This window comes from Callorhinus ursinus, unplaced genomic scaffold, assembly GCF_003265705.2.
Source record: "Callorhinus ursinus isolate GAN/ISIS: 27379988/994484 unplaced genomic scaffold, GSC_fseal_2.0 scaffold67, whole genome shotgun sequence".
Lineage (NCBI taxonomy): Eukaryota > Metazoa > Chordata > Mammalia > Carnivora > Otariidae > Callorhinus > Callorhinus ursinus.
In genome coordinates, this window is record NW_027397129.1 from 4,684,764 (window position 1) to 4,756,852 (window position 72,089).

Sequence of the window (72,089 nt, forward strand, 5' to 3'; positions counted from 1 at the left end):
TGCATCCAGATGTGATCCATGACAAGGATACAGCATCACCTATGTAGTGTTCTGGCTGAGAATGTACAACCTGAATCTATTCATGAGGAAACATCAGAAAAATCCCAAATGAAGAACACTGTATCAAAGCAAACAAACAAACAAACAAACAAAAATGGAGGGTGTGATGGGGACTGTATTCCTCAAAAATATTAATGTTATAAAAAGCAAATATGTTCCAGATTAAAGGAAACTAATGTGACATGACAACTAAATATAATACTTGACCCTAAACTGATGCTTTATTGGTTCAATTGAAAAAAAAGATGTTTGCAAAGACAAAGATTGAATTAGTATATCAATGTTAATTATGCTGCATTGATCATTATAGTGTGTTTATGTAAAGGGCCAGGACATATACAACTTATTCTAAAATAGTTCAGAAAAGAAATACACATGCATGCAAACATGTGTGTACCTACTGTGTGTGGAGAGAGAGAGATTAAATAATAAAGCAAATGGTAAAATGTGAGCCATGTTAACACTAGGTGAATTTTGGCAAAAGATTTATGGATGTTTTATCAAAAAAAGTATTTAAATTCAATTAATTAACATATAGTGTATCATTAGTTTCAGAGGGAGAGTTCAGTTATTCACCAGTTGTGTATAAAACCCAGTGCTCATTATATCACATGCCCTCCTTAATGCCCATCACCAAGTTACCCCATCCTCCCATCTACTTCCTTTCCAGCAATCCTCAGTTTGTTTACTATAGTTGAGAATCTCTAATGGTTTGTCTCCCTCTCTGATTACATCTTGTTTTATTTTTTCTCCTTTCCCTTATGATCCTCTGTTTTGTTTCTTAAATTCCACATGAGTGAAATCATATGATAATTGTCTTTCTCTGATTGACTTATTTCACTTAGCATAATATCCTCTAGTTCCCTCCATGTCATTGCAAATGCTAAGATTTCATTTTTTGATGGCTGGGTAATATTCCATTATATATACACCATGTCTTCTTTTTTTAAATTTAATTTAATTTTATTATGTTATGTTAGTCACCATACAATACATCATTAGTTTTTGATGTAGTGATCCACAGGTGTTATATGAGAACAGTGAATCATGGATACCATATCTTCTTTATCCATTCATCTGTTGATGGCTATCTGGACTCTTTCATCATTTGGCTATTATAGATAATGTTGTTATGAACATTGGGGTGCATATATACCTTTGAATTAGTATTTTTGTATTCTTTGGGTAAATGCCTAGTAGTGTGATTACTGGATTGTAGGGTAGTTTTATTTTTAACTTTTTGAGGCACCTCCATACTGTTTTCCAAAGTGGCTGTACTAGCTTGCATTCCCACCAACAGTGTAAGAGGGTTCCCCTTTCTCCACATCCTCACCAACATTTGTTGTTTCCTGACTTGTTAATTTTAGCCATTCTGACTGGTGCAGTATTCTTATTTTTTTCTTCTTTCTTTCTTTCTTTCTTTTTCTTTCCTTCTTTCTTTCTTTCTTTCTTTTTCTTTCTTTCTTTCTTTCTTTCTTTCTTTCTTTCTTTCTTTCTTTCTTTCTTTTTTGATAGAGTGTGTGAGCAGATTGGGTGGGGGGCAGAGGGAGAGGGAGAGAAAGAATCTTAAGCAGGTTCTATGCCCAATGAGAAAGCCCATGCGAGGCTCAATCTCACAACCCTGAGATCATGACCTGAGCCAAATCAAAAGTCTGATGCTTAACAAACTGAGCCACACAGGCTTTTCTTTGTTTGTTTGTTTGTTTCTTTCTTTCTTTTTCTTTCTTTTTCTTTCTTTCTTCTTTTATTATTCCTTTCAATATCTGTAAGCTTGAACTTATTTCTTAAAAGGGAAAAAAGTGACAAAGAAGGATGTGTTATATACATAAAAGAAACAATGTAAATAAAAGATACAAAACACATGAACTTATTGTAACAACTTTGAAATGTGAAATTGTTATTATTTTCAGATCAGAAAATGGTGAAATATTGGTAATTTCATATTGTTCACATTAATGCATTAAAGCGGAAATACATATTCTCTATTCTTCATGTCTCCATGTGAGGGAATTTACTATACACACACTCTTGGTATTGCTTGCTTACTTCCCTCCACAGAAAGAGGAGTGAAAAAAACTTGGAATCACCACCTTCATGCTTAGTCTCTGTGTTTCTCTTCCTTTTCTTTGTGAGCCATCCTTTCTATACACAAACCAAATGCTCTAATTTGCTCACTGACATACCATAGGAGTGTGACCTTACAGGTGTGGCATGAAGTTGTCAAGCTGCCCCTGTGACTAGACTGTTAACTCTTTGTAAAGCAGAGATGAAGTATTAAAAATATCGGTTGGATGAAGGTCTAAAGCCACATTACCCTCTTGGTTTTAGCAGGAATAATTGTAAGTGTGGTATTATGATCTTTATATAATGAGTGTGTATCTCATTTGAATCTCAACTCAGGCAGGGGGCAGTTATTTGTTTATTTATGCCATAAAATGCCAAATATGTAACACCATATATGAAACAAAAACTGCAAAATAAAGATAGATACAGTTATAGTTGGAACTATAGGGGAAAAGTCACATATGAGCATGGGTGAAAAGAGTCTAAATAAATACTGGCAATCCAAATCTTTTTTTTTTAGATTTATTTATTTATTTATTTATTTATTTATTTATTTATTTGACAGAGAGAGACAGACACAGAGAGAGCACAAGGAGGGGAAGCAACAGAGGGAGATGGAGAAGCAGGCTCCCTGCTGAACAAGGACCCTGATGTGGGGGTCAATCCCAGGGCCCTGGGATCATGACCTGAGCTGAAAGCAGATGCTTAACGACTGAACCACCCAGGCACCCCAGCAATCCAAATCTAAAGGCAAGTTAAAACAATAATACAGAATGGCTAGCAGAATCCTAAGGATGTTTTGATATGAGCAAATGAGGCAATCTAATTCACTATGTTAACAGATTAGAAAAGAAAAATTATATGACAGTCTTAATATATGTTGCTGAAGAAAACATTTGCAAAAAATCAATTACCCATTCATGGCAAAATATTACCATCAAACAAGAAAAATAAATACTGTAACTTGAAATAAGATATCTACAAAAAATACTAGAGCAAACATCATTCAAACAAAGAAATAAAACCCTCAAAACCCCAAACATCAGGAAAAATAAACCTCTATTAAATGGGTTAAAATAAAGTAAAACCTGAAATTGCAGAAAGTCCATAGAATAACAATAATAAAAACACATATGAAATTCTAATAAAGTTGTACTCAGAAGAAACTTTATATTATTAAACACTATTATTGATAATTGATCCATTTTGAAAATACATTGTATTCAACAACTCAACAAATGAAGGGGGAAGCAGTAATTTAAACCGAAGGAGACAGTAAAGTGGATAAAAACACAAAGGTAACTTCATATCTTGGCTTTATCACTCTAGTAACTATATGACCCTGGGCAAATGATAACATCTTGGTGCCTCAGTATCTTAATCTGTAAAAGCGGATTAATAGTAGTATTTATCTCCTAGAATTGAAAAGTATTTTACTTTTCAAAATAGTACACTTACATTAATACATATAATCCTTATATATGTATGTACATCAGAGGAGCAGAAACAAGAAATTAGTAAGGATAAAACCTAATATTAATGAATTGGAGAACAGAAAAAGCATAACTAATGAATAAATTCAAAAGCTTTTTCTTCAAAAATCATGATGGGGCACGTGGGTGGCTCAGTCGTTAAGCGTCTGCCTTTGGCTCAGGTCATGATTCCAGGGTCCTGGGATCAAGCTCCACGTCGGGTTCCCTGCTTTGAAAGCTTGCTTCTCCCTCTCCCACTCCCCCTGCTTGTGTTCCTTCTCTCACTATATCTCTCTCTCTGTCAAATAAATAAATAAAATTTTTAACAAAAACATAATAATAAAACCACTAGCTAATCTAATTAAGACCAACTGAGGGTTCTAGAGGGGAGGCGGGTGGGGGGATGGGTTAGCCTGGTGATGGGTATTAAAGAGGGCACGTACTGCATGGAGCACTGGGTGTTGTACGCAAACAATGAATCATGGAACACTACATCAAAAACTAATGGTGTAGATCCACACCACCGGTGCTCCATCTCCCACCATGAACCACAACTCCAGCACTTCTTCCCGGGCGCCTACAATGACGTCCCCCCGACCTATGAGATGCTCAAGGAGGAGCACGAGGTGGCTGTATTCGGGGCGCCCCAGAGCTCGGCTCCCGTGACGACCACTGTGATCAACATCCGTAGTGAGACAGCCGTGCCCGACCACATCGTCTGGTCCCTGTTCAACACCATCTTCATGAACTGGTGCTGCCTGGGCTTCGTGGCCTTCACCTACTCCATGAAGTCCAGGGACCGGAAGATGGTGGGTGACATGACTGGGGCCCAGACTTATGCCTCCACCGCCAAGTGCCTGAACATCTGGGCCCTGGTCTTGGGCCTCCTTCTGACCACTGGATCCATTGTTCTTCTGCTGTTTGTCTACACTACCGCCTACAGTGTATTTTTGAAGTCTATGCAGGAGAACAATGGGTACCACTAGGTGCTCATGGCAGGAGACCCAAGTCCTCCACCGTGCACTGCTGGCCCTGTCCCTTAGTGTCCAGCCCTTTACGTTACCACACTTGCCTGCTTACAGCTGAATTCAATAAAGTACACTCGTGTGTAAAAAAAAAAAAAAACTAATGGTGTAATGTATGGTGATTAACATAGCATAATTAAATAAAAAAAAAGAGGGAACATAAAGCACAAACACAATTAGAAATGGAAAAAGGGGAAATTGACACAGATACAGAGAAATGCAAAATACTTAAATAAGTGACTTTGCGCAAACTTGTGCAAATAAATTTCAAAATCTGGATTTAATAGATGATTTTCTAAGAGAATATAAATTAGCTTCATATGAGATTTTTTTTTAAGATTTTATTTATTTATTTGAGAGAGAGAGAATGGAGAGAGAGAGCACGAGAGGGAAGAGGGTCAGAGGGAGTAGCAGACTCCCCGCTGAGCAGGGAGCCCGATGTGGGACTCGATCCCGGGACTCCAGGATCATGACCTGAGCCGAAGGCAGTCGCTTAACCAACTGAGCCACCCAGGCGCCCATATGAGATTTTTTTTAAACTAAATAAACCATTAGTGACTGAAAAAAAAAAAGTCTAGTCTTGAAGCGCAATGCATTTCCTCCAAAACAAGCACCAGCTTCAAAGAGCTTTAGTGGGCAATTTTGCTCAAAGATTCAAAAAATAATTCATTCTGAAAGCCTTTCAACTGTTTTTGAACATAGGGAAAAAAATAAAACTAAGATTGATCTCGCTTATGTATATAACTACAAGAATCCTAAAAAAAAATCAGCAATTAGAATCACAGAACTGTACCTCTGAAACAAATAATACATTATATGTTAAAAAAAAAGAAGATAGTAAGAAGGGAAAAATGAAGGGGGGAAATCGGAGGGGGGAGATGAACCATGAGAGACTATGGACTCTGAGAAACAAACTGAGGGTTTTAGAGGGGACGGGGTGAGGGGATGGCTTAGCCTGGTGATGGGTATTAAAGAGGGCACGTTCTGCATGGAGCACTGGGTGTTATATGCAAACAATGAATCATGGAACACTACATCAAAAACTAATGATGTAATGTATGGTGATTAACATAACACAATAAAATAAAATAAAAAGAATCTACATGTAAAGAATAACACACTAAGATGCTTTGGGGTTATTATTAAACCCCCAATTAATAACGTTTAATATTAGGAAGGATTAATATAATTTTCCACATTGATAGTTTCAGTGTATAGTTTGATCCTATTGTGTTGATCCCATTTGCATAGACATACAAATTTCCAGAAGGATGCAAAAGAAACAGTTAGACTAAGAAATGAATTCAGGGTGAGAGGAGCAGGGTATATATATTTTTTATATTAAAATAGTTATTTTATTATTTAATTATTTATTTATTTTTTAAAGATTTTATTTATTCATTTGAGACACAGAGATACAGAGAGAGAGCATGAGCTGGGAGACAAGTAGAGGGAGAAGGAGAAGCAGGCTCCCACTGAGCCAGGAGGCTGATGTGGGGCTCGAGACCTGAGCCAAAGGCAGATGCTTAACCATCTGAACCACCCAAGTGCCCCAAAAATAGTTATTTTAAAATGCACCCCCACCATTGCTCAGTTTTGTACTCTTCTCTACTTTAAAGACCTAAGGCTACTTTACTTTCACTAACCATTTGTGGAAAAACACCCAAGTGGTTTGACTTGGCAAACAGGCAGAAAGCTGTTGAAAAATATAACCCTGATTCTTCCTAAGGTTTCTGCATGAAAATCCTTTATTATAGATTGATTTCTTTAACTTTTATGCTCCTGAACTCTTTTTTATAAAATGCAAATACTTTGGGAAATATAATATGCTAACCTAAATTACAACATGATGTCAGTGATGATAGAGTGTTAAAAATGAGCATTGGGAGTAGAGTTTACAGGTTAAGAGTAGGTAATTCATACTAAACAAACAGATTTAAATCTTATTTGTAAAATTTAGTAGCTGTTTGATTTTTTTAAGCTAGATGAAATAAAAAAATTATGAAGTCACTTATTTTGTGTGGTTGCTGATATATTAATAAAACAATGCAAGTATATAGAATAATGCTTTGCATGCATTAAACTTTGGATAGATATGCAGTAAATAGATATAAACTATTATTATTAGAAAGGAAGCAATCAAAATAAATTTATTGAACACTTGCTGTGTGAAATAGGCACCCTATAGAATACACAGACATATAAGATGTGGTCTTTGTTCTGCAGGAGTTTATGGTAAACTTATGGAGATAGCAAATCTGTTTTCCTCTTAATTGTAAACTCAGAACATACAAAGACATGCTAAGTACTGGCAGAGAGTAGAGCTATTAAAAGTGGGAGAGAGCATGCAGAGAGGAGGGGTAGGGAGTCCAAAAATAAATTCCAGGCCTGCCTCATACATGAAATCAAAGCTTAGTTCATGGAAAGGGCCAGGTGTGAGAGAACGATGAAAGCATCTGGAGTTCTGATTTTATTCTCTATTTTTTTTAAATGAAAGACAGCAAGGAGGGTCAGAGGCTATAAGACAAAATTCCAGTTTATCATTTCCACAACACTAGTACAACTGCAATACGGATTTATGATCTGTTTTTTGCAGGCTACATTTTTCATAGTTCTTCTCTAAAGCTGTTAGCATTTAGAAGTAGATTATTTAGTTTCTTCCTTCTCAGTATTCAAAATCTCCCTTATGGAATTAAGTTTATAAAAATTATCTTTTAAATAATAATAATTAATTACAAAAGTCCAACTTATACTGTGCTCTTTGGTGTAGTTTTATCTTTTTATTCCTGATGCCAGACAAATCAGGTTTGCTTTCACAATATAAGCAAGAACATGTTTTTCAACTTCATTGCTCCTATTTAAGCCTTTTAGTACTTCTACATTAAGGTATTTAGCACCATCAATACATCGGTTTTTACAGAAAGATGGGAGAATTCTATGATCTATTATGTAAAAATGTGCCTACACACAGTTAGAGCCTGACCAAATGTACACAAAAGAAATAAGAACAGTGGCAGAAGGCATTAGCTATAATTGAAATACTAGGTCCCAAGGCTGAGAAGAATTATTTTCAGATGCTGAGATGGTGAGGATGAGATTACTAATATAATTCCTGTACCTCTCGGTATTGGTTCAGGACCTAGTACAGGCTTACACTCGTAGATAGAGCTTATCAAATAGAGACGTTTTAGGAAGTAGAAAACAAAGGCAGGTAAACTAAAAAGATCCATAGTAAATGTTATCTCCTTTTTAAAGGTTTTCCTTACCTCTATAACCAGATGTGAGCTCTCTATCGTTTGAACTCAACATAAAATTGTATCTATATATCTTGATAGCAACACTGAGTACAAATTATGTGCTGTTCACTATAAACTATTCAGTAATATGCTTTATCTAATTTAAGTCTTCTAACAATCACACAAGGTAAGAACTACTTTTATCCTTATTTTACAGATGAAGAAAGTAAGATTTAGAGGAAATAAGTAGCTAGCCCACCATTGTACAGTTTGGAAATGGCAAAGCTAAAGTTATAAACCCAAACCTATCTGTAGAGCCAATGCTTTTGATACTTTTACTATGCCACCTCCCAAAATTAGTCTATTTGATCTTGTACTACAGTTATGTGTTTATTATTTTCCTCGTTACAGTATTACAAACTCTTGAGGACAAAGATTATGTTCAGATTTGCCTATGCCATGAAGTTAGCATGGAACTTTAAAAATATTCAAGCCTATTTTAAAACATGGCATTTTGGCAATGCCCTATTCCCATAACTACAGTATAATTACTTGAAAAGAAAGGATTGTATCACAACATAGATTCAGATGAATGAATAAATATTCTGTGAATGATTGACTAAATGAAGATATATCACACTCTCTTGATTACTGAGGCTTTAGAGTAAATCTTAAATTTGTGTAGTGTTAGTCCTCCAACTTTATTCTTCTCCTTCAATATCCTGTTGATTATTCTGGGTCTTTCACCTCTCCATAAAAACTTAAAAGTCAGTTTGTCAATAATTTTAAGAGATTTCAATTGGGATTGCATTAAATCTATAGATCAAATTGGAAGGAACTGACATTTTGAGTCTTTCTATCCATGGTTTTCTAAAGTGCTTCTGTTTCAGTAAATTGAGATTATTTGTATTTGTCTTTCTGTCTTTCTAATTTTGGAGGTAGCATCTTGTCCTGTGACCTCACTTCTCTGACAGATCTAAGAGGAGTTGTTGATTTTTCAGTTTGTTCAGCTTTTTACGTTTTGTTAGGATGGAGTGGCAACTTCCAAGATCCTTATATACTAGACTGAAATCTGGGAGTCCCCATGTGTTGTCTCTTTTCATCTTTGTGATGATGCTATGACTTAGGTGCTACTTTTAGCATTCTCCTAAGGATAAGAGACTTAGGCTCAAATGGTTTATGTGACTTCTTCAAGGTCACAGAGTTACTACTGACAAAGCCAAGACTTGAAATTAAGTCTGCTTAGTTCAAATGTTTGTATTACAGACCTCTGCCCTCTATTATGCTAACATTATTGGCTTAGAAGAGTGTTTTAGAATTAATTACAATTTGGTTTCACTTTCACATCCAATCTAAATCCTGTCTGTATTTTAATCTCTCTTCAAAGTCCCATTCAAGGATTACCTCCCCCAAGAGACTTTCCCAAGCCTTCTCTAAAATCTTGATGTTTGGTTGATGTGGTAAGCAGAATAGTGCCCCATCCCATCCCTGGAAGCCATGAATATGTCAGGTTTAATGGCAAAGAGGAAATATGGTTGCAGATTAGAAATAAGGTTGTTAATCAGCTGACCTTAAAATAGTGAAGTTATCTTGGATTATCAATGTGGGCTCAATGTTATTGCAAGTGTCCTTAAAAGCAGAAGAGGCGGTCAGTCAAAGGAAGATGGGACTATGGAAGAAAGGCACAGACAGGTGCACATTTGCTGGCTTGGAAGATGAAAGGAGTTGCAATCCAAGGAATCCAGAAGACCTCTAAAAGCTGGAAAAGACAAGAAAATGAGTTCTCCACTGTAGTCTCTAGAGTGGAAGGCAGCCTTCTCAACACTCCGATTTCAGCGCAGTGGGACCCATATCAAACTTCTAACCTACAAAATTGTAAGATAATAAATTGTGTTGTCTAAGCCACTAAGTTTGTGGTAATCTGTTAGAGCAGCAAAAGGAACCCAATACACCTGAGCCTTGTGAACTCCTGCTGCAGCACTGATTGTCTTAATCACATATTCTTCAGGTCTTTAGTGAGACATTCTTGTACTGATATCCAGCTTTTAAGGTGCATGATTTCCACCCCCCACAATTAGAATGTACATCTTTTAAAGAAGGGGATATGTTACATCCTTTTGTATCCGTCAAATTAAGTATATTGCTTTTCACACACACACACACACACACCCACACACACACACACACACACACCAAGTTCAACAATATCAGGGATTGTGGCTCCTTACACAGGTAAAAGACACTATATATTTCCTTCAAAACAAACATTTTCCCCCACTTCAATTTCTAGGTGGTTTGAAAAGTCATTATGTGAGAGATTCTTCTCCTCAGTTTCTAATCTAGAGAGGTGAAGACATTTTTATGAGTGATGGTTTCAGGTAGAAGTGTGATATCTGCAGTTCCTTTTTCTCATAGCTGTATGGGAGGCCAGCTATTTTAAAAATCAACATAACTTGAAAAATATCAGCTTACTTTCCAGTTATTAAAGCACAAGCTATGCTTTTGAATGTTTTGCCAAACTTCAACTGAAAATTGGCTCACTTAGAAAAACGCAATTTCCCTGGTTGCCAGGTAGTTATTTATTTATTTTTTTAAATGTGGAATACTGTCTTTGGGGGGACATTTTGAATTAAGAGAGAGAGAGAGTTGTTTAAACAAAATAATCTCTAAATATAACCAGTAATTACTATCAGGACTTTAAGTTTCTTTAACAATACTGATTTTCGGGCGCCTGGGTGGCTCAGATGGTTAAGCGTCTGCCTTCGGCTCAGGTCATGATCCCAGGGTCCTGGGATCGAGTCCCGCATCGGGCTCCCTGCTCCTTGGGAGCCTGCTTCTCCCTCTGCTTCTCTCTCTCTCTCTCTCTCCCTCTCTCATGAATAAATAAATAAAATCTTTAAAAAAAAAAAAACAATACTGATTTTCGTGCAATTTAATCTGCAGTTGCCATGATGTTAACTATCTCATAATAACTTCAATGAAAGTCTGCAGGGACCCAGATATTATGCCATTTATAATGAAAGATAAAATGAGAAAATTCATAAGGATGCAGGTCCAAAAATAATCCATTATGATACCAATTTGATGACACAATGAATATGATGGCCCAACTATTACAGTGTAAGTCTTTGGATAACACACATTGAAGGGCATAATTATGAAAGGATGACAGTACATATTGTACATATATTAGAGTTATACTGTTATGAAAAAAAGTTAAATAATGGCTCATATATCAATACATGATCCACAGAAATGCTAAGACCAGGCCTCATCTTAATGGTGTTGTAAGCATCAGTGAGAAGTAGGATACCTGACAGAGAGTGGCATGTGAGCCAATCAACAGTGCTACCAAGCTTCATTAGGCATGAACATGGAGGCTGACAAATCCTTCATGGTGGCATATCTCTGTTCAACATGGCCTATATTCAAAAGTCCCATGAACTTCCTGAAATTGTATACACAATTTTATGTGGAAATGCATATAAATTTTCAAAGGTGGTGGTAGTATTTGTCCCGGTAATTTTCATGAGATTCTCAAAGGGTCATTGATCCAGAAAAGTTTAAAGCTCTGGTGCAGGAGACCTTGTCTCTTTCAAAAGGCAAGCAATAAAACTACTGGAGATCTAGAGCACTAAGTATTGCCATTCATTATCTACAGATATCGAAAATGAAGGGGAATACACTTGTGATGAGCACTGGGTGATGTATGGAATTGTTGAATCACTATATTGTACACCTGAAACTAATATAACACTGTATGTTAACTAACTGGAATTAAAACAAAGACTTGAAAACAAATAAAAGGAAGGGGAATTGCAAAGACAAAAGTGCATGCTCAGGTAGGAGCAGATTGAAATAACAACATACTGTTATTTTTTAATGAACATTGTATCAGGAATTTTATGAAACTATGGAGTATAAATTCCCTCCTTAAAAATACTCCCTGATTTTCTGTAAGGATTCAAGATATAAACCAGGTCATTGTTGGCTAAAAGAACCAGTTAGAACACCGGAAAGCAGAGTCTGGTCAGTGATGAGTCAGAAGCCAGATAGGCGAAAAAAAACCAAGAGTTTATAGCACAGCCCAAATTAATACAAGTTATACAAACAGTAGTCAAGAAATCCATTGATGAAGTAACAGAGTAAGGTAAATTATCAAATGGTCACACAAAGAGTAAACAGAAGCCCTAAATGAAGTGGAAGAGAAAGAATATGTCAGACCAGCACAAGGCTAGCTGCATAGCACTGACTGGAGAAAATGACTACTATTATTGAACACTGGCCAGGCACTCTACATACATTATCTCTACTGTTATCACCATTTCCTGTCAGATAGCTTTTACATCCATTTTAGATAGAAGGAAATAGAGGCTTTATTAGTCGGCTGGGGCTACCATAACAAAATACCATAAACTAGGTGGCTTAAATAACAGAATTTCTCACAGTTCTAGAGATTTAAAGCCCAAGATCAAGGTGCTAGCTTGTATTTTTGCTCCTGGTGAGGACTTTCTTATGGCTTGCAGAGACCTCCTTCTCACTATGACCTCACATGATCTTTTACACCCACACATGCATGAATGCACATACACATGTGCACATGCACACACACCCACACAGACACAATCTCTTCCTCTGCTTATAAAGTCATTAATTCCGTCATGGGGACTACACCCTGATGTTCCAATCTAACCATAATTACCTCCCAAAGGCTTCATCTTTAAATATCATCACATTGAGGGTTAAGACTTCAACATATGAATTTGGGGAGACACAAATGTTCAGTCCATAAGAGAGGCCCAAGTTCACACAGCTAGTAAGGGAGTTTTCCATCCTGCAATCTCTTTCCTTGTGTTTCACCTCTTTATTTCTATCTTTAAATGGTTCTTGTTACTAATAAAAGGTTTTTTTTAATGTTTGCCCTCATGTTGCTTGACTCTCTCTTGTACTTGACATTGTTAACTTTTCTAGCCCTTATTTAATCAGTATTCTTGGAATATGTGCCTAACCTTAGGCTATGTTTGTTAAAGTTACCAAAATGAATAAGACACAGTTCTTGCTCACAAAGAGGTTGCAATCTAGTGGGGGTGGAGGATGGGGTAGGGTGGGAGAAACAGTTAAGAAAACAGAAAAAAAAAGTAAGAAACGGGGTACAAGTTACAATGGTAGCATTTCTTTCTGATCAAGGAAGTCATTTTATGGTAAATGAAGTACAGTGATGGGCTCAGGTTCATGAGATTCCTGGTCTTACTGTGTTTGTCATTACCCTTGAAGCAGTTGGTCTGATAGAACAGTGGAACAGCCCTTTAAAGAATCAATTATGATTCCATCTGTGCGGTGAGGGTAACATTCTCCAGGATGCAAATTATGTTCTGTACGGGTGAACTACATGGTCCTGTTTCCCCCATAGACAAAATTCATGGGTCCATGAAACAAATTATTCCAAGTAATTTACAAGCAAAAGTTTTGTTTACTTTTTCATCATTTTGGGCTTTGCTAGTCTAGAAGTCTTAGTTCCCAAGGGAGAAGAGCTTCCACCAGGGGACAAGACAATGTTTCCATTAAACTGGTAGTTGAGACTTCTACCAGCCCCCTTTGAGCTTCTGGTGCCACTGAATCTACAGTCAAAAAGGATTACTATACTAGCTAGGTGTAGGATAGTGACTATCAAAGGAAAATTTGGGGTTGCTCCTTCACAGGGAGAAGGGTAAGGAGGAATATGTCTGACATGCCGAATATCCTCTGATACAAAACTATTTTAAAAGTTTACCAAAAACAAAAACAAACAAACAAAAACCAAACGAAACCAAACAAAACAGAAAACATCAATGCAGGCAGTACTGCTAATGGCCTAGACCCTTCACAACTGAAGGCTTTGATTATTCACCCTACCAGGCAAAGATCAGTCAAGGTGCTTATTGAGGACAAAGGAAATATTCAATAGGTAATGGATGTAATAAATTATAAATCCTTGCTATGACCACACAACCAATTGCAGAAAGGAGGACTATTATGATTATTTTTTTCTAATTTGGATATTGATGTATTTTAAGTATATTAACCATTTCTGAAATTACTCTCCTATTTCTCTACCATCTAACAGAAGGTATAGTAATAGTAGTTAACCTTAGATCTTAACTATTTAAGTTACAGGACATCAAGGGCATAGAGGGTTATGGGCTGAATGGTGCCCCCCAATTTATATGTTGAAGTTCTAGCCCCCAGTACCTCAGAATATGACTGTATTTGGAGATAAGGCCTCTAAAGAAGTGATTAAGTTAAGTGAAGCTGTTAGTGTTTGCCCTAATTTGTCATCCTTATAAAAAGAGGGCATTTGGGCACAAAAAGAAGCATCAAATGTGTATGTGCACAGAGGAAAGACCATATGAGGACACAGTGAGAAGGTGGCTATATCCAAGCCAAGGAGAGAGGTCTCAGAAGAAACCAGACATGTTGATCTTAGACCTCTAGCTTCCAAAATTGTGGAAAAAAATTCTGTTTAAGCCATTGAATCTGTGCTACTTTGTTACGGCAGCTGGAGCTGACTAATGCAGGGAATATGATTCAGTTAGAAGATGAATGAATGAATGAATGAAAGAAAGAATATTACCCAAAGATGGGTAAGTATCCTCTTTTAGTTAATTTTTTTCCCCAGTGGTTTGAAGGATAGTTGAATCATGCTGTTATTCTTTTTATATGGAAGATAAACATGATGAAGAGAGGTGTATATGGATGCCATGTTGACAAGGGTCAGCCTTTGGTTGTTTTGTTCTGTATCAAGGAGGAACTATACTTCTAGAATTCCCTTCACTTCTCTTCACAGAAAAAATTCTGTGATATTTGGAAGGTGGAAGTAAAACAGCAGTCATCATGCTCTCAAGGCTGGTGTAGGTATAGGGGTCCAGGAACCATTTCAGCTACTGCACATTGTGGCTGATCTGCTGACTCACTTTGTTAGCTTAGAACAGCAGCTGGGCATGCAGGTACTCTAGATCCTACCAGATCTCCTTCAGCTTCCCTGTGTGCTGGGCTAGGCACATGTGCACCTCCATGGTAAAAGTTGCCAGTTCCTTCTGCAAGTCACCTGTGTTGATGAAATCAAAGGCAGTAAAAGACAGACATGGGCTCCAGTTTGTCCTCTTTGCTTTCCATTAGTCCTTATGTATTACAGTCTGCCCTAATACTCTTCAGCAACCAGTAATAGTTTCCTTCTAAAATATGGCCATGTTGATCCTTAGCAACATTAGACCCATCATCAGTTATTGAGGCATCAACCTTCCATAGTCTTGTGCATCAGCTCCCATAATTGCATAAGATCCAATACATATAATAAATCTCTTATTCTATATCACTCAGAGAGGTTCTGATTCCCTGATCAAATCCTAATATACTCTGCTTTGAATCTCAGCCTCTCAACACCCACATTTTACTAGGTTTCTCCACATCTATGTTTGTGCCACTTACAACTTGGTGAATATCTTTAGAGAAAAATCTACTTGAACTGTGAGACTTACTTTTCCACTCCTTCCTTTACTTTGGGATCTTTGCCAGTCATTTATTGGATGCTTTCATAGGTGTGAGCTCCAATTTTTTCTCTCTCAATCTCATGAGACTGCCAAAAAACTTTGCAGACCCTTCTGACTCTTAACAACCACTTCTACACAGCTGCTTTACTTTCACCAGCCCTTCTATTCATGCCTTTTGTGAACCAGCAAATTCCTTGAGTAAAATACAAGTTAAAATGTTTGGCATATGCAGGGCAAATTTTCTCTTTTCTCTTCAATTTTGATTCCTCAATTCTGTCTTCCTTGGTAGCTCTCTGATACCTCTAAACAGGAGGGTTGTTTTTTTGTAGGTTTTTTTTTCCAGGGTTTTTAAAATTATTTTCTTTCAAGATTTTGCCCAAACAACATTTCTCCTATCAGTTTCTTTAAAAACTGCCCTTTCTCCACCTACGGCAGACAGTGGCTCCATCATTGATATTTCAATAACACTTTGCACATGGCTTTTTTGTACTTTACCTTACTCTACTATTATTATCTGTTAACACGTCTATAGCCCCTATTAAAATGTGAATTGCTTCAAGGTGAAAATTATCTGATTCAACTTGCATCCCTGATCCAATGCACAATGTCTGGCACTTAGGATGGTTCAATGTTTAGTGAAGGAATGGGTGAATTATATATAAATGTTTAATAAATGGTTCTTCACTGACTCTAGAAGCTGACATTTCTGTTTCCTTTTTTATGTTTATAATTAATACATGCTATTTTAAATTATATTGGTACTTGAGGGAGGCAGCATCTAAAATTCCTCACTTTTTATTTATCTATTTAATACCTGTCGATTCCATAATAGCTTATAAAGTTTTTCAATGAATCAACACATTTATTCAAAAAGAATAAGCAATAGGATTTTGAGAAGAAAATAATAATTTTAAATGCTCAATTGTTGTTTTAATGACAAAACAAAGAGAATGGCACTGAACTTTAAGATTTCATGAGAATAAAATAATCATAGGTATCATCTAACCACTCCTTCCTCTGTAAGACCTTATGAACCATTTTTTGACTTTTTATGACTGTCTACCTTCCCAGAGTGCCAGATGGAGTAATCTATTCATGTTAACTGTGAGGATGAACAATTCAGTCAATCATCTGGAATCTTTGTCTAACCAACACAAAGCATCTGGATATTTAGAAACATCTAGATGATTGACTACATTTTTCATTTTGCATCCAGATGTCTTGGTATCATGTAGACACAGTCTATTGCTCACAACAATATAATCGTGGTGTAAACATTAACAAAAGAGTTATGATTTACATTATTCCTTATGACTGAAATACAGTTTTTTCATGTTTCTAGTGTTGACTAAACATCATTAAACTGAAACCATACTATGCACAAACACTAAGAATTGTGAATATATCAGGAAAAAAAAATTTGTTTCCTGAGAAACTTCATAAATCAGATGATGTTATTTGCTCATGTCCTTGCCATATGTATATATTGCCATATTTTGAGCTTGCCCAAAATATAAAAATAACACAGTAGGGACACAACATTTGTGACAAAGAAGAGTACATCCAGTGGGTACAACATGGCTACGACTCCAAACAAGAAGGATCTACAGGACTCTCAAATTCACGTCAAAATGAGTTAACACATTTTGAGAAAATTACACTCCTTTAACTTATCAAGTGAAAAGAATGAAATATAATTGAAGGAAAACCCTTAAGGTATTCATGAGGCCTTTGACTTGTACAAATTGCTAAACTAGCCTGTTGTTTGCATTTAATATATGTAAATTTATAAGAGCAACAACCTTTCCAATTTATTTTTTAGTTTTTGGAACCAATCACATAACCTGTGATGAATCTAATTTCCAACTTTGTAAACTTTCCTGGGGTTGACTTACTGTTAAAGTACTTTACAGTAAGGCTGACCAAATCTGTCATACAGGCAGTAGTAATAGCTGTATATAATGAAGTCACTCATTTGCATGTCTAGATATATAAATTTATCCTTAATCACATGACAAATGATCTCATAATTTACAGTGTGTGTAGAGTATACGATTTTAGATTAATTTCATAATGTTACATTGTTTAAAGGTCCTTTGTTCCCTGTGGTTATATATCTACCTAGTAAAAATCTATAACATATGACTTTGTTCTACAAACCATTAATTTATAATCATTTTACATATGTCAGTTTTGATAATTATGGTGCTGTACAATCTGTAGCAGCTGACAATACTTTGGCAGAAGCAGCCATTATTATTATTATTATTTACATGCCAATTTCAGCTTTGTTTTTATTTTCATTGCATTCACAATTATCTTCTTGGGTTATTTTCATCCCACTGAATAAGAATGGCTACTCTTATTTGATCTGTGTCATTACCAGTGAATGTAGTGTTCTTCAGCAATTTAGTTTTTTTAAGTTAAAATAAGATCTTTTTCCTCATTGGGTGAGAAATACTGAAGTTTTGTTTGAGTTTAAGTCACATAAAGAACTTAATATTGCTTTATATTATTTAGTCACCTTTGGTCATCCTTCCTTAAGTTACATTTTGACAGTCTTCCCATTAGAAATTGCACTAGAAATCCTCAGTGAAGTTGGGTTTTGAGATACAAGTGAGGAAAAGGAAAAGACAAGTACAACAAGGTGTTTACCTTCATTATTTTCCTATAAGTTCATATCCTGCTATTGAAATAATTCATATATTTTAATCCTAATTATTATCTAATGCATATTTTTATCTGTCAGGTTATTACTGATTATTATTTATATAACACAGTTTACTTGATTCATGCAAAAGTGGAGGGCGTTATAGATTGAATACATAATTATACTTTGGTTAGAATATTGATGAATTATTTTACAAACAGATTTGTCATACACAACAGTGAGAATTAAATGTCAGGTAGACCTCCAGGGTTGAAAGCTTCCTGTAAGCTCTCAAAACTTAGATTATGAATTAGAAGTGCAGGTAGGTTGGGTGTGTTACTTTCTTTGTAAGAAAAGATATAATCCTGACAGTTCCAAATTCACAAGAACTAATAGCATTTCAAAACTGATTCTCAGAATAATTAAATCAAGAGAAAAACTACAACAGTTAGTCCAACTATTCGGTATCAAGCAAACAAAATTTTAAAAATGCCTTCAATATTTTCTCTTTTCAACTGGTTCTTGAGATTATGTCTCTCACTCTCTCTCTCTCTCTCTCTCTCTCTCTCTCTTTCTCTCTCTCTCTCTCTCTCTCTCTCTCACACACACACACACACACACACACACACACAATCCATCTGACCATTACTAATAGTTACTCTGGAAGAGTGTGTTGAAGACTGGGCATGTCAAATAATGGCTGTCTCTCTCCAGTTCCAATTTTTACTGCTAGATCTAAAGCTGATGTTGTGCTGCCACAGTAGAATGTTTATCATGATCCAGCCCACGGACATCCTGGTTACACCAGTGGTTAGCAAAATACTTCATGATCTTTATGCCTAAATGATGCCTGATAGCTCAGGTTTCATTATCACTCCAGGAAACAACTTCTTCCTACTCTTTCCATGACCTTGGATGATAAAAATACATAAAGGGGAGTCTAAAACCTTCTGTATCTAAAAGGAAATGACATCTTTTAAAATGATCTCATCTCTTTCTGCAGAAAATAGAGTCATTATCCTCCCTTCTCCTCCCTTAGCTGCAGCCATTTTCTGCCCTCCCATATGTGAGGCCACCCATGACATGTAAAATTTAGTGAAGGTAAATTCAGCTCACTCGATGAATGACCACACAAAAAAGAAAAGAAAAAAAAAAAAGAAGCTGATCAAGCCCAATCACTGCTTGTGCACTGAAACTAAAACAGCCAGGAGAAGAAACATCAACCAGAGTGCACTTCCACACAAGGAGAGTGAGAACTCTCACAGGGAGTGGGAAAGTGACATGGGGAAGAACTGCCTGCAGGCAGAGGGTAGAGAAGGAACTAAGACAATTTGGACTTCTAAGCAACAATCCACCCAGAGAGATGTGACTATGAAAGCTAACTGTTGGATAAACAAAGGAGATGGAAATTTACTTTTAAATTAATCTGCATTTAATTTGAGAACAAGCATGGTCATGGTGATAGATCACTTGTCTAGTAGTCAGGCTCCTTGGATCTGTAACTCTGCTACAAACTCTGGTAAATTGCTTTGGCACTTAGTCCTTCACAAAGATAATGGCAACTATCCTTTCCTTTGTTCCCAAGATGTTTTCAAGATAAACTCTTATATTCAAGGAGCTAACAATTGAGTAGCAAGACCACTCACACAGTATAAATAGCTGTTTTTTAGGCAATATAGGGCTCATGCAATATGAATAATAAAGATAGCAGACTGGGGACCCACACAAAGTAGCAATTATTTCTTGCCAAGGAGAAACAGGGAAGACTATTCAGAAAAAGGAAATTTTATGTGAACTCTGAAGGGTGTTTTGGATTTCAAAAAACAAAGATGTAGAAAGGGCCTTTCAAAAGAAAAATACATAGGCAGAACAATGTTAATGTCTGATTTATGGAATGGCAAGTAATCTAGTTCGGCTAGAAGGGAAGCATTTGGGGATAAAGTTAGAAAATGTAGGTTAAGATCAAATATAAGAATTCCCATACTAGGCTAAGGAATTTGGACTATATTCATTTGGTAAGGAGAAAGCATATATCTTGTGGTATTGAACAAAATGGCTGAAGCCTTACTTTTGTAACTCTGAACAGATTGGAATAGGAATACACTGGAGGTCAGGTTACAAAGGTATTGGGATATGTTCAGATGTGAGGTATTAGAAAATTAAATAGAAATAATGGTAGTGAGAATGAAAATAAGAGAGGAGAAGAGAAAGAGGGAGAGAGAAAGAGATGCTTTAGAGATAAAATTAATAAGAAATTTGGATTGACTAGTGTGGTTTGAGGTAGAGTGAGAATATTAAAGATAACTCATGAATTTATGAACCTGGGGATATGGAAAATGTAAATAATTAAATGCAGAAATCTGAACATAAGTATAGTAAGCCAACTTTTGGGTTTGTTGAGTTTTAGGTTTTAACACTTATCTAGGTGAAAACATTTAAATGTTCATTCAGCATTTGGAACTGTGGTTCTGAGACCTAAAGAGGGAAGCTGTTACTGAAGTTATAAATCAGAAAAATTATTTTAAAAGAGATGATATTTGAAATCATACACATGGATGAAATTGTTATAATGGAGATTATTTAAAGAGAATTGAAGGGACAAAAGACAGAATTTTAGGTCATATCTACAATATAGGGAACAGGAAAAAATGGATTAACAGAAGAGACAGAGACAAATGACCACAATAGTTGAAGAATTCAGAAAGCTGAGGAATTATGTGAGCCAAGAGAGCAGGATAATTTCAAAAAAAAGGGGTTACTGTAATGTGTTGTATTGATTGCAGAGAGGTCAAGCAGAGTAAGGGCTAAGAAAAGACTGAAATTTCGTGTTTAGGAGATTAGTGACTTAAAAAAATAGTTTCAGTAGAGGGTGGGGGAGAAGTAGCCTGACCATAAGTGGGTTGAAAAGTAGATGGTAACAAGTAGAAGTAAATACAGATTATATTTTTGAGATGGTTGGTGGTGGAAGGCAGGCTAGATTTATGCCATAAGCTTCAGTGAACAGCAGTTCATAGAAAAAGTCTTTATTAGTTTTATTATTTTTGTTTGTCTTCCTTTTGGTTTCTCCTAGACCAGAGTACATTAGTGGGCACAGGGAAATACCAAAGATGAATGAGAAAAGGGGAAAATAGATAAAATAATGGTGCCAAAATAGAACAAAAAGAATGGGCAGATGGATTAATGTTGGAAAGGAACAAGGACACATTTTCCTCACAGATAAGACAAAAGGAAAAGATAATGAAGGAAAATCCAGAGAAGCTTTGAGATGAAGGTGGGGACAAGAAGTGAATTCATGCAAGGTGTTTTTTTTTTTCTTTCTCAATAAAGTAAGAAATTTAGTTATTTATTGAGTGAGGAAATAGAGTTTTGGCCGAAGATTTAAGGAAAGTGGAAATGATTTAGAATAACTGTTGCAGAGATTACAGAATGGCATCAGAAAAGATAAATGAAAGAATACTTGAACAGCAGTGAAAGACCAAATGAAGGCAAACCTAATCAGTACAATTTTCTGACTTTCTTTACCAATGCTCAGCAACCTATATAAAGTGCAGAGAAAGCAGACATTAGAAAATTTTCAGTTTAGTGGCACCTGGGTGGCTCAGTCTGTTAAGTGTCTGCCTTTGGCTCAGGTCACGATCTCAGGGTCCAGGAAGCCAGCTTCTCCCTCTTCTACTCCCCCTGCTTGCACTCCATGCACTCTCTCTCTCTGTCAAATAAATAAATAAAATCTTAAAAAAGAAAATTTCAGTTTAGTATTCTATGCAGCAAATATGCAGAAAGCCAAGGGGACTAAGAATTCTAATGTGCTATGAAAAATACTATTTAAATGTTTGACTGCGGTTTCCAGAACAAAGCTAATGAAACTAAAAGTGGAGTGTTATTTGAAAAGTAGGAAGGATTTAAATGACATTTAGTCATGATGATATTTAAGTATTAGTTTAGTAAATATAAGGATGTCAAATATAAGGAGGTTACAACATAGAAAGCAGAATTTCAGGGAGAGGAAAAGATGGTGGAAGAGTAGGGGAACCTATTCCAACTGGTCCCCAGAATTGAGCTGGATATCTACCAGACCACTCTGAATACCAACAAAATCAGCCTGAGACGTAAGAAGATCTGGATGTCTACAAACAGAATATCGCAGGTGGTTGGTTTCGAGGTAGGAAGAGGGGAGCCATGATTCTGTGGGCAGATATCAGAGGATAAAGAGCAGCGGGAGGGAGCCTGGCTGTGGAGATCCTATGCTGCCCATGAGTGATAGCCTCCTGCGCTGGGGACAGGGCACAGGCTCACAGGCCGGTAGTGGTGGGGAAAGGACTTTAGGGCAGGCCCCCCTCACCACGTAAACCTGGAGCAGCAGGGCTGCATGTGCAAACTGTGGGCGGCTGACATTTCTAGAAGCACAAAGGGCAGAGATGTGCCCCGACCTGGAGACAAGGACTGGGAGCCATGCTGAGGGGCACACAACCCAGGATGCTGCAGTTTATAGCAGCAAGACAGAAACGGAGATAGTGTGGCCTGGAGAGCTCACTGAAGAACAGACTGCAATCTCTCTGCTCTGAGGCAGAGGGTTGGTAATGGTGTTTTCTGCTCTGACTCTAGGAAGAGATGTGGAAAGCCATGAAGGAAAGCAGCTAGAGAACAAAAGCCCCCCAAAAATGGTTCCCACTGAGCACATCCCCTGCCACAGGGGGCAGGTCAACTCTGCCCAAACAGGGTTGCCTGAGTAACAGTGTGGCAGGCCCCTCCCCCTAGAAGACAGCCTGGGAAAACAAGAGGTCAGCAACCTTAAGGTCCCTCAAAAACAGGTGCATCTTGCTTGGGTTGTGGTCAATAACTTGAACTCTATACATTCCCTCAACCATCCCTCAACAGAATGACGAGGAGGAGGAACCCCCAAAATAGGAAAGACTCAGAGATTATGACTTATGCCACAGATTTACAAATGGATTCAGATATAACCAAGATGTCGGAAATGGAATTCAGGCTAGCAATTGTGAAGACAATAGCTAGAATGGAGAAATCAATTAATGGCAACACAGAGTTTCTAAGGGCAGAAATGAAAGCTGAATTGGCAGAACTCAAAAATGCTAGCAAGGAGATCCAATCTAATCTATATAATCTAAAAATTTTTTTTCTTATTCTTTTTTTTTTTAGGGCTTTATTTTAATTTTTTATTGTTATGTTAATCACCATATATTACATCATTAGTTTTTGGTGCAGTGTTCCATGATTCATTGTTTGTTCATAACACCCAGTGCTCCATGCAAAACGTGCCCTCCTCAATACCCATCACCAGGCTAACCCATCCCCCTACCCGCCTCCCCTCTAGAACCCTCAGTTTGTTTTTCAGAGTCCATCATCTCTCATGGTTCGTCTCCCCCTCTGACATACTCCCCTTTTTTAAAGATTTTATTTATTTATTTGAGAGAGAGAGAATAAGAGACAGAGAGCATGAAAAGGAGGAGGGTCAGAGGGAGAAGCAGACTCCCTGCTGAGCAAGGAGCCCAATGCAGGACTCAGTCTTGGGACTTTAGGATCATGACCTGAACCAAAAGTAGTCACTGAACCAACTGAGCCACACAGGCACCCCTAGTCTAGAAAATCTAACAGCTAGGGTAAGTGAGGCAGAAGAATGAATCAGTGACCTGGAAGACAATTTAATAGATAAAAAGGGAAAAGAGGAGGCCAGGGAAAAACAACTCAGAAGCCATGAAAATGGAACCAGAGAAATAAGTGACACGATGAAAAGTTCCAATGTCAGAATTATTGGAATCCCAGAGGGGGAGGAGAGAGAGAGAGGGGACTTGAAGATATATTAGAGCAAATCATAGCTGAGAACTTCCCTAATCTGGGGAAAGAAACAAATATTCGTGTCCTAGAGGCAGAGATGACCCCTCCCAAGATCAAGGAAAACAGGCCAACACACTGGCATGTAATAGTAAAACTCGCAAATCTTAGAACTAAGAAAACCATCTTAAGGGCAGTTAGGGGGAAGAGATTCCTTATATACAGAGGGAGGAACATCAGAATAACATCAGACCTAACCACAGAAACCTGGCAAGCCAGAAAAGGCTGGCAAAACATATTCAGGGTACTTAACAAGAAGAACATGCAGCCAAGAATACTTTATCCGGCAAGGCTGTCATTTAGAATGGACAGAGAGATGCAGAGCTTCCAAGACTGGCAGAAATTAAAAGAATATGTGACCACTCAGCTGGCCCTGCAAGAAATATTAAGGGAGGTTCTATAAAAGGAGAAAAACCCCAAGAGTGATATACAACAGACATTTACAGGGACAGTCTATAAAAACAAGGTCTTCACAGGCAACATGATGACAATAAATTCATGTCTTTCAATAATCACTCTCAACGTGAATGGCCTAAATGCTCTCGTAAAATGGCACAAGGTTGCAGATTGGATAAAAAGACAGGACCCACCCATATGCTGTTTACAAGAGACTCATTTTGAACCTAAAGATACATCCAGACTGAAAGTGAAGGATAGAAATCCATCTTCCATGCCAATGGACCTCAAAAGAAAGCTGGGGTAGCAATTCTTATATCAGACAAATTAGATTTTAAGCTAAAGACTGTAGTTAGAGACACAGAAGGACACTACATCATTCTTAAAGGGTCTATCCAACAAGAAGATCTAACAATTGTAAATATCTATGCCCCCGACATGGGAGCAGCCATCTACATAAGCCAACTGTTAACCAAAATAAAAAGTCATATTGATACGTTAAATTTAGGAGACCTCAATACTCCACTCTCAGCAATAGACCGATCATCTAAGCAGGAAATCAACAAAGAAACAAGAGCTTTGAATGACACACTGGACCAGACGGACCTCATTGGTATATAGAGAACATTCCACCCTAAAACAATAGAATACTCCTTCTTCTCGAGCGCACATGGAACTTTCTCCAGAATAGACCACATACTGGGTCACAAATCAGGTCTCAACCAATACCAAAAGACTGAGATTATTCCTGGCATATTCTCAGACCATAATGCTTTAAAACTGGAACTCAATCACAAGAAAAAAATTGGCAGAAATTCAAACACTTGGAAGCTAAAGACCAGTCTGCTCAAGAATGTTTGGGTCAACCAGGAAATCAAAGAAGAACTTAAACAATTCATGGAAACCAATGAGAACAAAAACACATTGGTCCAAAACCTATGGGATATTGCAAAGGCAGTCCGAAAGGGGAAATACATAGCCATCCAAGCCTCACTCAAAAAAAATAGAAAAATCCCAAATTCACCAACTAACTCTACACCTTAAAGAACTACAGAAAAAGCAACAAACGATGCCTAAGCCACGCATTAGAAGATAAATAATTAAGATTAGAATAGAGATATATGAATTAGAAACCAGAAACATAGTAGATCAGATAAATGAAACTAGAAGCTGGTTCTTTGAAAGAATAACATTGATAAAGCACTGGCCTGACTAATCACAAGAAAAGAGAAAGGACCCAAATTAATAAAATTATGAATGAAAGGGGAGAGATCATGATTAACACTAAGGAAATAGAAACAATTATTAGAAATTATTATCAACAACTATATGCCAATAAACTGAACAATCTTGATGAAATGGATGCCTTCCTGGAAACCTATAAACTGCCAATACTGAAACAGGAAGAAATTGACAACCTGAATAGGCCAATAACCAGTAACGAGATTGAAGCAGTGATCAAACACCTCCCAAAAAACAAGAGTCCAGGGCCTGATGGATTCCCTGGGGAATTCTACCAAACATTCAAAGAAGAAATTATACCTATTCTCCTGAAGCTGTTTCAAAAAATAGAAACAGAAGGAAAGCTTCCAGACTCATTCTATGAGGCCAGCATTACCTGAATCCCCAAACCGGGCAAAGATCCCATCAGAAAGGAGAATTTCAGACCGATATCCCTGATGAATATGGATTCCAAAATCCTCATCAAAATCCTAGCTAATAGGATCCAACAATACATTAAAAGGATCATCTACCACAACTAAGTGTGATTTGTCCCCAGGATGCAAGCGTGGTTCAACATTCACAAATCAATCAGTGTGATAGAACACATTAATAAAAGGAGAGAGAAGAACCATATGATCCTCTCAATTGATGCAGAAAAAGCATTTGACAAAATACAGCATCCTTTTCTGAATAAAACTCTTCAGAGTATAGGGATAGAGGGAACATTCCTCAAGTTCATAAAATCCATCTATGAAAAACCCACAGCAAACATCATCCTCAATGGGGAAAAGATGAGAGCCTTTCCCTTAAGATTAGGAACAGGGCAAGGATGCCCACTCTTTGCCACTATTGTTCAACATAGTACTAGAAGTCCTAGCAACAGCAATCAGACAACAAAAAGAAATAAAACGTATTCAAATTGGCAAAGAAGAAGTCAAACTCTCTTTTTTCACAGATGACATGATACTTTATGTGGAAAACCCAAAAGTCTCCACCGCCAAATTACTAGAACTCATACAGCAATTCAGTAATGTGGCAGGACACAAAATCAATGCTCAGAAATCAGTTGCTTTCTTATACACTACCAATGCAACTATAGAACGAGAAATTAGAGAAAGAATTCCATTACAATAGCACCAAAAACCATAAAATACCTCCGAATAAACCTAACCAAAGAGGTAAAGAATCTATACTCTAGGAAGTACAGAACAGTCATGAAAGAAATTGAAGTAGACACAAAAAGATGGATAGACATTCCATGCTCATGGACCGGAAGAATAAACAGTGTTAAAATGTTTATGCTAGAACCCTGCAGGCGGCTTTAGCGGAATGGGTGCTTCCGCCCCCAGCTAAACAAGGGCCGGGTCCGGCGCCGTCCAAAGGCAAGGTGGAAGCGGGGTGGGCAGGCTGGAAGCTAGTCCTGGCCCCAAGTAGACCCCCTTTTGGCCAGGTCAACTGCCCCAGCTGCCGCCCCCAGCCCATGACCCCACGGTGCAGCCCAGGCAACAGAGAGGCTGTCCTTGCTGAGGAAGGCTGGGAGGGCACCGGTGGCGAGCTGTCGGCCAGCGAGTGGCCTTCAAGCAGTCCCTTTTGCCACTGCCTTCTGCTCGCCTCTCGCGGCTGTGCATTTCTTCCTTTTCCTTTGTCTCTTACCCCCTTTCTGGTGTGAGGATTATTGGTGAACAAAAATGCAGCCTCAAGATGGCTGATGGCAACAAGGATGTGCAGGTAGACGACTTACTGGCACCAGCCTATGAGGGCTATGAGTCCATGGAGCTCGCTTGCCCGCCAAGAGCAATAGCCACGTAGCCATGGGCGTTGGAACCACATGTTCCTCTGGGGTGGCTAGAAGAGTAATCAAGTCAGAGGATTATATGACTTTTACCTGCCTAGAGAAGAACTATGGATCTACAGTATGGAGCCTGGAAGATGGAAAGAAATTAACAGGGAAGGAGATGTTCCTCCTTCCATGTGAGGAAGCTGTGCTGTGTGTGTAGACAGGGTGCTCTACTTGTTTGGAGGACACCATTCAAGAGGCAATACAAATAAGTTCTACATGCTGGATTCAAGGTCTGTTGACAGAGTATTACAGTGGGAAAGGATTGATTGCTGAGGCATTCCTCCATCATCAAAGGACAAACTTGGTATCTGGGTATATAAAAACAAGTTAATATTTTTTGGAGGTTATGGATACTTACCTGAAGATAAAGTATTGGAAACTTTTGAATTTGATGAAACATCTTTTTGGAATTCAAGCCACCCAAGAGGATGGAATGATCATGTACATATTTTCGACACTGAAACATTTATCTGGCGTCAGCCTATGACTACTGATGCTAGAATGAATGATCTTCACTATCTTAATCTGGCCATATGGGAGTGGAATGAATTAATTCCACAAGGCATATGCCCAGTTGGCCAATCTTGGCACCCACTAACACCAGTTTCTTCAGATCATCTCTTTCTCTTTGGAGGATTTACCACTGATAAACAGCCACTAAGTGGTGCCTGGACTTACTGCATCAGTAAAAATGAATGGATACAGTTTAATCATCCCTATACTGAAAAACCAAAATTATGGCATACAGCTTGTGCCAGTGACAAGAAGTAATTGTGTTTGGTGGGTGTGCCAATAACTTTCTTGTCCATCACAGAGCTGCACACAGTAATGAAATACTTACATTTCCAGTTCAACCAAAATCTCTTGTAAGGCAAAGCTTAAAAGCAGTCGTTTGCTTTAAAGAAATGGTAGCCAACTCATGGAACTGCCTTCCAAAACATGTACTTCACAGTGTTAATCAGAGGTTTGGTAGTAACACTTCAGGATCTTAAGGCTTCATATATAATGCCTCTGATCACCTTGCATGGACAGAAATTCTGTAAACATCAAAAGGTGGCATCATTTGTATAATTATATGCATTGTTGTAGTTTGCAGCTTTTTGGTTTTAATGTGCATGTGAATGGCCTAGAGAACCTATTTTTGTGTCTAAAGTTTACAATAAATATATTTAACACCAAAAAAAAGTCTACGCTACCCAGAGTAATCTATACCTTCAATGCCATCTCGATCAAAATTCCAATGACATTTTTCAAAGTGTCGGAACAAACAATGTCAAAATTTATATGGAATCAGAAAAGACCCCAAATGGCCAAGGAAATGTTGAAAAAAAAAAAAGCTGGGGGCATCACGTTGCCTGATTTCAAGCTATATTACAAAGCAGTGATCACCAAGACAGCATGGTACTGGCACAAAAACAGACATATAGAGCAATGGAACAGAATAGATATGGACCCTCAACTCTATGGTCAAATAATCTCTGACAAAGCAGGAAAAATATGCAATGGAGAAAAGACAGTCTCTTTAATAAATGGTGCTAGGAAAATTGGACAGCCACATGCAGTAGAATGAAACTCGACCATTCCCTAACACCATACGCAAAGATAAACTCAAAATGGATGAAAAACCTTAATGTGAGACAGAAATCCATCAAAATCCTAGAGGAGAACATAGGCAGTAACTTCTTTGACATCAGCCACAGCAAGTTCTTTCAAGATACATCTCCAAAAGCTAGTGAAACAAAAGCAAAAATGAAGTTTTGGGACTTCATCAGTCAACCAAACAAAGAGGCAACCCACAGAATGGGAGAAGATATTTGCAAATCATACTACAGATAAAGGGCTGGTATCCAAGATCTGTAAAGAACTTCTCAAACTCAACACCAAAAAAACAAATAATCAAGTCAAAAAATGGGCAGAATACATGAACAGACACTTCTCTGAAGATGACATACAAATCGCTAACAGACACATGAAAATATGTTCATCATCATTAGCCATCAGGGAAATTCAAATCAAAACCACATTGAGATACCACCTTATACCAGTTAGAATGGCAAAAATTGACAAGGCAAGAAACAAAAGACGTTGGAGAGGTTGTGAAGAAAGGGAAACACTCTTACACTGTTGGTGGGAATGCAAGTTGGTACAGCCACTTTGGAAAACAGTGTGGAGGTTCCTCATAGAGCTACCCTATGACCCAGCAATTGCACTCCTGGGTATTTACCCCAAAGACACAGATGTAGTGAAAAGAAGGACCATATGCACCCCAATGTTCATAGCAGCAATATCCACAATAGTGAAACTGTGGAAAGAGCTGAGATGCCCTTCAACAGATGAATGGATAAAGAAGATGTGGTCCATATATACAATGGACTATTACTCAGCCATCAGAAAGGATGAATACCCAACTTTTACCTCAACATGGATGGGACTGGAGGAGATTATGCTAAGTGAAATAAGTCAATCAGAGAAAGTCAATTATCATATGGTTTCACTTATTTGTGGAACTTAAGGTATAGCATGGAGGACATTAGGAGAAGGAAGGGAGAAATGAAGGGGGAGAAATCGGAGGGAGAGATGAAACATGAGAGACTATGAACTCTGAGAAACAAACAGGGTTTTAGAGAGGAGGGGGCTGGGGGAATGGATTAGCCCACTGATGGGTATTAAGGAGGGCACATACTACATGGAGCTCTGGGTGTTATACGAAAACAATGGATTTTGGATTACCACATCAAAAACTAATGATGATTGTATAGTGACTAACATAACATAATAAAGTAAAATTAAAAAAGAAAAAAGAAAGAAAGCAGAATTTCAGAGATCACTTCTTATAAGTCACAAAATTCTAAACCACGACTGATAATGGATTACCAGATGGTTGAATGGCTGACAAGGCATAAATTATGGATGTATTAATATTATTGTTACTGCCCTTTAAAAATATAAGATTATTGAGACACAAATTCAAAGTTATTGAGTTATTCCCAGTGCTATTATATATCTGAAAATAGATTATAATTCAGAAAAATGATTTTTGAGGCACCAACTTCAGAACATCAAGGCTACCTCACTATTGATAAAATGAAGGTGTTAGGACATTCTTGTAGTAATGCCTCAACCTTTAAATATTTGAGTACATCATGGGGGCATATTACATTACAGATTAAGGGAAGCTCTAAAACCTGGGGAAAAGTAATACTGCTATGAGTGTTCTCTAAGTCTGTAAGTGTTGCTTTGCCAAACCAGAAGTCCAAAATCATGTATTTCATGTGTAAATGTCATTGTATGCGGCATGTACTGAATGGAGCACTGGGTGTTATATGCAAACAATGAATCATGGAACACTACATCAAAAACTAATGATGTAATGTATGGTGATTAACATAACATAATAAAATGTAATTAAAAAAAGAAAAAATCGAGATATATCTCCTTTTTTAAAATAAATGAAGTTAAGTAATTTGACCAAATTCGTATATTATTAAGTGAGCAATGCAATTTGAGACCAGGTTGCAATTTATGTCATTCTTTATCAAGTAAGCTATGCTTTCTCAAATAATTTACCCTAGCATAAACTGGGTATAAATAGACTGATGAGCCCACAGTTGTTTCTGTCCCCATTATATCTGGTGTATGCAGTAGTTGTAGAATCCATGGTCAGTATATAATTTCCTTGCCTTACCGGGAGATATTTAATAACCTGTGACATGTAAATATGAGCTTTACTATGCTTACAGGGTCACAGAGATGGATAATGGTGAATTGAACCTGGTGAAAAAGTGACTCTCCAGAGAATCACTTTGCACTTTGAAAGAAGATTTAGATTTAGGCTTAGGTAGATGCTAATTTTAATTGTTTATCTCAATCTATTTGAATTTAGTCTGCATCTACATGGTCCCAGAGACAAGAGGGAATTGAAAAGGTTTCCAAACATAATATTTCATAAACTCAGTAGCTCAGTTCTTCAACATGTTAGCATGACAGGGAAAGCAAATATTTTCTGGGCTTTAAGCTGATCTTGCACAGAGAAGTAAGACCATGTTGGTTGATTTGAAAAAAAAAAATTTTTTTTGATAAAATATTCCTACACCTTAAGTCCTATTATCAGCATATGAACAGCCATAGCTTTAACTTCATAGAAGTATGTTCATTTTTAAACACTCTTGATATGGCTGTAATTTCAAGTCAGATTTTAATGCAATTGGTATGAATATATATATAATCACAAACAAAAATTGTTCCATTTCAACTTTGTTCTTTTTATCAAAAAGAATGATACTCGATTTGAGGCTTGTAGAACAACACCTCTGACTCAATTAACTGGTCAATTGAGTCATTCAGTCATTAGCCAAACTATTGGCTTAATGATTTTTTTTTTCCTCACTTAACTGGTTACTTGACTGAAGTCGCTAAATCAATTGATATTTCAGCTTTGGGTGCACGAAAGTAGAGCAGGAAAATTACCCTGATATTTATGTAAAAAGATTATCTATCTATCTATCTATCTATCTATCTATCTATCTATCTATCTATCTATCTACATATGTATTCTGACAGACAAATGCTAAAACCAGTCCTTAATATGTATCTTACAATGTATCAGTGTAGGAATGGCCTTTGTTTCAATTTATTCTATTTGCATTCCTTGCCACCTTTAACTTTTATAAGTTTACATTTCTCAACCACACATTTAGCAGCCAGCAAAGATGAAAAATTTTTTTTAAAGATTTTTATTTATTTATTTATTTGACAGAGACAGAGATAGTGAGAGCAGGAACACAAGCAGGGGGAGTGGTAGAGGGAGAAGCAGGATTCCTGCAGAGCAGGGAGCCCGATGTGGGACTCGATCCCAGGACCCTGAGATCATGACCTGAGCCGAAGGTAGACGCTTAATGACTGAGCCACCCAGGCGCCCAAAGATGAAATATTTTATGAGCATTTACACAGTCATAAATTATGGACATTAAGCACATGTAATAATCCCAAATTACAGAAAGTAAAAGAACATCACAATTTTCATATCTGAAGTTTCTGCACACTAGTAAAAAGTAAAGTTATTAGATAAGCTATTTGCACACATGAAAGATTTATCTTAAACTTAGGAATGAACCAGTGTATTTATTGATTCCAGTGACTGTTCCATTCATTAACTGCCTCCTAAATGGTCTGTGTTTCTGGTTGCAAAGTTATCATATGTCATTAAGCATTATGGAAAATGTCAGCATACTATGATTCAACATTAAAAATGCTAAAAACAGGGGTGCCCGTGTGGCTCATTCGGTTAAGTGTCTGCCTTTGGCTCAGGTCATGATCTCAAGGTCCTGGGATTGAGCCCCACTTCAGTCTCCCCGTTCAATGGGGAGCCTGCTTCTCCCTCTCCCACTCCCCCTGCTTGTGCTCCCTCTCTTGCTGTCTCTCTCTCTCTGTCAAATAAATAAATAGAATCTTTAAAAAAATGCTAAAAACAAGGACGAGTAGAAAAATGAATTAAATTCAAAAGAAAAAATGCTCTAATAAATTTGAGGTCTTAAATTTAATTAACTTTAATCAAATGACATAAAGAAAATTTAAGTTTGGTGCTATGTGCTGGCATTTCAGTCTCAGAAAATGTAGTAATTCTTTCCAGATTTGGCCAATCTAATGGCTTCTTGAATATAGGGTTGATGAAATAATAGTATTCTCCATGCCAGCTATGTGTGTTGTGGCTCATCTAACTCTCAAATCTTTGGTTCCTTTCTGGCTTTGTTATTGTCATGTATTATGCAACTCATTTTTTTTCTGAACTAAAGCTGGACTTGTGAAATTTACAGGGTAATCTTTGAAGGTCTTCATAATGCTTTTCATGTCCTCTGAAAAGCATTCCTCCTTTTAGTGTTTTATCCCCTCTAAGGATTGCACTGTATTCAGTGGCCAGTATATTTAATTTAATAAATTAAAATGTTATTAATTTTTTATTAAATTTTATTAAATTTAAATTAATTCAATTTGAAATAAAATTAAAAATTGTGTTTCTCAGTTGTACTAACAACATTGTTATGGTTATAAAAATATTCTACTGGACAATGTTGCTCTACAATCTTATTTGTATGTGTCATTGCTCAAGACTCATATGTCTAACAAGGTGGAAACTCTGTTAACATATTACTTTTATCCAGATACATTTGTGTAATCATAATAGGGCTTTAGAATAGCAAATGGTCTTCGTAATCCAGATTGTAAATAATGGAAAATGAGATCCCCCCGAAAAATTGGTGAGGGAATTATTTTAGGGAAAAGATTTGTTCTAGCACCGTTTAAATTATATCATACACAAAGGTAGCCTTGCAGTCACTGATATGTGGAACTATTTATTTATTCTTTTATCCTTTTCTTCATTCTATTTATTTCATTTACTGTGTGGCTATGTCCATGCTGGGAACACAAGGATAATCAAAACAGATGGTTTTATCCTCAATGAGCTTATAGTCTAGTAAAGGGATAGCAACAATTAAATGGACAATTATAATATTATATGGTATGTGGTGTGAGATAATAAGAGGGAACACAAAGGAAATGCAGCCAGCAAGGCCTTGGAGCCACAGAGAGATGAAGGCAGCCAAAGAAGGACTTGCTGTTGTTGTTGCTATTGTCATTGTTGTTTGAAAGTGAAATCTAACCTAGGCCTTGAGAGATATTCAAGAGTTGATAATAGTAGTGAGAGGAGAAGTGATGATTCAGAGCATATACAAAGGCTTAGAGGCAAGGAAACACAACATATCCGTTTGTGGCTAAGTTTGTACTGACAAAGCTCTCTATGAATAGAGGGGAGAAGGCATCAGTTTTGATTTTTCCTATTTGCTTTGATGGTAAGGTAAAATGTTCCCTACTATTTATTTTGATATCTCAGAGCATTGTATCTAGCAGACTTCAGAGGCATATATTTGTTATTTATATTTAATGCATCTATTATGCCTACAATAGGTGCTATATTATCTATTTAGAAATTGCTTCCAAGGGTTACTTTCTCAAAATTGGGACTTTTTAAAAATTTGAAAACCCCTTAGGATAACCTGCCACCAGCCTTTCCTTCCTATATATTGAGATGTTGCTATTTCCCCCTGTTTACTGATTTGATCAAATCTAAGAATGCTTCTCTAACACCTTTCCTTTGTTTAAATGCCATCTTAATACATTTTTGTTTTGTGATATGAGCCATATACATGGTTTCAACTTAACTCACTTTAGAGTTCTTCCTTGATATGAAAGACAGGAAAAATGAATTTCCTTTCATCATGAAGTTGTCAGAAAAAAAGGTGTGTGGTGACAAATTATTTTGAGGGACATCAAACATTCTTTCCCACCCTATTTTCATTTCTTTCTTGCCTAGCACATCCATTCAACTTCTAGCTATCTAGGTTCCTTATATTGGAGCTTGCCAGGCCTGTTCTAGACATTACCAAAAATTTTCAAATTTGACTGATAGCATTTCCCTTTCTAATTAAAGTTTGTTAGTCTTCTGTCTTGTTTTTCATTGGCTTTTGCTAGGAGAACAGATAAATAATGTAATTATGGATACAGAATTGGAAAATAGCCTACTGTATTATGATCCTAGTATAATGTATGAATTTAGAGGGGCTACCAGTGTTCTAGACCAAAGAAAGAACCCTAAAACTGGGGTTTTATGCAAAATATCTTTATAACAGACTAAATCAATGGTTTTTGAACTTTGTTTCATAAAATTTAGGGTTAGTGGAGGTGCCAATGGACACCCTGGAATGGGTGAAAGAAAGGGGAACATTAAGTGTATGTGCTTTCCTGTCCTTTTACTTCCTATTTAATCAGAGAAACTCCTCTTTTTTAATGTTTTCAATCAGGATTCTATGCAAGATTTCATAAAATTCACAAATCTCTGGTCTACAATACTCTTAAGTGTACACACTTTCTCTTATATATTCTGTTCTTTTCCCCATGCTAGTATAGTCTCTTGAACATTGCAGATACTCAAAAGACATATATTGAAAGAGTGAGCAAATGAGAAAATTAATAAGTAAATGTTATAAAAATTTCTGTCCTCTTCCTGCTTATCTCAGTTACTGAATTAGCACTGTAGTTCTTATGAACTTTAGGTAACATATATCGTCTTTGAATTCATTTCTTGAGTTTTTTCTTCTAATATTTTAGTGACTTTACCTAATTTCTTTTTCTGTAGCATTTCAGATCTTAATAAACTTAAGGATTCTCATCAATCTCAATATCATCCATGTTACCATTATTATTGCTGTTTCTACTAATATTAACAAAATATCATTGAATGCTTATTTTACATATATTATTTCCTTTAATATTTACCAGAAATCTATAGGATAAGTGGTATCTCCATTTTACAGAGGGAAATAAAGATAAAATAATATGCCCAAATTATATATATCCAGTAGGAGAAGGAGCTGGGATTCAAATCCAGATTCAACCAATTCCAAATTGCATGCTCTAAACCACTACAGTAAACTAAACAGGTCTCCTCTACACTATACTGTCTTTTACATTTCATTTTTCATTTATCTCTTCAAATACATCGGCATAATCAATAGCTATATTCACTAAGTTCTTTGTGTGAGAAGAAATCTACATTTACTGACCTCTTTATCTCTGCATTGCTGCATCATGATACCATATATATGGGCAAGAAAAAGCATCTCCAATTCTAATTGACTGTATTTCTTAACAGTAAGCTTCATTTCTGCAAGTTTGACTGAATACTACTTGAAATAAACAAAGGTAGGAGTGATGAAGGTTGAATCAGAAGATTCCACATTCTGATAATTGGTTTGAATTCTTTCAAAAACAGGTTATGCACTTTTCCAAATGAACTGCACTTGCATGGTACTAGATGATCCCAAACTGGCAATAGAAGTTATTTATTCACCAGTTAAATGCATTGATACCACTGGGTATGCCTGTTGATAGTAAAGGCTAGATAAGTACACTTTAAGTGAAGTATTCAGAGTAGCTTCAGTAAATTAAGATCTTGCAAATGGTAGTCTGTAAATTTAGAAACTAAATCTTCATTTTATAAGGAAGCTCTAGACAAGTGGGAAGTAGGATAAGCACAGATAAAATAATTATTGAAAGGCAAAATGTATCAAAATGATGAAAGACAAGAGTTTAAGAAGATAAGGTGACCAGAAAGCTAGACATTAAGTTGAACCATAAGACATTGCCATTTTGTAAATCAAAACTTGTTGACTATTGGCAATTTAATGTTTCAACACAATAATAACTTCTTCAGAGACAGAGAATGAGAAAATAAACACAGTAGAATCTGGCAAGTCTTCAAAAGTCTTCAAAATGTGAAACTGAAAACTATAGGAGGGAAGGAGAGTAAAAAATTCATAATTTCTTATCTGAGCCTTAGACATATTCTGAATGTTATACTCTTATTGACAATAAAATCCTGGTGGTTTCTGGAAAAAAATATCTCTTCTGGTCTGTGTGGTCAGAGTATTGGGTAGAGTGGATTGGATTGGAACATGGATAAAGCAAACTGTTCCTGGACAAATCCAGTCACTGTGGGATTTTTCTGAAGGTCATTTGGGATTTTGCTTAGATATACTATGTGTGTGGTCTCTGTAGTGTTTTAAACAGGGATCAGCAAATGTTTCTGTAAAGGGGCAGGTAGTAAATATTAAAGGTTTTATGGACTGCATATGGTCTCTGTCACATGTTCTCTCTCTTTTTTTAAACAACCCATTAAAAATGCAAAAGTCATTCTTAGCTTGAGGATTGTACAAAAACAGGCCATGAGCTGACTTTGGTCTGTGGATGTTTTTTGCTGACCCTTATTTTAGATAAAGATTAGACATAGTACGGTTTCTTCTTTCAGATTTCGTTCCTTTTGTTTTTCTACTTGCCATACTGTCTCCCTCTTCCATCTCAATTTTTCACAGTTCATGCTAGATTCTAATCCTATCTCTGTTAATGAAAATTGTAAGAACCTGGGTAAGTCACTTCTGTTGATAGGACTTCTTTGTCTGGAGAATAAATAGATTGAACTCTTCAACTGCTAAGGTCCTTCCCAATTCTAACATCCTTTGATTATATTTTTAATCAATTGATGGAATAATAAACAACATTTTCAGAGACATATGCTGGGAAAACCAGTTTCTAAAGGGGAAAATGGATTTTACTAAAGATTTAATACCCAAAATATATTTCTTTCCTCACACATGGGATTCAGAAATATTTACTCTACTAAAGAAAAAGAGAAGACAATATATTACTATATTATTGAAATAAGCCATTCCATATGCCCTCATCTTAAGCTTGTTGCTTTCCTTCAAGATTCAGTGGACATCTTCCAGCCGGACTCTTTCCATTTGCTGCTGACCATGGTATCCAAAAGAAAGAAGATGAGGTCAAATGGTTCTCTCCTTTTCTTCAGGAGAGCAAAGCAAAATATACTTCTAATGATTTTGGTTGGACAGATACCCTATTCCCCAAAGTTTACATTTGAAATCATGTTACCTGTCCAGAATGTAAAATTAAATTCTATCTTGTCATTTGTATCTTTAGTTATTATTCTTGAACAAAAACTTATTCCTCTTAGGCTTCTGGACTACATTTTTTCAATCTTAATTAGATCACTTGTTGATTTCTTTAATATTTGAATTCAAAAGTGGTTATCACCCAGATTTCAGAATAAATTATGGAGACATAGAATAAAGAAATATGCCTCCCCTCACCTTTCACTGTCTCTTAGATCACTGCATGACTCCCACATAGTGTCAGTTCACATGTTCCATGGAATACTAAAACTGAAAAATATATATCTCCAATTTCTTAATTTTGAGATGATACTAAAGCCAAGATGTAAAATGACTTGGTCTACTTAACCATCTATTTAGGGTCTGAGCCCGGACTAAAATCCAGGCTTTCTAACTTTCGGTTGGAACTTTACCCATCCTACCATACCACATGGTTACTCCAAGTAACTTAACAAACTACAAGACTCATAAGTCCATGGTTGTGACTAGCAGAGAGCATATCTATGTTTATGACTTGATTTTTAATAGAAGTGAAGAAATCTACCTCAAAGATTCTAGGGTAAAGTGCACAGGGGGTAGTCGCTCTTTCAAACTACCAGCTCTAGGACTACACAAAGATTAATGTTCTCTTCCCTTGGCTGCAGATACTAACAAAAACGTTTTATGGAATTTCTAGTTAAAGCATCAGATGCTTAGACACCTTTGCAAATAATTAGCAGAGGAAAGGCACAGAGTGACCTTGCCACATCTGCATCTCTCACCCAGCCCAGCACATAAAGAGTAACCTCAATAGCTTATCCTTCAAGGAGAGAGATATAACCTTTATGATCTGATTTGGCCTTCTAAGCACTCTGTTATAGCATTTGAATCAAAGGAAGATGTAAACTGGCAGATAACCAGGACCACACCTATTTAATTTGTATTGTGTAGTCCTTAGCATGGCTCCAAGCATATATAGGCGCTTGATAAATATCACTTGAGGAGAAATGCATTCCAAATGCATTTATTGGCAATAGACTTAGTTTGCATCCCTTTACTGATTGGAAATCTAAATATCACATCCTTCCCACTTTATGCTTCTTAAAGACTTCACTCTCCTCCTTGGTACAAGAGAAGATTTTTGATAAGATAAGACATGTATCATATGACCTCACTGATAGGAATTCTTAATCTCAGGAAACAAACTGAGGGTTGCTGGAGTGGTGGGGGGTGGGAGGGATGGGGTGGCTGGGTGATAGACATTGGGGAGGGTATGTGCTATGGTGAGCGCTGTGAATTGTGTAAGACTGTTGAATCACAGACCTGTACCTCTGAAACAAATAATACACTATATGTTAAAAAAAAGAAAAGAAAGAAAAAAGAAGATAACAGGAAGGGAAAAATGACGGGGGGAGTCAGATGGGGAGATGAACCATGAGAGACTATGGACTCTGAGAACAAACTGAGGGTTCTAGAGGGGACGGGGTGAGGGGATGGGTTAGCCTGGTGATGGGTATTAAAGAGGGCACGTACTGAATGGAGCACTGAGTATTATACGCAAACAATGAATCATGGAACACTACATCCAAAACTAATGATGTAATGTATGGCCACTAACATAACATAATAAAAATTTTTTTAAAAATAAAAAAAAAGAGTAGACCAGTCTTAAAAGTAAGAGAGTTTTACAGGGAGGCAGAGTGAGAATGAGTCCTAAAAAGTCTGTCTCAACTACAGATCACCCAAAACAGAAGATTTGCAAACCCTAGCTGAAATCCCTCAGGGAAATGAATTACATTTACTTTTCACTTTTCTCAGCAGTAAGCAAGGAACTTTCTCAATTTCAACAACATATAGACCATAACTTATTCAATCAAATTTTATTGTTAAAGGAGAGATTTACCAATTTTACTGAGATCCATTTTTTCCTTTGTCTTAGCAATCTAAACCCATTAGCTTGAGTGGGGACTCAGTTGCAGGCAATAAGGAATTGCTTACATAAGTGAATAAAAATATTTTCATATTTTTTCTTAAATCTCAGTAAATTAGTGTGGGTCACTGTGGAGAAACCAAAATTTAATGGCATCAAACCAAGTGGACTCTGAAATAAAAAAAGGAAACATCAAAGTGAAATAACTAATCTCATTTCTTTATCCAGCCTAAAGACAGAGTAAAATAGTAAGAAATTATTTTGATTTAATGTGTACCTACCTTAGTAATATAAGCTGGGATACTTTTAAATAGAGACTTTTCATTTCACTTGTCTCTAAATATCTTTTGAAAAAGAATCAGTGAAACAGCTATCATCAATTTTGAAGAAATAATCCCTATCCCAAACCAGTGCTAGCAGAGGCCTCAATGTAGTGCCTGCTATTACATTCATGTGAGTAACTTAGCTATACAAGATGAATGTTTGGTCCTTGTAATTATCTATCTACCTATCATCTATCTATCTATCTATATCTATCTATCTATCTATCTATCTATCATCTATCTATCATCTATCATCATCATCATCTATCATCTATCATCTATCTATCATCTATCTAACATGAATTAATTTATTTAATGTTCTTTAGCAATGAGCAGTTGGTACAGAAATCGCTTATCTTATATGAATGCAAACCAATAGTTCCCTGTGATAGTTAGGCATATAGATGATTTGGGAAAGAAGCATTATAGATGATTTGGGAAAGAAGTTTACAGGTAGAGAAAAGTAGAGGACAAACTTGCTCATGGGAGAATTTCTCTTATTAAGTGGTCTGTAGAATGGAGAGGGAGGGGCGCCTGGGTGGCTCAGTTGGTTAAGCGACTTCCTTCAGCTCAGGTCATGATCCTGGAGTCCAGGGATCAAGTCCCACATCAGGCTCCCTGCTCAGCAGCGAGTCTGCTTCTCCCTCTGACCCTCCCCCTTCTCATGCTCTCTCTCTCTATCTCATTCCCTCTCTCAAATAAATAAATAAAATCTTTAAAAAAATGGAGAGGGAGCTTTCAGAGCTTTTGCCCTAAGTTATTCATTCCCCAGTGCATATTAGATATGAAACACATTTTAAAAGCCTACTTTATAATTGAACTAAACTTACTCATCATATGGCTAGAAATGAAACTAAATAGGTGATGTTATTTATCAAAGCCTTTTTTTTTTTTTCTGGGAACAAATGGCTAAGTCTTCTTTGTTACCCACGGGGGAAAACAAATCCAAAAGGAAGCATGGGCCAATTAACGGACTGAAGAAACAGTGAAATGTGGCAAAAATCCAGACAGAAAGGTGCAGAAGTTAATCTACTTTGGCTGAGTACATAGTTTTAATTGGCAGTTTGAGCCAATACTGTCCATTAAGAAGGTGCTCAAAACATCCCAGTAGCATGGCATGATGTATAGTCATTAAATGTGCTCCTTAAGCCACATTTCCAACTTTGAGAATTCCTGCATCTGCAGTTGCAGGATGCTTCTTCCATGTCTGGGTTCAAGGCCACAATGCCTGTGCAATAAAGCTGGAAAAGCTTCTGCTCCTAAAAGCCAACTAGGAGGCAAAGCATCAGAAGCAGACATACAGAAAAAATTATATTTGGTTCCATCTCACCAGCAGATCACTTAACTAGAATAATTAATAGAGTGCCTTTCTGACTTCCCTGTGTTTGTCAGAGATCTAACATCCTCTTAGACTCAAAACTGTTCCCGACTCTTCCTTTTTTTTTTTTTATCTTCCATACTGAGGTTATTTACAAATTTCTGTTGATTTTCCCTTCATTTTTTTTCCCTTGACACTAGTCCCTCTTTCCCCACTAACACTCTAATCTAGGGTCTTGTGATCTCATATCCAGATTACTAACTAACCTTTTAGCTTGTTTTTCTGAACAATCTTTCCCAACCAACAACTTGCTCCATTAGACTGTGTTCCCCACTATCCATCCTACTGTTTATCATGTTACTCCCCTGCTAAAAAATTTTCAGTGATTCCAACTGGTCAATACCAACCTTTCTGCTTGACTTTTAAGGTACTTGATAACATGTCTCTGTACAAATGTATTAGTGTGTATATTGTTCATCTAGTCAGGACTATCATTTATATTGTTAAGGGGAATATGTATTCTCATTTTCAAACCTCTGTGCACATTTAACCAACCACTTAGAACTTCTCTGTACCTTAGTTTCTTCTATAAAATAAGATTGATAAATTTGTTCTAAAACTTAAGTTAGTTGGGGCACCTGGGTGGCTCAGTCAGTAAAGTATCTGACTCTTGATTTTGACTCAGGTCATGATTTCATGGGTCATGGGATTAAGCCCTGGGTCAGACTCTGCACTCAGTGGGGAGTCTGCTAGAAGATTCTCTCCCTCTACTCCTCCACCCACTCACTCTCTCTTGCAAGTTTTCTATTTAAATTCTAGTTAGTTAACATATAGTGGAATATTTGTTTCAGAAGTGGAATTTAGTAATTCATCACCTTCATATAACAGCCAGTGCTCATCACAAGCACCCTCCTTAATACCTATCACCCATTTAGCCCATTCCCCGCCCACCTCTCCTCTAGCAGCCCTCAGTCTGTTCTCTATAGTTTAGAGTCTCTTATAGTTTGCCTTCCTCTCTTTTTTTTTCCCCTTCCCCTATGTTTATACATTTTGTTTCTTAAATTCTCTTGTGGGAAAATTTTAATACATACAGGACAGAAAGTACTAAACCAAATTGACATTTAGGATATTGGCAAGATTTGCAGTTATTGTTCACTTTTTCCTTAGTAAAGACCAAGTGGACATCATTGGCTATACTTCAAAAGTAGTTTTACTCCATTTTGCCTGTAAACTGACATCAACTCTGCGTAACAGTAGACTTGTCTTGGAAACTCACTATAATCTTATAGTCGACTAAGTGCCTAGATATTTTCCATTTTGCTCATGTAGATCATACATTAAGTTGATATTAAATGATTGCATATGCAATCATAGCCAAAAGGATATTTAGTTATGTGGCTTAGAAACTAGACTGAGGATGAGGTCTACTGATGTTTTAGATATAATACTATGTAAGTCATATTATTTCATCATTATGCCAATTCACCCCATTAACATACCATATCAGGTAGATATCATTTGGGAGTTCAGTGCTCAGAGAGACTAAGAAACTTTCTGTAAGTGACATAGCAATTAGAGTTGGACTTTTGTACTGGAAAAATTATTTTTAATAACAGATCATAGTTTTTGAGAACTCATTATGTGGCAGGCACCATGTTAATTAATTTACATGTGCTTTCTGTTTAACTTTATGGTCTCCCTGACCTCTGCAATATACTACCTTCCATGTATAGCTAACATTTACAGCTGGAAGTTTTGAAGAAGGTGCTTTGAGAAAATGAATTTAGTAAGTTTTTTTTTAATTTCACTAAGTTTTAACATTTGTACAGATATGTGCATTAGTATAAATGACTGAAATTATACAAAGACAACTGATGACATTATTTTAATGTTAAAACTATGCAATTTGCACAGTTTGATTTATCTAACACAGATTGGTGTGGAAACTTAGGAGATATGAATCAGTATTCAAATGCAGAATATGGTGAACAGATCACACAAAACAGACAGTGAGGGAGGAGTACTCAGACAAAAGTAGAACAAAAATAGTTACCTTAGTCATAACAAAATACTAAATTCCCTAGTGAGGAAGAACTAACATTTTTATTAGATTTACACTTTCACTATATCTTATTTTAATGCTACTTAAGTTAATAATAAAATAAATTAATGACTAATAAATCATGTAAATCATGCCTTCAGCTATTATCACAAAAAGTTATCCTTGATAGAATTCATATAACATTCTCAGTTTAGAAAGACTGTTTCAGCTTTGGTGAAAAAAGAGTATCTGAATGAGGTGAACCTGACTAACAATCCAGGATTCTAATACCCTGAGGAGTCTATCTGGATAAGCAGTATAACTTAAAAACAGTACCTGAACAGGCTATTTCTCTTGGATGAGCCACAGGTGATCATTCCTTATCTTATATCTTCATAGTAACACAGAAATCGTTTCTTTTTCTGTCTTTGATCTTTGATCTGTGACAAAGGCAGCAAATGTTTACTTCCTTATAAAATGTGTGTTTCACACTGTGGGAGTTAGCAGAGAGGGAAGCATATTGAAAAGCTTCAGTTGTGTGCCCTTTGCTCTTTTTCATACATATTCTTGCTCTAAATGAACACATTTATTTCCATGATTTCATATTCAACAAAAATCTTCGGATAAGTAATTTTTTTACATAAAACAAATGAATCAGAAAGAATACTCCCCACTTCAGTAACCACACTCACATACACTTCTCATTCCATTTTATTCCCCACTACACTCTGAGTATTACTGGGTAACTGCCAAAATTCACATTGGTGAGGTGCAATATTTTTTTTTCAGCTTGCCTTACTTAAGTGCTTTAAAAAAGAACTAAAGTGTAATTAACATAAAATATTATATTAGTTTCAGATGCACGGCATAGTGATTTGATCTTTGCATACATTGCAAAATTATCACCTCAATAAGCCTAGTTACTATGTGTTACCATACAAAGCTAAGACTATATTATCCACTATATTCCCCCACTTTGCACATTACATCCCCATAACTTACTTATTTTATAACTGGAAGTTGTTATTTCTTGACCCCCTTCACCTATTTTGCCTCTAACAATCTTCTCTGGCTTTCCTTCTTCATCAGTCTGTTTTCTATCAATGAGACTGGGTTTTGTTTTGTTTGTTTTGTGTTTAGAATCCTCATATAAGTGAAATCATGTGGCATTTATCTTTCTCTGTCTGACTTATTTCACTTAGCATAATACCCTCAAGGTCCATCCATGTTGCAAATAGCAAGATTTCATTTGTTTTTATGGCTTAAGTACTTCATTGTATATACAGTTGATCTGTGAACATAGGTTTGGACCTCACAGGTCCACTTACATGTGGATTTTTTACAGTACAGTGCTGTAAATGTATTTTCTCTTCTTTATGATCTTCTTAAAAGAAAATAACATTTTCTTTTCCCTAGCTTACTTCCCTGTAAGAATATAGTATATGATAAATATACAATCTTTGTGTTAATTGACTTTATGTTATCAGTAAGACGTCTGCTCAATAATAGGCTATTAGTAGTTAAGTTTTTGGAAAGTCAAAAGTTGTAAATGGTTTTTGACTGTACAGGAGGTTGGCACCCCAACCCCCATGTTGTTCAAGGGTCAACTTCATACCACTTCTTTTGTATATAATTCCATTGATGGACACAAGTTGTTTCTATATCTTAGCTATTATAAATAATGTTGTAATGAACATAGGGTGCATATATTTTTTGAATTTATGTTTTTGCTTTCTTCAGTTAAAAACCCAGAGTGGAATTGCTGGATCATAGGGTAGTTCTGTTTTTAATCTTATGAGGAATATCCATACTGTTTTCCATAGTGGCTGCACCAATTTACTTTCCCACCAACAATGCTCGAGTGTTCCATTTCCTCCACATCCTTGTCAGCACTCATTCTTTCTTATTTTTGTTGTTAATAGCCATTCTGACCAGTGTGAGGTAATATCTTATTGTGGTTTTTATTTGCATTTCCTTGATGATTAGTGATAATGAGCATCTTTTCATGTGTCTGGTGGCCATCTGTATGTCTTCTTTGGAAAAATGTCTATTCAGGTCATCTGCCCATTACTTCTTCTCTTCCAATTTTTTAATCAGATTCAAGAGTGTGTGTGTGTGTGTGTGTGTGTGTGTTTGGGGGTGGGGTTGAGTTGTATGAGTTCTTCTTTTAATATATTTTGGATGTTAACCCTTTATCAGACATATGATTTGCAAATATCTTCTCCCATTCTGTGGGTTGACATTTTGTTTTGTTCATGGTTTCCTTTTCTGTGCAGAAGGCTTTTAGTTTAATGTAGCCCCACTTGTTTATTTTTGCTTTTATGCCATTGCCATTTAAGTCAGCTCCCCCCCTCAAAAAAAAAATCACAAAGATCGATGTCAAGGAGTTTATTGTTCATGTTTTCCTTTAGTAGTTTTATGACTTCAGGTCTTACATTCAAGTCTTTAATCCAATTTGAATTAATTTTTTTTGTATGGTGTGAAATAGGGGTCCAGTTTCATTCTTTTGCATGTAGTTATTTAGTTTTACCAACACCATCAATTGAAGATAATATCCTTTCTCCATTGTATTTTTGCCTTCTTTGTCATAAGTTAATTGACCTTATATGTATGGTTTTGTTTCTAGGCTCTCCTTTCTGTCCCATTGATCTAGGTGTCTGTTTTTATACCAATACCATACTGTTTTGATTACTATAGCTCTGTAGTATAGTTTGAAGATTACTTGATTGATTGATTTATTGACTGATTAATTTTAGAGAGAAAGAGAGAGTTCGGGGTGGGGGGCGAGGGGCAGAGGGAGAGGGAGAGACAATCTCAAGCAGGCTTTCCTCTGAGCGTGGAGCCCAATGCAAGACTTGATCTCATGACCTGAGCCAAAATCAAGAGTTGAAAGCTCAACTGACTGAGCCACCCAGGAACCCCATGTACTATAGTTTGAAATCCATAGGAATGACACCTCCACTTAGTTCTTCTTTCTCAAGAATGCTTTGGCTATTTGTAGTCTTTTGTGGTTCCATATATATTTTAGAATTATTTGTTCTGGTTCTGTAAAAAATGCCATTGGAATTTTGATAGGGATTGCACTGAATCTGTAGATTGCTTTGGGTAGTATGGTCATTTTAACAATATTATTTCTCCAATCCATGAACACAGAATATCCTTCAATTTATTTGAGTGTTCTTCAATTTCTTTCCTCAATGTCTTATAGTTTTCAGTGTATAAGTCTTTCACCTCCTTTCTTAAATTTATCCCTGGGTATTTTAATTTGTTGATACAATTGTAAATGAGATTGTTTTCTTTATTTCTATTTCTGATGCTTTGTAGTTAGTGCATAGAATTACAACAGATTTTTGTATATTAATTTTTATCTTGAAAACTTACTGAATTCATTCATTAGTTTAAAAACGTTTTGGTGGAGTCTTCAAGGTTTTCTATATAGTTTCATGTCATCTTCAAATAGTGACAGTTTAACCTCTTCCTTTCCAATTCAGATGCCTTTTATTTCTTTTTCTTGCCCAATTGCTGTGGCCAGGACTTTCCAAACTATGTTGAATAAAGTTGGGAACAGTGGGCATTCTTGCCTTATTCCTGATCTTAGAGGAAAATTTTTCAGGTTTTCACCACTGAATATGATGTTAGCTATGGGTTTGTCAGAGATGACCTTTACTATGTTAAGGTATGTTTCCTCCACACCTATGTTGTTAAGAGTTCTTATCATTTCTTATCATGAAAATGTGTTGAATTTTGTCAAATACTTTTCTGCATTTATTGAAGTGATCATATGACTTTTATCTTTCATTTTGTTAATGTGGTGTATTATATTGGTTTGCAGATGTTGAACCATTCTTGCATCTCTGGGATAAATCCATTTGATCATGGTGTATGATCCTTTTAATGTATAGTTGAATTCAGTTTGGTAATATTTTTTTGAGGACTTTTGTATCCATGTTCATCAGGAATATTGACCTGTAATCTTTCCTTTTCTGTGGTATCCTTGTCTGGTTTTGGTATCAGAGTAATGTTAGCTTTGTAAAATGAGTTTGGAAGCTTTAACTACTTGTTAAATTTTTTTAAAGTTTGAGAAAGATAGGTATCAAATCTTCTTTGAATATTTGGTAGAATTTACCAGTGAAGACATCTGGTCCTGTACATTTATTTGTTGGGAGGATTTTGATTACTGATTACACCTCATCACTAGTAATTTTTCTATTTTGTTTTATATTTCTTCCTGATTCAGTCTTTTTTTTTCCTGATTCAGTCTTAAAAGATTGCATGTTTCTAAGAATTTATCCATTTCTTTTAGTTCATCTAATTTGTTGACATAATTTTTATAGTAGTTTTTTATAATCCTTTATATTTTTGTGATATCAGTTGTATCTTCTCTTTATTTGTAGTGTTATTTATTTGAGCCCTCCCTGTTTTGTTCTTGGTGAATCTAGCTAAAATTTTACCAATATTGTTTATCTTTTCAATAAAACAGCTCTTAGTTTCATTTATTTTTTTTTTAGTTTTTCTTTTTAGTCTCTATTTCATTTATTTCATCTCTGATATTTATTATTTTCTTCCTTCTACTAACTAGGTTTTGTTTGTTCTTTGTTCTCTAGTTCCTTAGAGTGTAAAGTTAGCTTATTTGTTATTTTTCTAGTTTCTTCAGGTAAGCATGTGCTGCTATGAACTTCCCTTTTAGAACTGCTTTGCTGCTTTCCATAGATCTTGCTATGTCATATTTCTGTTTTCATTTGTCTCTAGATTTTTTTTAAAGATTTTATTTATTTATTTGAGAGAGAGAGCACAAGTTGGGGGAGGAGCAGGGGGAGAGGGTGAAGCAGACTCCCTGCTAAGCAAGAAGCCCAAAGTGGGGTTTGATCCCAGGACTCCAGGATCATGACCTGAGCTGAAGGCAAACCCTTAACAGACTGAGCCACCCAGGCGTCCCTCTAGATTGTTTTTTTTTTAATTTTTCCTTTGATTTCTTCAATGATCCCAGTGGTTGTTCAGTAACATGTTGTTTAATCAGCATGTATTTGGTGTTTTTCCACTTTTCTTCTTATAATTGATTTCTACTTTCATACCATTGTTGTTGGAAAAGTTGTTTGATATGATTTCAGTCTTCTTGAATTTAGTGAGACTTGTTTTGTGGCCTCACATGCAATCTATCTTGGAGAATATTCCATGTGCGCTTGAAAAGAATATGCATTCTGCTCCTTTGGGATAAAATGTTCTGCATAAATCTATTAAGACCATCTGGTCTAATGTCATTTAAAGCCGATGTTTCCTTACTGATTTTCTGTCTCAGTGTGTTCAAATTTAAGTTGTTATCAACCTAAAATAATCTTTCATATACATAGGTTGATGGCAACTTAAATTTGAAAATATTTTAAAACTCTGCATTTTTACTCCTCTCACCCACATTTTGTTTTTGATGTCACATTTTACCTCTGAGTATTTTATGTATCCCTTAACTAATTATTGTAGTTTTAGTTAATTTTACTACTTTTGTCTTTTAACCTTTATACTAGCTTTATAAGTAACTTATCAACTACCCTTACTATATATTTACCTTTTCTAGTGAGATTTTCACTTTTGAATGATTTCTTATTGTTAATTACAACATTTCTTTGCAGCTTAAAAAGTTCCTTTGACATTTCTTGTGAGGTTACTTTAGCGGTGATGATTTATTTTATTTTTTTAGTTTTTGCTTATTTGGAAAATTCTTTATTTCTCTTTCTATTCTGAATGATAATCTTGCTGGGTAATGTATTCTTGGTTGGAAGCTGTTGTCTTTAAGCACTTTGAATATGTCATAGATCTTGCTCCCTTTTGGCCTGCAAAGTTTCTGCTAAAAAAATCTGTTCTTAGACTTATGGGGTTTCCCTTGTATGTAAGAAGTTTCTTTTCTCTTGCTGCCTTTAATATTCTTTCTTTATTTAATTATTGACATTTAATGTGTCTTGCTGTAGATTTCTTTGGATTCATTTTATTTGAAACTCGCTGGGTTTCCTGGACCTGGATGTCTGATTTCTTCCTCAAGTTATGGAAGTTTTCAGCTATTAATTTTTCAAATAAGTTTTCTGCCCCTTTCTCTCTCTCTTCCTCTCTTGGACTTCCCAAAATACAAATGTTATTTCACTTGATGTTATTCTATAAGTTGCATAAGTTATCTTTTTTTTTCTGCTTTGTCCACGTGAGTTTTAATGGTTTGTCTTCCAACTCACTGACTCATTGTTCTGTTTCATTCAGTCTGTTTTTGAACACTTCTAGTGTATTTTTTCAGTTCAGTTATTGTATTATTCAGCTCTGTGACTTCTACTTGGTACTTTCTTATATTTTCTATCTCTTTGCTGAAGTTCTTAATGTGTTCATCCATTTTCCCTTGAATTCAGTGAACATCTTTATGAAAATTACTTTGAAATCTTTAACATAGATTACTCACCCTTGTATCATTAAGGTATTTTTCTGAGGTTTTGCCTTGTTATTTCATTTTGAACATATTTTTTCTGCCTCCTCATTTTTGTTGCCTTTCTGTGTTTGTTTCTATGCATTAGGTAAAACAGCTACCTCTCTTAGTCTAGAAGGAGTGGCCTTGTGTGGCTGATGATTCATCTCATTCACCCTTGCTCTAATTCTTTGTTGTCTCTCAAACCTTTGTGTTTATCTAAACAATATGATTTATTCTTAATATGCATCCATTGTTGAGACTGTGCCAAGATCTGTCAGTGTTCTAAGGGGATGAATCTCATTTAGCACCCACTCTCAGGCTGATTGGAATCCAGACTCCCAGGCAGCAGTTTTTAAAGTATTTGATATATGCAGTCCTATGGGGCTGCAATCATAAACTTTGCTGCCTTCCAGATTGAAAGATCTAGAGGTCTCCACAGGGTGACAGTTGCAAAAATCAAGGCTCCAAATGAGTGTATAAGCTTCTTTCTGAGAGATCTTATGAAGCTGCAGTGAGGCCAAGGGAGTAGACAAGAATGTGTCTCCTTGCTTATATTCCCTGGGAGTGCCTCTTTAGCCTCTAGATATGTGGGAAACATGAAGCTTATCCCTTAGGTTGAAGCTCCAGGTTAAGCCTCTGGATATGTGGGAAACCTGAAACTTATCCCTTAGGTTGAACCTCCAGGTAAGTAAATAGGCCTTTTTTTTACAGGAAGACTGGGTATTTGTTTCATGCTCCTGTCTCTGCAATGCCCTATGCATGTTGGCCTGCTAGCAACTATTTTTTCAATTGTTATGGTATCCTGGAGCTATGAATACCAGCCCCCTTGGCTACCAAGTCTAGGCAAACAAGGGTCCACCACCCGCCCCCCCCCACTGTGGTTTTCATGCATCCCTGACTTTAGCAAGGCAGGTGGAGAATGTAAGAGGTGAATCAGACTTGCAAGTTTCAGAAAGGCAGTGGGAAAATGTCTTTCCTGTGCATGCCCACAAACTTCAATGACATTGCAGGAGAATGCAATTGCAGGAGTCTCTCTGTCTTATGTCAGAAGTTCCCATAAGTAGTTGCAATATAAAAAGGGGGCTTAGGAGAAGTGATTATTTTCCCAGGAAGTTAAGAGGAAGCATTTAACAATATTATTGATTAGACTCTGGTACAATATTGCACTTAGCTAAGTTTCAGGTATGTCTAAAACATGCATTCATAAGTGTTATAAAACTGAATTATCCAATTTTGCACACAAAAACAACAACCCCACATAGGTGGTTTGCTCAGCTAATCTTCTCAGGAGATATATCCAACAAAGAAAATTCTTTGTTAAGATTAATTCTTAGTCTACAAGTCTTATCTAAATATGGCATTACAGTAATCTTCACATACTCTTGAAGATTTAAGAAGAAAGTAGAAAATAAATAGTATTTTTCCACATTTGGTCTATATAGATGCCCAGAGAACTGATGATATGGTATACTGTTCTCTGCATTTTTCTATACCAAGAGATTTCAGAACCATTAAAAAAAAAACTTATTTTTCTCTGGGATCAGTTTTATGGTTATTATGTTTATTTATATGCTGTCATTTTGCAGAATATACTTGAGTATACACAAATATGAGCAGTGCAACAAGACTTTCCTCAAGTAAATGAGGAAATCATGGTGAGGGATTAGAAAGGTTAGTAAAGTAAAGTTAATCCAGAGTTGAGATTCGAACCAAAATTTCATATTGTGAAATAAAAGAAAGAAACATAACCTGTTATATGAAATGTAGCTCATAAAAAAACAAAACAAACAAAAAAAAGCAAAAAGAAAGAAAGAAAGAAAGAAAACTAAGATTGGCAAGGATGTTGGGAGAGCAGAACACTCCTGCACTGTTGATAGGAATGCAAACTGGCACAGTCACTCTGAAAAACAGTATGGATTTTCCTCAAAAAGTTAAAAATAGAACTATTCTATGATTCAGCAATTGCACTACTAGGTATTTACCCAAAGACTACAAAAATACTAATTCAAAGGGATACTTTGAGAATATACTTGAGTATACACAAATTAAGTATGTTTATAGCAGCATTACCTGCAATAAATGCTATAAATATCCAATGTTTATAGCAGCATTATCTTGCAATAGCCAAATTATGGAAAAAGCCCAAATATCCATTGACTGATGAATGGATAAAGAAGATGTGGTATACACACACACACACACACACACACACAGTGGAATATTAACCATAAAAAAGGATGAAATCTTGCCATTTGCAATGATGTGGATGGAACTAGAAGGTATTATGCTAAGCAAAATAAGTCAGAGAAAGAGAAATACCATATGATTTTATTCATATGTGGAAATTAAGAAACAAATGATCATAGGGGTAAAAGAAAGAGAGAGAGAGGCAAACCAAGAAGCAGAATCCTTTTTCCCTTTTTTTAAATTTAAATTCAATTAGCCAAGGTATAGTACATCATTAGTTTTTGATATAATGTTCAATGATTCATTAGTTGAGTATATAATCACAGAAGCAGAATCTTAACTATAAAGAATAAACTGATGGATACCAGAGGGAAGGTGGGGGGTGATGGGTTAAATAGGTGATGGGGATTAAGGAGGGCACTTGTTGTGATAAACACCAGGTGCTGTGTGTAAGTGTTGAATCACTAAATTGTACACCTGGAACTAATATTACACTGTATGTTAACTAACTGGAATTTAAATAAAGACTTTTAAAAAAACTAACAGAATTAAAATCACTTTCAAAAATATAACCAGATTGAAAATTTTATTGTGATTTCTTATATATATATAATATATATATATATTATAGTGTATAATGTACTGAATATTGTCCTCGACAATTTTAAATAAAACAACAAACACCACTAAGGTGTTTTATAATATCTTTCAATGTATGACACTGATATTATGTCATTATGCTTAAACCTAGTTACATAAAATAAGTTTTGCCTGTGTTTGTGACTAGATGAGTGGGTAATAGAGCAAGCAATAGCGTCAGGTCTGGCTTAAACCAAAATAAAATTGAAGATTATCTAGTGGAATGGATTGCCTTAGTTCTTTCAGACAATCTTCCAGAGATATTCCCTCATCTAACATTTGGCATATATTTCATGATAAAAATTTTTAGGTAATACTCTCTGGTAAGTGAGAGTGAAGCTAATCTAAATTGCTTTTTAGATGTAAGCAGATATGTGTTAAATAATCAACCGAATTATGGTAGAATCTAAGTCCTCTTACTAAAATGGAGGATACTTACCTGAACAGAAGTTCTCTGACATGTTTTACAAAAGTGAGTCAAAGGAATACCTGCAGGAAGGAGTAAGATTTCTCCCCCAAATAGTTAAAGTTTGCTTCATCCCATAAATGAACAAGCAGTCAAGTCTCCAAAGTTTTGTATCGTAGTGCATGTCCTTATTATTTGTACACTTGGATTATTTTTATTTATTTATTTATCTATTTTTATTTTTTAAAAGATTTTATTTATTTGAGAGAGAGAGAATGAGAGAGAGCACGAGAGGGAAGAGGGTCAGAGGGAGAAGCAGACTCCCTGCTGAGCAGGGAGCCCGATGTGGGACTCGATCCGGGGACTCCAGGATCATGACCCGAGCTGAAGGCAGTCGCTTAACCAACTGAGCCATCCAGGCACCCCAAGTACACTTGGATTATTTTTAAATAGGATATAACCAAATACTCATCTATAAACCAAAACTCATTAAAAACACTCATAAAACTTGAGCAATGTCATTCTCTGATGACCTAAGACTGGCTGCTTGTAAAACATAACCCTAACTAACTAATGAAAGCTGTCTATTGTATAGGGTGATTATCAATAAGCCAGTCAACATTGGGGAGTGCTTACCAAAAATGATGATTTTTGCAATAGTGGATTTTATACCACCTACTTGGAAGCATAGTGAGACTGGTCATTTTTTAGGCCACATGTGGATCATTACATTAAAACACTTCCATCTTCATATTTATCTTTCCAGCTTCTATAGGGACAAGAAGGTATGTGTTTGAGCATTATAAACAAGTATATTTTGTGTGCCTAACATAGTACTTTGATTATAATAAGCATGGATTAATTTTATGTGATTAGACAGCTTTGTGAGATAATGGAAAAGATCACATATTTCTCAAAAGGACTGTTTCCTCTCTTTTGGACCATAATACCTGTAAATCTATCACTAGGGGTTGACTCCTTTAGGTATTAAATGAGGAAGGAAAATATCATAGGTCAGTAGTTCACAAACTGTATTTTGAATCAGAATTACCTGGAGAACCTATTAAAGAAGAAGATTTTGTACCATACCTCCAGGTCTTCTGATTCAGTAGTTCTGAGATTAGACACAGGGAGTTGCATTTTAACAGAAACCTTAGAGATAATTCTGTTGTAAGGAATCAACAGACCTCCTTGTGAGAAACACTTTTAGGAATCATCCCCTGGCACCACAATGGAGATAAGAACCATACCCTGGAATAATGGGGCACAGAAGATATCTAAAGTATGAAAGTAGTGAACACTCACAATGGTTATAGAAGAGTTGCAAATGGCAACACCTACTTCATAATATAGTTCATAGCCATCTCTGGCTACCTAAGCACCCAGGATTTTACCATTACCAAGAATTCTATGATTCAATTTTTCAAATTTTTATTTAAATTCTAGTTATTTAACATGTAGAGTAATATTGGTTTCAGGAATAGAATTTAGTGATTCATCACTTACATAACACCCAGTGCTCAACACAACAAGTGCATTCCTTAATACACATCAACCATTTAGTCCATCCCCCACCCATCTCCTCTCTACCAACCCTCGGTTTGTTTTCTATAGTTAAGAGTATCTGATGGTTTGCTTCACTCTCTTTTTTTCCCTTCCCTTATATTTATCTGTTTTGTTTCTTAAATTCCACATATGTGTGAAATCATATGGTATTTGTCTTTCTCTGACTGACTTATTTCACTTACCATAATACACACTAGCTCCATCCATGTCATTGCAATTAGCGAAGTTTCATTGTTTTGATGGCTGAATAATAGTCCATTGAATATATACACCACATCTTAATCCATTCATCAGTTGATGGATACTTGGGCTCTTTCCATAATTTGGCTATTGTTGATAATACTGCTATAAACATCGGGATGCATGTACCTCTTTGAATCAGTATTTATGTATCATTTGGGTAAATATGTAGTAGTGCAATTGCTGGATGATAGGGTAGTCCTATTTTTAACTTTATGAGGAACCTATATACTGTTTACCAGAGTGGCTGCAGCAGTTTGCATTCCCACTAGCAGTGTAAAAGTGCTCCCCTTTCTCTACATACATCCTTATCAACATCTGCTTTTTCCTGTGTTGTTAATTTTAGCCATTCTGACAGGCGTGAGGTGATATCTCATCATAGTTTTGATTTGTATTTCCCTGATGATGAGCAATGTTGAGCATCTTTTCATGTGTCTGTTGGCCATCTGGATGTCTTTGAAAAAATACCTATTCATGTTGTGCCCATTTAAGTGGATTATTTGGTTTTTGGATGTTCAGTTTGATAAGTTCTTTATAGATTTTGGATACTAACCCTTTGTCAGATATGTCATTTGCAAATACATTCTCCCATCCCACAGGTTGCCTTTTATTTTGCTGATTGTTTCCTTTGCTATGCAGAAGACTTTTATCTTGATGAAGTCCCAATAATTCATTTTTGCTTTTGTTTCCCTTGCTTCAGGAGACATGTGTAGTAAGAAGTTGCTATGGTTGAGATCAAAGAGGTTGCTGCCTGTGTTCTCCTCTACGATTTTGATGGTTTCCTGTCTCACATTTAAGTCTTTCATCCATTTTGAACTTATTTTTGTATATGGTGTAAGGAAGCAGTCCAGTTTCATTTTTCTGCATGTTGCTGTCCAGTTTCTCCAACACCATTTGTTGAAGAAACTGTCTTTTTTCCCATTGGGTAATCTTTCCTGCTTTGTCAAAGATTAATTGACCATATAATTGTGGATCCATTTCTGGGTTTTCTTTTCTGTTCCACTGATCTATGTGTCTGTTTTTGTGCCAGTACCATACTGTCTTGATCACTACAGCTTTGTAATAAAGCTTGAAGTCCAGAATTGGTGTTGCCTCCAGAATTGTTTTTCTTTTTCAAGATTGCTTTGGCTTTTGGGATCTTTTGTGGTTCCATACAAATTTTAGTTTTGTCCTAGCTCTGTGAAAAATGCTGGTGGTATTTTGATAGGAATTGCATTAAATGTGTAGACTGCTTTGAGTACTATAGACATTTTAATAATATTTGTTCTTCCAATCCATGAACATGGAATATCTTTCCATTACTTTGTGTCCTCTTCAATTTCTTTCATAAGTGTTTCACAGTTTTCAAAGTACAAATCTATTACCTCTTTGTTTAGGTTTATTCCTTGATATCCTTTGGTTTTTGGTGCTATGTAAATGGCATCAATTCCATGATTTCTCTTTCTGCTTCTTCATAATTGGTGTGTAGAAATGCAACAGATTTATCTGTGTTTATTTTATATCCTATGACTTTGATGAATTAATCTATCAATTTTAGCCATTTTTTGGTGGAGTCCTTCAGGTTTTCTAGAATATCATGTCATCTGTGAATAGTGAAAGTTTGACTTCTTCCTTGCTGTCTTGGATGCCTTTATTTCCCTTTTATTGTCTGATTGCTGGAGCTAGGACTTTCAGCACTATGTAAATAGTAATGGTGAGAGTGGACATCCCTATCTTGTTCATAACTGTGGAGGAAAAGCTCTCAATTTTTCTCCACTGAGGATGATCCTATCTATGTGTCTTTCATATATGGACTTTATGATGTTGAGGTATGTTCCCTCTATTCCTACTTTGTTGAGGGTTTTTATCAAGAATGGATGCTGTACTGTGTCAAATGCCTCTTCTGCATCTATTAAGAGGATCATATGGTTCTTCTCCTTTCTTTTATTAATGTGGTGTATCACATTGATTGATTTGCAAATATTGAACCACACTTGCAGCCAAGAAATAAATCCCACTTGATTGTGGTGAAAAATTCTTTTAATATACTGTTGGATTTGATTTGCTAGTACTTTATTGAGAATATTCGCATCCATGTTTATCAGGGATATTGGCCTGTAATTCTCCCTTTTAGTGGGGTCTTTGGTTTTGGAATCAAGGTAATGCTGGCTTTTTAGAATGAGTTTGGAAGTTTTCCTTCCATTTCTATTTTTTGGAACAGTTTGAGAAGAATAGGTCTTAACTCTTCTTTAAATGTCTGGTAGAGGGCACCTGGGTGGCTCAGTTGGTTAAGTGACTGCTTTTGGCTCAGGTCATGAACCCAGAGTCCCAGGACTGAGTCCCACATTGGGATCCCTGCTCATCAGGGAGTCTGCTTCTCCCTCAGACTCTCCCCCCTCTCATGCTCTCTCTCTTACTCTCTCTGTCTCAAATAAATAAATAAAATCTTAAAAAAAAATAAGTGTTTGATAGAATTCTCCTAGGAAGCCATATGCCCAAGGACTTTTGTTTGTTGGGAGATTTTTGATTGCTGATTCAATTTCTTTGCTGGTTATGGGTCTTTCCAAGTTTTCTACTTCTTCCTATTTCAGTTTTGGTAGTTTATGTTTGTAAGAATTTATCCATTTCTTCCAGATTGCCCAGTTTGTTGGCATATAATATTTCATAATATTCTCTTATAATTGTATTTCTGTGGTGTTGGCTTGATCTCTCCTCTTTTATTCATGATTTTATTTATTTGGGTCTTTTCTCTTTTCTTTTTGATAAGTCTGGCCAGGGGTTTATCAATTTTTTTTTTTTCAAAGAACCAGCTCTTAGTTTCATTGGTCTGTTCTACTGTTTTTTTTTGTTTGTTTGTTTCTATATCATTTATTTCTGTTCTAGTTTTTTATTATTCCCCTTCTTCTGCTGGTTTTAGGCTTTATTTGCTGTTCCTTTTCTAGCTTCTTTAGATGTAAGGTTATTTTGTGTATTTGAGACTTTTCTTGCTTCTTGAGGAAGGCTGTACTGTAATATATTTCCCTCTTAGGAGTGCTTTTGCTACATCCCAAAGCTTCTGGACTGCCATGTTTTCATTTTCATTTGCTTCCATGTATTTCTTTTAATTTCTTCTTTAATTTCCTAGTTAACACATTCATTCTTTAGTAGGCTGTTCTTTAACCTCCATGTATTTGTGATCTTTCTAAAATTTTTCTCATGGTTGATTCAAATTTCATTGTGTTGTGGTCCGAAAATATCCATGGTATGATCTCAATCATTTTGTACTTGTTGAGGCCTGATTTGTGACCCAGTATGTGATCTATTCTGGGATGTGTACTTGAAAAAAATGTGTATTCTGCTGCTTTAGGATGAAATGTTACAAATATATCTGTTAAGCCCATCTGGTCCAGTGTGTCATTCAAAACCATTGCTTCCTTGTGATTTTCTGCTTAGATGATCTTTCCATTGATGTAAATGGGGTGTTAAAGTCCCTTATTATTATTGTATCATTATCAATGAGCTTCTTTATGTTTGTTATTGAATTATAAACTTGGGAGCATAAATATTTACCATAGTTAAATCTTCTTGTTGGATAGAATGCTTTATTATGATATAGTGCCCTTCTTCATCTCTTATTATGATCTTTGGTTTAAAATCTAGCTTGTCTGATATAAGTATGGTTACTCTGGCTTTCTTTTGATGTCCATTAATATGATAGACGGTTCTCATTCCCTTTACTTTCAATATGATGGTATCTTTAGGTATAAATGAGTCTCTTGTAGGAAGCATATAGATGTGTCTTGTTTTTTTTTTATGCATTCTGATGTCCTATGTCTTTTGATTGGAACATTTAGTCCATTTACTTATTGGTAATTATTGATAGATATGAATTTAGTTCCATTGTATTACCTGTAAAGTCATTGTTTCTGGAGATTTTCTCTGTTCCTTTCTAGTCTTTGTCACTTTTGTTCTTTCCTTCCCAAAGAGTCCCATTTAATATTTCTTCCAGGGCTTATTTAGTGGTCACATACTCCTTTAGTTTTTATATGTCAGGGAAACTATCTCTCCTTCTATTCTGAATGATAGCCTTGCTAGATAAAGTATTCTTGGTTGCAGATTTTTGCCTTTCAGCACATTGAATATATTATGTCACTGTCTTCTGTTCCACCAGGTTTCTGTGGAGAGATCTGTTGCTAAGCTGATTTGTCTTCTCTTGTGGGTTTGGGATTTCTTTTCCCTTACTGCTTTCAGGATTCTTTCCTTATTTCTGTATTTTGCACATTTTACTATGATATGTGTTGGTGTTGGCCAGCTTTTGTTGAGTTTTATGGTAGTTCTCTTTGCCTCCTGGATTTGGATGTCTGTTTCTTTCCCCAGATGAGGTAAGTCTTTAGCTATAATTTCCTCAAATAAACTTTCTACTCCTTTTTCCCTTTCTTCTTCTGGGACTCCTCTGATACATATGTTATTATGTTTCATGTAATTGGTGAATTCCCTAAGTCTACATTCATGATCTAGTATTTTTCTTTCCCTCTTCTTTTCAGCTTCATTATTTTCTATAATTTTAACTTCTATATCACTTATTCATTCCTCTGTTTCTTCCATCCTTGTGGTCATTACATCCAGTCAGTTTTACATGTTGGTTATAGCATTTTATTTCAGGCTGACTAGTTTTTAGGTCTTTTATCTCTGTAATAAGGGTCTCTCTGCTTTCTTCTATGCTTTTCTCAAGCCCAGCTGGTATCCTTATGATTGTTGTTTTAAATTTTGCTTCAGGCATATTACTTATATCTATTTTGATTAACTCCTTGGCCATGACCTCTTCTTGATCTTTCTTTTGGGATGAATTCCTCTGTCTTGGTATTTTGTCTAGGTCTCTGTCTTTTGTGTTAGGAAAGCCTGTGTCTGGTACTATTCCCACAGAACTGTAGCTTTGCTGCAGTCTATTATCAGTAGACCTGGTATGTGGGGGAGGTTGTGCTGGTATTCTGAGAGAGGTTGCTGCTTTGGCTCTCAATCACACTTGCCTTATTAAAAAGACACCTGTAAAGTGCAGGGGGGCAAGACTTGGTGTAAGTGGCTCAAGACTCCACTATGTGCACTGTGCCAGTTGCTGAAGTCCATCTGTCTGATGCAAGGGGTGAAAAATGACATTGGCCTACTCTTTTTCCTGAAGAGAGGAGTTCATGTCTGCTGCTGTTCAAGAAGCCCTCACAGAAGAGCGAGTAATCTCCTCTCTTGTGTCCCAGGCTACTGTCCAATCCCGGCCATCACTCTGTTTCCATGCTGTCCACCTGCCTGGCAATAGCATAGTGCTCCTTTGTTTTATCTCAGGCACATGGCTGGGTTTCAAATATCCTAATTTTAGGAACCTGGCATGGCACAGACCTAGCTAATTCTCTGGGGGAGGGTCTGGCCGTGGTAGGCCTGGTACAGTTTTGTCCCAGAAAGACAGTTGCAGAATATGCAGGGGCTTGAAGTCTATCGTAAAGCATAGCAAAAAGCCAGCATCCAGGTTAGCTGCCCTCAGCAGGTGTCTCTGCTCATATGCTAATGAATGGGGCAGTTCTATGGTGATTGCCTGCCCTTTTGTCCACTGAGAGGCAGTGCAGCCTCTCCCAAATGCACTTCAAGAAGGGGAACTGTTTCTCCCAGTGTGACCAAGGGGATCCTCAGAACATGCTTTCTGCCCCCAGGGCCTCTGTCCTCTTTATCCACAAGAGTACCAGTACACCTGCCAGGCTTGAACCTGGTGTTCACAATCACGTGATGATCACACCACGAATGATCAATGGTGTGGACTTCTAAAACTTCCGACTTTCAATTCTGCTGCTTATAAAAACTTGGCAATAATCAGCCTCTCTTGTTTTCCCATCAGTGGTTTTGGGGAAATGTTTTTCTTGTGTAATCTCCTGTGTGCTGTCTTATCTCTCTCTCGGTCTCTCTTTCTTTCTCTCCTCTCTCCATGATCAGGACTCCCTACCCTCCACAACATCCATTTCTTTTCTCCCCCAAGTCACATCACCACACCTCCAACCTTCCATGATATGGCCTCTTTTCTCTTTCTAGTTGTTCAGTTTGTTCTCCCAGTCCTCAGATAAATTTGCTGGTGTTCAGAATGATTTGATAATTATCTAGCTGTGTTCAAGGGACAAGGCAAGAATGAAGTCTTCCTACTATTCCACCATCTCAACTCCTTCTTTTTTCCAAGAAATGTATGAATTTGAAGCATAGTCTCTCTAGGTATTTTCATACACTTTTAATAACAGGAGAGCAAGTATGAACATGTAATCATGCAAAAATATACGTATATCAGAACCTTCTGTACTTCACTATAGCCAGTGCTATAAGAAAGAGTTGATAATGATAGCAATTCTTTAAATGTACGTTTCTCCCCTTGACCTCCACAATAAAAATCAGTTCATTTACTCCTTAATCAGAGCAGTAGTTTCATATTTTTATTTTCTTCAATGTAGTAAAAATACTTAATAACACATCTTATTAGATATTTCTCATGCAATTCACATGATAGATCAACACAGCTAAAATATTTTTGCAACAGGTCTTTCTACAACATGCATTCATTTTTCAAACCTTGGACTATAATGTGAAATATAAACATACAATAAAAAGGAAAAATGGTGTTATTATTTGTCATCACAAAAACACATTTAATGATCAAGTAGTTGGTGTAATGTACCTAATGATTCAGGAAATAAGAAGTTAAAGAAAAAAGTACAATTGAAAGAAGAGAGGAAGAAGGCTTAGATGTTCTGAGAGATAATGATGCAGTGTCTTTTATCAAAAATAGACTACACAGAAGCAGATGCCCAATTTTCCAGGCTACACTACACCAATTTTCATGTTAGACAAGATCAGTGCTCTTAGTCTATAACATCTCTGGGGGAGAAAACTGAAGAATGAAAAAAAAAACTCAAACCATAAGTAATGGTAGTAAGAATGGGTAATGATTCCTTCAAACATTTATTGACTTTCTACTCTTTGTGATGTGTAGACATAGGTCTTGGGATTGCCATACATATATAGCTTCTGCCACAAAAGAGCACACAATCTATTGGATGAGACAAAGAAGGTGACAAATATAGCACAGTGCTATTGGTATAGTAATAGAGACTCAAAACTTGTAAGTGAGCTCAGAACCAGGAAATAATTACACTGTCTATGAAGAGAGGAGGGTAAGGATGTTTTCATAGAGAATTTGGCTTTTGAATACTGAGCGGGAATTTGTAAAGTGTACAATGCTTGAGGAAGGGCATAATCCCATGGCATGATAATGCAGAAGAGCTGGTATCCAGATGAAGGCTGGGACTTATAAGAATAGGACAAAGAGGGGTGCCTGGGTGGCTCAGTTGGTTAAGCGTCTACTCAGGTCATGATCTCAGTGTCTTGAGATCAAGACCTGTGTGGAGCTTCACACTCAATGGGGAGTCTGCTTGAGGATTTCTCTCCCTCTTTCTCTGCCCTCTGTGCCCCCCTCCGCTCATGCTCATGTGCTCTCTCTCTTTAACATAAATAAATAAATCTTTAAAAATATAAGACAAAGAATGCTCTTAAGTTTGAGGGTAATGAGCACTTACAAGTGAAATAAGAAAGTGCAAATGATAGGGCTATTTCATAAGGTGGCTTAAGCCTACAGTATGCAGACATTTTTCACATTATTAACAAGGGTATTTATATTATTATTTTTAAGAATAAGTACATCTTATACAGGAGTAAATTATTAAATCTAGATTTCCACTATCCCAACACATTAGTTTTTCTTCCCATCAACTTGGTAACATTTTATTCTGTGTGTGTGTGTATGCATATGTGCATGTGTTTTTGGAAGGTTTTTTACTCTTCTATTCTTTGAATGGAATTCCTTTCTATATTTTGTGATAGACTTGCACTTTTCTTCTCTGGCATCACTAAAATCTTCTTTCTAATATTATGTCCCTGTCCTTCCTTATTTTTTATTGTCTGTTTCCAGCCAAATTAATTTTCCTTTGAGGAAATTTTCAGAGATCTCTGCCTTTCCATGCATTATAAGAACATCAGCAATAGAGAATATTAATAGGTTCTTCTGAGTGGAGACAGGTGGGAAGATTGGCAAGTTTACTAGGAGAACAGAAGATTGCTTTAGAATGGGGTCTTACGAGGCCAAGTGGGCAGAAAAGATCCTTGGAGGAATTAGTGCAGCAAGAAAATCCAGAACATATCACATTCTTGACCAATCTAGCACAGGAATACTCTCTCTATGGTGTCTATTATCCACCAGGTTAAACCCTTTAGATATCTGGCATTTCCCTTCTCAATGTGGAACTATCTTTGATGTGAAATATCCCTATTGCTCCCCAAGTGCTTCTCTTCCCCTCTACACTGTAAACATTGACCACTTTTCATCTGTTTGTTTAAATATTGATCTAATCTAGTTATAAATTTCTCTTCTTACCTTCTTAATTTGCTGGTCCTCAAATAATCAAGAAACATTGTAAAAAGTTTACATAATCTTGAGGACAGATGCTGTAATCCTTATCCTGGTATTGCATGTGGCTAGAGGAAATAGGAAAATGCTAAAATGGTTCTAGATAATTTCAAAGAGAAAGGCATAAACTGCTGCCTGAAGCAAAAGGCTGGAGAAGACTGCCTATGTCATCATAAGCAGCTGTTCTCATCCAAATTGGTAGAATGAGGAAGAATTCAGATTCCAGCTGGGTAATGGAAGTGGAGATATTAAATACATAATTTTGATTAAAATCTTTCTTCTGTAACTTTCACATATTTTTATAAACATTTTCCTTTTTGGCTTCAATTAAGAGACAAAATGGCTTAGTAAGAAAACACACACATACATATAGACACAAATAAAACTGGGGCTATGGATTTTAGCCTCATGTAAGTTTATTTTTTATGACCTTGGGCAAAAATTTACACCTCCAAGGGGTATATGATGCTCACCTAAAAATAGTCGCAAAGTAGATTCTGGGTCAAATTTGGTATATCTCTATGAAAGAGAAAACATATTGCCATTGCCCTGATGAAAATGTGTTGTATAAATTCATAAAGAATATCATATTTTTACCTTTGTTTTTATAAATTTTACTTTATTCTGTTATGTTAGTCACCATATGTCATTAGTTTTTGATGTGGTATCCACGATTCACTGTTTTTGTATAACACCCAGTGCTCCATGCAGTACGTGCCCTGCTTAATACCCATTACTGGTCTAACCCATCCCCCCACCCCCTCCCCTCTAAAACCTTCAGTTTGTTTCTCAGAGTTCATAGTCTCTCATGGTTCATCTCTCTCTCCAATTTCACCCCCTTCATTTTCCCCTTCCTTCTCCTAATGTCCTCCATGCTATTCCTTATGTTCCACAAATAAGTGAAACCATATGATAATTGACTTTCTCTGCTTGACTTATTTCACACAGCATAATCTCCTCCAGTCCCATCCATGTTGATATAAAAGTTGGGTATTCATCCTTTCTGATGGCTGAGTAATATTCCATTGTATATATGCACCATGTCTTTATCCATTCATCCATTGAAGGGCATCTTGGCACTTTCCAGTTTGGCTATTCCAGACATTGCTGCTATGAACATTGGGGTGCATATGGTCCTTCTTTTCACTACATCTGTGTCTTTGGGGTCAATACCCAGGAGTGCAATTGCTGGGTCATAGGGTAGCTCTATTTTGAATTTTTTGAAGCACCTTCACACTGTTCTCCAAAGTGGCTGTACCAACCTGCATTCCCACCAACAGTGTAAGAGGGTTCCCCTTTCTCCACAACCTCTCCAACATTTCTTATTTCTTGCCTTGTCAATTTTTCCATTCTAACTGGTGTAAGGTGGTATCTCAATGTGGTTTTGATTAGAATTTCCCTGATGGCTAATGATGAACATTTTTTCATGTGTCTGTTAGCCATTTGTATGTCATCTTCAGAGAAGTGTCTGTTCATATCTTCTGCCCATTCTTTGATTTGATTATTCATTTTTTGGGTGTTCAGTTTGAGAAATTCTTTATAGATCTTGGATACCAGCCCTTTATCTGTAGTGTCATTTGCAAATATCTTCTCCCATTCTGTGGGTTGCCTCTTTGTTTGGTTGACTTTTTCCTTTGCTGTGCAGAAGCTTTTTATCTTGATGAAGTCCCAAAGTTCATTTTTGCTTTTGTTTCACTAGTTTTTGGAGAGGTATCTTGAAAGAAGTTGCTGTGGCTGATGTCAAAGAAGTTACTGCCTATGTTCTCCTCTAGGATTTTGATGGATTCCTGTCTCACATTGAGGTCTTTCATCCATTTTGAGTTTATCTTTGTGTATGTGTGTTAGAGAATGGCCGAGTTTCATTCTACTGCATGTGGCTGTCCAATTTTCCTAGCACCATTTATTGAAGAGACTGTCTTTTTTCCATTGCATATTTTTTCCTGCTTTGTCGGAGATTATTTGACCATAGAGTTGAGGTTCCATATCTGGGTCCTCTATTCTGTTACATTGCTCTATATGTCTGTTTTTGTGCCAGTACCATGCTGTCTTGGTGATCACAGCTTTGTAATATAGCTTGAAATCGGAGAACGTGATGCCCCCAACTTTGTTTTTCTTTTTCAACATTTCCTTGGCGATTTGGGGTCTTCTCTGATTCCATACAAATTTTAGGATTGTTTGTTCCAGCACTTTGAAAAATGTCATTGGAATTTTGATCGGGATGGTATTCAAGGTATAGATTGCTCTGGGTAGCATAGACATTTTAACAATGTTTATTCTTCCAATCCATGAGCATGGAATTTTTTTCCATCTTTTTGTGTCTTCTTCAATTTCTTTCATGAGTGTTCTGTACTTCCTAGAATATAGATCCTTTAGCTCTTTGGTTAGTTTTATTCTGAGGTATCTTATGGTTTTTGGTGCTATTGTAAATGGAATTGTTTCTCTAATTTCTCTTTCTACAGTTACATTGTTAGTGTATAAGAAAGCAAATGAATTCTGTGCATTGATTTTGTATCCTGCCACATTACTGAATTGATGTATGAGTTCTAGTAATTTGGGGGTGGAGTCTTTTAGGTTTTCCATATAAAGTTTCATGTCATCTGTGAAAAGACAGAGTTTGACTTCTTCTTTGCCAATTTGAATCCATTTTATTTTTTTCTGTTGTCTGATTGCTGTTGCTACAACTTCTAGTACTATGTTGAACAATAGTGTTGAGAATAGGCATCCTTGTCGTGTTCCTGATCTTAAGGGAAAAGTTCTCATCTTTTCCCCATTGAGGATAATATTCACTGTGGGTTTTTCATAGATGGATTTAATGAACTTGAGGAATGTTCCCTCTATCCCTATACTCTAAAGAGTTTTATTCAGGAAAGGATGCTGTATATTGTCAAATGCTTTTTCTGCATCAGTTGAGAGGACCACATGGTTCTTCTCTCTCTTATTAATGTGTTCTATCACATTGCTTGATTTGTGAATGTTGAACTACCCTTGCATCCCGGGGACAAATCGCACTTGGTCGTGGTGGATGATCCTTTTAATGTACTGTTGGATCCTATTAGCTAGGGTTTTGTTGAAGATTTTGAAATCCATATTCATCAGGGATATCGGTCTGAAATTCTCCTTTTTGATGGGGTCTTTGCCTGGTTTGGGGATTAAGGTAATGCTGGCCTCACAGAATGGGTCTGGAAGCTTTCTTTCTGTTTCTAATTTTTGAAAGAGCTTCAAGAGAATAGGTGTAATTTCTTCATTGAATATTTGGTAGAATTCCCCAGGGAATCCATCAGGCCCTGGATTCTTATTTTTTGGGAGGTGTTTGATCACAGCTTCAATCTCGTTACTGGTTATTGGCCTACTCAGGTTTTCAATTTCTTCCTGTTTCAGTCTTGGCAGCTTACAGGTTTCCAGGAAGGCATCCAGTTCATCCAGATTGTTCAGTTTATTGGCATATAGTTGTTGATAATAATTTCTAATAATTGTTTCTATTTCCTTGGTGTTAGTCGTGATATCTCCCCTTTCATTCATAATTTTATTAATTTGGGTCCTTTCTCTTTTCTTTTGGATAAGTCTGGCCAGTAGTTTATCGATCTTAATAATTCTTTCAAAGAACCACCTTCTAGTTTCGTTGATCTGATCTACAATGTTTCTGGTTTCTAATTCATTGATCTCTGCGCTAATCTTAATTATTTCTCTTCTAATGCATGGCTTAGCCATTGTTTGTTGCTTTCTCTCTAGTTACTTAAGGTGTTAAGTTAGTTGGTGAATTCAGGATTTTTCTATTTTTTTTTTTTTGAGTGAGGCTTGGATGGCTATGTACTTCCCCCTTAGGACCACCTTTGCAGTATCCCATAGGTTTTGGACTGATGTATTTTTGTTCTCATTGGTTTCCATGAATTGTTTCAGTTCCTCTTTGATTTCCTGGTTGACCCAAAGATTCTTGATTAGACTGGTCTTAACTTCCAAGTGTTTGAATTTTTGCCAAATATTTTCTAGTGATTGAGTTCCAGTTTTAGAGCATTATGGTCTGAGAATATGCCAGGTATAATCTCAGTCTTTTGGTATTGGTTGAGACCTCATTTGTGACCCAGTATGTGGTCTATTCTGGAGAAAGTTCCATGTGTGCGCGAGAAGAAGGAGTATTCTGTTGTTTTAGGATGGAATGTTCTGTATATACCTATGAGGTCCATCTGGTCCAGTGTGTCATTCAAAGCTCTTGTTTCTTTGTTGATTTTCTGCTTAGATGATCTGTCTATTGCTGAGAGTGGAGTATTGAGGTCTCCTACAATTAACGTATCAATATGACTCTTTATTTTGGTTAACAGTTGGCTTATGTAGATGGCTGCTCCCATGTCGGGGGCATAGATATTTACAATTGTTAGATATTCTTGTTGGATAGACCCTTTAAGAATGATATAGTGTCCTTCTGTGTCTCTAACTACAGTCTTTAGCTTAAAATCTAATTTGTCTGATATAAGAATTGCTACCCCAGCTTTCTTTTGAGGCCCGTTGGCATGGAAGATGGATCTCTATCCCCTCACTTTCATTCTGGATGTATCTTTAGGTTCAAAATGAGTCTCTTGTAAACAGTATATGGATGGGTCCTGTCTTTTTATCCAATCTGTAACCTTGTGCCGTTTTATGGGAGCATTTAGGCCATTCACATCGAGAGTGGTTATTGAAAGATATGAATTTATTGTCATCATGTTGCCTGTGAAGACTTGTTTTTCTAGATTGTCCCTGTAAATGTCTGTTGTATATCACTCTTGGGGTCTTTCTCCTTTTATAGAACCCTCCTTAATATTTCTTGCAGGGCTGGCTTAGTGGTCACATATTCTTTCAGTTTCTGCTGGTCTTGGAAACTCTGCATATCTCCATCCATTCTAAATGACAGCCTTGCCGGATAAAGTATTCTTGGCTGCATGTTTTTCTCGTTTAGTATGCTGAATATGTCTTGGCAGGCCTTTCTGGCTTGCCAGGTCTCTGTGGATAGCTCTGACGTTATTCTGATGTCCCTCCCTCTGTACATAAGGAATCTCTTCCCCTTAACTGCACTTAAGATGGTTTGCTTGGCTCTAAGATTTGTGAGTTTTACTGTTACATGCCGGGGTGTTGGCCTGTTTTCCTTGATCTTGGGAGGGGTGCTCTCTGCCTCTAGAACAGGAATATTTGTTTCTTTCCCCAGATTAGGGAAGTTCTCAGCTATGATTTGCTCTAAAATATCTTCAAGTCCTCTCTCTCTCTCCACCCCCTCCAGGATTCCAATAATTCTGACATTGGAATATTTCATCGTGTCACTTATTTTTCTGATTCTATTTTCATGGATTCTGAGTTGTTTTTCCCTGGCCTCCTCTTTCCCCTTTTTATCTATTAAATTGTTTTTCAGGCCACTAATTCTTGTTCTTCTGCCTCACTTACCCTAGCTGTTAGTTTATCTAGATTAGATTGGATCTCATTGATAGCATTTTTAAGTTCTGCCAATTCAGCTTTTATTTCTACCTTAGAGACTCTATGTTGCCATTAATTGATTTCTCCATTCTAGCTATTGTCTTCACAATTGCTAGCCTGAATTCCATCTCCAACATCTTGGTTATATCTGAATCCATTTGTAAATCTGTGACATAAGTTATAATCTCTGAGTCTTTCTTATTTTGGGGGTTCCTCCTCCTAATCATTCTGTTGAGGGATGGTTGAGGGAATGTATAGAGTCCAAATTATTGACCAGAACCCAAGCAAGATACAACTGTTTTCTAGGGACCTTATGGTTGCTGGCTTCTTGTTTTCCCAGGTTGTCTTCTCAGGGAGGGGTCTGCTGTGCTGTTTTTCAGGCAACCCTGTTTTGGCAGAGTTGCCCTACCCCCTGTGGCAGAGGATGGGCTCAGTGAAAACTGTTTTTTGGGGGCTTTTGTTCTCTGGTTGCTTTCCCTGGTGGCTTTCCATGTCTCTTCCAAGAGTCAGAGCAGAAGAGACCATTTCCAATCCTCTACCTCCGAGCAGAGAGTTTGCAGTCTGTTCTTTAGTGAACTCTCTAGGCCACACTATCTCTGTTTCTATCCGTGTTCCTATAAACTGCAGTCCTGGGTTGTGCGTACCTCCTCAGAGCTCCCAGTCCTCGGCTCTAGGTTGGGCATGGGGGCAAGACTCTGCCCTTTGTGTTTCTAAAACCACTAGGCCCCTCAGTTCCCATGCGCGGCTTTTCCTCTCTGGTTTCCATCTAAAGTCCTTTCCCCGCTGCTACCGGTCTGCGAGTCTGTGCCTTATCCCCAGCGGGGGAGGCTATGGCTCACCAGCAGTGTAGGATCCCCATGGCCAGGGTCCCTCCCACTGCCATTTATCCTCCAATATCTGCCCCCAGAATCATGGCTCCCCGCTTTGTACCTCAAACCCAACCACCTGTGATATTCTATTTGTAGAGATCCAGATCTATCTTCTTACATCTCAGGGTGATTTTGTGGGTTTTCAGAGTGGTCTGGTAGATATCCAGCTCAATTTCAGGGACTGGTTGGAATATGGCCTTCTAATCTTCTGCCATCTTTTCCCCTCCTATTTTTACCTTTAAATAAACAGGGATATTTACTGAAAGTAGAGACGTAGAAGATGGTATTTAACAGATTAGAAATAATATAATTTTGAGTATATAATAATGGTAAAGTTAACTTATCACATGGTACATATTTACAGAAGATATTTGGCTGTGGTCTGTTGAAATAAATGATAGGTTTAAAAAAATTGAGAGTTATTAGAAGAAATCAGGATGTGTAATGGAGAATAAATTTTGTAACAAAGGCATTTTGAAACAAAACAAAAAGTCTATAAACCATAAAGGAAAAGACTTACTAATTGGACTACAGAATTTTAAAATCTCTGTATGACTTAAACACCATCACTATAACTCAATAGCAAATTATATAATTGGAATGTATATTTTCATCATGTATAACAAAGGGAAATAAAGTCCATATATATGGGGCACCTGGGTGGTTCAGTTGGTTAAGTGTCTGCCTTTGGCTCAGGTCATGATCCCAGGGTCCTGGGATTGAGCCCCACGTAGGGCTCCTGGCTTGTCAGGGAGCCTGCTTCTCCCTCTCCTCTCCCCTTGTTCTCTCTCTCACTATCTCTGTCTCTCTCACTGAAATAAAAAAATCTTTAAGAAATAAAGTCCATATATTGAGTTTTTATAATTCAATAAAAAATAAAATTACCTGATGGAAAATTTTTCATGTACATGAAAAGAATATTTATAGAAGAAATGCAAAGTCAATAAACATGACAAGGAAATAATTCTCATCAATAATCAGGAAATTAAAATTAAAACAACATAGTATTTTTCACCTATAAGTAAAGGGGTACTCTCACAAAGTATTGACAGATGTGTAAATGATTACAGATTTTGGCATATAAATGAACATATTTAAAAAGAACAACATTTCTGTTACAAGAACTCTCTCTCCTGCAGAAAAGCACTCATGCATTTAAAGACCTATGGAAAAGGATAGTCACTGAAGTATTGTTTTATTAGAAGAATATTTGAAACACCTTAATTTTCCAAAAACAAGTAGCTGATTAAATAATTTTTATACATACAAATATGCAGCCCTTAGAAAGAATGAGATAAAACTACTGTCAAGAACTGTCAGGGGTCTGATTTCACACTACTTGAAAGTTAATGACTTGGTGTTCCACAGGTGTTGGCAGAAGGCATGAAACTCCTGAGTCACGGGCGCCTGGGGGGCTCAGTTGGTTAAGCGACTGCCTTTGGCTCAGGTCATGATCCTGGAGTCCTGGGATTGAGTCCTGCATCAGGCTCCCTGCTCAGCGGGGACTCTGCTTCTCCCTCTGACCCTCTTCCTTCTCGTTCTCTCTACCTCTCATTCTCTCTCTCTCAAATAAATAAATAAAATCTTTAAAAAAAAGAAACTCCTAAGTCAAAGTCAAATAATTTTACTATTCATGGCACAGCAAACATCGAGAAATGTTCACATAGTTTCCCCTAAGGAGGTGATACAGAGAGTCTTGCTTGGATGCTACACATATAGTAAGCTTGTATCACAGAGGAGGAATCTGGAGTTTAGGGACTAGGATCTTATATAATGGGTTGTAAAAAAAACTTGCTGGAAATTTGCCCTGGAGGGAAATGTTACCTTTATTATTTTATTATAGTGGACAGTGAACAGACCTTCCACCCTCCTTCCCCCCTGGAGGGAGACATCTCTATCTTCCAAAGCTGTTTTCTCTACACACATTCTTGAAAAAGTAATTTTGAACAAAAAAACAGTTAATACCTCTGCCTTCAAGTTGTGTAGAAACAAGAGACCCATGGAAAATAGTCCCCCAACAATATCCATCTCTCATTTCTACACCATTTTGGCATCTGTCAAATTTCCCCATGAATATGCCACTATTCTGATTAATTTAACCAACAGGAATAGAATTAACTTGTCATATATAGAATTTAATTAAGGTTACTATAAATAGGGTTCCAAGCCTAAAGATGAATCCACCATGCAGTATTGCCCTCAACTATGTGTTTTCCCCATTCTCAAATTCCTGAATCCAGTTAAGCAAATACAATAACCCATTCAGGGTCTACCTTAGAAAGTGTCTTAGTCTGCTTCGGCTGCCATAACAAAATGCCACAGACTAAATGACTCAAATGACAGAAATTTATTTTCTGATAGTCTGGAGGCTAGAAGTCCAAGATCAAGGTTCTAATCAATTTGG

General features: G+C 36.5%; 2 pseudogenes; both read left to right on the forward strand.

The window, feature by feature from the left end:
* Positions 1-4,139: 4,139 nt before the first annotated feature.
* On the forward strand, positions 4,140-4,625 carry LOC112825521 (interferon-induced transmembrane protein 1 pseudogene; annotated as a pseudogene).
* Positions 4,626-27,204: 22,579 nt separating this feature from the next.
* Positions 27,205-28,522, forward strand: LOC112824732 (kelch domain-containing protein 2 pseudogene; annotated as a pseudogene).
* The last annotated feature ends 43,567 nt before the right edge of the window (positions 28,523-72,089 follow it).